At 46.9% G+C, this 60,959-nt stretch overlaps 6 protein-coding genes across 7 annotated transcripts; 1 reads left to right on the top strand and 5 right to left on the bottom strand.

Annotated features, from left to right (window-relative positions):
• Positions 1-10,120: 10,120 nt before the first annotated feature.
• On the bottom strand, positions 10,121-16,187 carry LOC120670461 (NLR family CARD domain-containing protein 3-like). 2 transcript variants are annotated; one of them, XM_039950559.1, is made up of 17 exons: positions 15,782-16,182; positions 14,855-15,058; positions 14,698-14,756; positions 14,430-14,567; positions 13,732-13,806; positions 13,564-13,647; positions 13,387-13,448; positions 13,169-13,238; positions 12,450-12,525; positions 12,225-12,355; positions 11,704-11,763; positions 11,248-11,322; positions 11,068-11,172; positions 10,878-10,973; positions 10,707-10,787; positions 10,519-10,620; positions 10,121-10,443 (listed from the first exon to the last, which is right to left on the bottom strand). In XM_039950559.1, exons 1-17 carry the CDS (start codon positions 16,122-16,124, stop codon positions 10,375-10,377), a joined length of 1,830 nt encoding a protein of 609 aa, XP_039806493.1. In that variant the 5' UTR covers positions 16,125-16,182; the 3' UTR covers positions 10,121-10,374. The 2 variants fall into 2 exon arrangements, with proteins under 2 accessions (XP_039806493.1, XP_039806494.1); XM_039950560.1 differs by lacking the exons at positions 10,121-10,443; positions 10,519-10,620; positions 10,707-10,787 and having other exon boundaries at positions 10,878-10,993; positions 15,782-16,187.
• Positions 16,188-18,504: 2,317 nt separating this feature from the next.
• On the bottom strand, positions 18,505-19,964 carry LOC120669909 (peroxidase 31-like). The gene has a single exon (XM_039949808.1). It carries the CDS (start codon positions 19,790-19,792, stop codon positions 18,749-18,751), a length of 1,044 nt encoding a protein of 347 aa, XP_039805742.1. The 5' UTR covers positions 19,793-19,964; the 3' UTR covers positions 18,505-18,748.
• Positions 19,965-21,130: 1,166 nt separating this feature from the next.
• On the bottom strand, positions 21,131-25,887 carry LOC120669907 (chaperone protein dnaJ 16-like). The gene is made up of 12 exons (XM_039949807.1): positions 25,405-25,887; positions 24,923-25,046; positions 24,768-24,850; positions 24,571-24,682; positions 24,385-24,489; positions 23,142-23,192; positions 22,629-22,715; positions 22,436-22,544; positions 22,213-22,361; positions 22,060-22,113; positions 21,652-21,938; positions 21,131-21,574 (listed from the first exon to the last, which is right to left on the bottom strand). The coding sequence occupies exons 1-11, from the start codon at positions 25,575-25,577 to the stop codon at positions 21,657-21,659; spliced, it is 1,329 nt and encodes a 442-aa protein (XP_039805741.1). The 5' UTR covers positions 25,578-25,887; the 3' UTR covers positions 21,131-21,574; positions 21,652-21,656.
• A 700-nt stretch (positions 25,888-26,587) lies between these two features.
• On the bottom strand, positions 26,588-32,571 carry LOC120669117 (putative DNA glycosylase At3g47830). Its single transcript, XM_039948926.1, has 6 exons — positions 32,566-32,571; positions 31,787-32,095; positions 31,458-31,658; positions 28,510-28,566; positions 28,165-28,413; positions 26,588-27,535 (listed from the first exon to the last, which is right to left on the bottom strand). Exons 1-5 carry the CDS (start codon positions 32,569-32,571, stop codon positions 28,171-28,173), a joined length of 816 nt encoding a protein of 271 aa, XP_039804860.1. The 3' UTR covers positions 26,588-27,535; positions 28,165-28,170.
• A 3,766-nt stretch (positions 32,572-36,337) lies between these two features.
• Positions 36,338-38,264, top strand: LOC120668778 (U-box domain-containing protein 39-like). Its single transcript, XM_039948575.1, has one exon. It carries the CDS (start codon positions 36,446-36,448, stop codon positions 38,006-38,008), a length of 1,563 nt encoding a protein of 520 aa, XP_039804509.1. The 5' UTR covers positions 36,338-36,445; the 3' UTR covers positions 38,009-38,264.
• A 362-nt stretch (positions 38,265-38,626) lies between these two features.
• Positions 38,627-41,104, bottom strand: LOC120670883 (protein CREG1-like). The gene is made up of 6 exons (XM_039951063.1): positions 40,898-41,104; positions 40,221-40,256; positions 39,922-40,123; positions 39,164-39,242; positions 38,961-39,078; positions 38,627-38,837 (listed from the first exon to the last, which is right to left on the bottom strand). The coding sequence occupies exons 1-6, from the start codon at positions 41,068-41,070 to the stop codon at positions 38,810-38,812; spliced, it is 636 nt and encodes a 211-aa protein (XP_039806997.1). The 5' UTR covers positions 41,071-41,104; the 3' UTR covers positions 38,627-38,809.
• Between the last annotated feature and the right edge of the window lie 19,855 nt (positions 41,105-60,959).

Here is a 60,959-nt window from a genome sequence, read left to right as displayed (position 1 = left end):
GTGGTGCACCCCAGGTGCAATGGCCAAGTTGAAAGGGCCAACGGCTTGATCCTATAGGGGCTCAAAGTCAGAATTTTCTATCCGATCGAAAAGTATGGTGCAAAGTGGCTCCAAGAACTACCCAGAGTAGTTTGGGGACTCTGCACACAGAGAAGCCGGGCTACCGGTTATTCGCCATTTTTCATGGTGTATGGTTCTGAAGTAGTCTTGCCATCGGACATAGCTTTTGGTGCTCCGCGTATCCAGAACTACGACGAAAACGAAGCCAAAGCGACTCGATGCACCGACATCGACTCAACAGAGGAGCACCGCTTGACGGCCTCCACTCAGCATGTGAGATATGAGTAGCAGCTCCGGCGCTATCATGATCGCAACGTCCACGAGCGCGACTTCAACGTCGGCGACCTGGTTCTGCGACGAATTCAGTCGACCACCAGCGCTCACAAGCTGTCTTCCCCATGGGAAGACCCCTTTGTAGTCAGTGGGATAGTGGTTCCCGGAACCTACCACCTACAGAGGCCAGACGGTACAGATGTGGGCAACCCATGGAATATCGAGCACCTGCGCCGCTTCTATCCGTAGAAGCATAGAAAATGGAAAGCTATGTACCTATCCACTCATTTAATAAAGTTTGTTGCATTTTACATGTTGCATTCTACTCGTTTTCGTTCTTCACCGAGTCGTTTTCAACACGCTCGGGGGCTGCGTCTCGGCCACCCGGCCAGCCCCCACTCGGAGTCCGACCAGTCGGACAGGAACAACCCAGTTCGACTTTCCTGAACACAGCCGAGTACGTCCAGGAACCTCTCTGTGTCACCCTAACTAACCGCGCACATTGATGATATGCTCTCAAGCGCTAACAAAAGGGCTCATAGATCGCTTTCCACCTACTCGGCAAATTCAGAAAAGAACTCGACTGCGTGCATAACTTAACATGAAATAAAATTAAAACATTATTTACATAAATATTGTTTTTTGCTGGTCCACTCTGACCAACTCTCCTTGCAGCAAAATAAACAAAAGAAATTCCTGGAGACCGGCAGCCTACAGCTCGGCCACGATGCGCTCGGCGATCTCCAGGACAGCGGCGTGGTTGGCCTCCCACTCTGCATCAGAGCAGTCTTCGGGGACGCCGTCTCCCACCGGACCCAGATCCGCTTCCGGGAGGTGGGTCTTCACCAGACCCAGGGTATGCAGCACGGCATCCTTGTTAGCTCTCCTGATGAAGGCCTCCAGTCGGCCGCGGGATGCCTCCAGCCTCTCAGACAGGCTCTCGGCAGCCGCCACGCCCTCGGGCTCGAATGCCCCAAACAGTGCCTCTAGCGGCCTGCTCAGGTGATCCAACGTCGCCCGGCCCTATGCCGCCTATTCCTCCGCTTCTGCAAAAAGAAACCGGCTGGGTCAGCCCAAGCCGGACAAACAACAGAAAGCACATAGCAGTATGATTTTTGGATTGTACCACACCGAGCCTGCTGCTCCAGGCGAAGCTTCTCCTCGGTGGCAGCCTCCCACGCCTCAGCCACCTCCCGGAGCTTCTGCAGCTCCTTGTTGGCCTTGGTGCAGGCCTCCAGCTCTAAAACAAAAGCAAGTCAGAGACAAAACAGTGCGAAAAGGACTCGGCAGACATCGATCCGACTCCTTACCGAGCTTCTCCTTGCACAAAGCATCCTCGGCCTTCACCTTGTCGGCCTCTAACTGGCGGTCCCGCGCCTCCAGCTCGGCCACCCTGGCCTCGAGCTCCGCCACCCGACCGATGGCAGTGCTCCCCTCGGCCAGCTCCTGGGCGGCCTGCTCCGATAGCTCCACCAGAGCCTGAAGAACAACTACGCATTACAAGACAACGCCTACAAGAACAAGTCGGCTTCACAAACAGAGAGAGGCAAGAGACTCACCACGACCAGTCCCTGGGCGAGCTTGGCGGACGCCACGAGCTTGCCGGAGACCATGCCGTCAACCTCCTCGTCCTCGCCCTCGCCCTCCTCGGCCTCCTCCTTGTCCGGCGGGGTCCTGACCCCCTCGGTGGGCTTGGCCCGGGTCCTCTCTGCCTCGATGGGTGGGACCTCCATGGTCCTGACCACCTCGATGGCTGGGACCTCGAGGGCCTCGACCTCAACATCCGCCGCCCCTTTGTCACGGGGCGGATCCTGCATCACCACGTCCTGGAGAAGAGGGGAGACCCTGTTGCTAGCCTCCTCCTCCTGCTTCTTCTTCTCATCCTCACGGTGGGCGCGGCTCTTCGCTGGACTAGCCCGCGGTGAGGTCAGCATTGCGGCATCTCTGGAGCCGCCCTCGTTGGACGACTCCTCCGCCTTCCTCTTGGCGCCACTGAGCGACGCCCTCCTACACCAAAGACAAGGGCACTCAGCACAGCTCCAAGAACAAAAATCAAGCAAGAACAAGGATCAAGATTCAAGAACTTACTCGCCGCTGCGATGCAGCGGGAACTTTAGCTTCAGCGGCGCGGCCGGCGGAGCCCCAGAGCCGGCGCGCGGGGGCATCACTTCCCCGCGCAACTGCCCCAGCACCTGGGCCGCCTCCTTCTCGGCTCAGGGGCTGGCCGATGCCGACCCCACATCAGTAGTGGACGGGGGCGCCGATGCCACCCCCCCGGACCTTGCTCGTCCCCTTTCGGGTCGAGTTCCTCAGCGTCTGCTATGCCGCCGCCAACCCCGCCTTCGACAGCGGGATCTTCTTGATGGTGCGACATGTCTATCTCCTCAGAGCGGCCGATGGTGACGGCCCCGAGGCTCCGGTGATCTCCACCTCCGGCTCAGTCCCAATGGAGGAGTCGGAGGAGAACTCGGCCTCCTCCTCCGCCAGCTAGCGCAGCTCGGCGGGGGCAGCGGCATCCTTTCCAGGGTCCCCCTCAGGTAGAGGAGCGGGGGACCAGTACTCCAAGACCTTAGCCTGTAAAAGATCCGAGTTGTGTTACAACCCAACGGGTGCGCTCGTAAAAATAGAGCAAAAACAGAGGAAACAACTCGGAATGCATAAAACAACTCGGAAGATTCAAGAAAGCTTATGGCGTCGGTTGGCCGCTTCAGTCAGTGGGCTTTTGGGCAGCCCTTGTCCCGGATCTGTCCCGCCATGATGCGGGTGACCCGGTTCGCGATCTCCTCCCGGGGGACCTTGCGATCCTGCCCCCAGGTTGGGTCCCGATGACCCCAGTACTCGAAGGCCGGGTGGACCCTCTCCTGGATTGGCTGCGTGAGCCGTCTGCAGAAGAAGATGGCCACCGCGGCCCCCGTCAAACCTTGCGCCGACAAGTCGGCGATCTCCTTAAGGAGGCGCTCCACCTGCGCCATCTCCTCGGTGGTCGACGGCTCCTCCCAGCATGCCTTGTACTCTGGCACGCGGTCAGTACGCGCCGGGAGGCAGGGTGCCGGGTTCGCCACCACGAACCATTCCCGCGCCCACCCCTTGTTGGTGTCGCAGAGCTCGAAGTCGGGGTAGACGCTTCCCTGGCACAACGAGAAGGCGGCCCCGCCCACAACATTCCGGCGAATGTTGGACGGGTGCTCCTTGAGGTGGTACAGAGCCCGCCACAGATTGAAATGGGGGCAATCCCCAAGTACCCCTCGCAGAGGTGTATGAAGATGGCGATCTGAGCAATGGAGTTGGGCTTGAGATGAGTTACCTCGAGCCCGTAGAAATGAAGAAGCCTGCGGAAAAAGGCCCCCGCGGGCAACGTGAACCCTTCTCGTAGAAGGACTTGAACACGACCGTCTGGTTCGTGTCCTCCAACTAGAATTCCTCCCCGTAGCAGCACCGCCACCCAGAGATCTGCTTCTCCGGGAGGATGCCGCACTCCACCATGTCCTGGTTGTCGCTCTCTTGGAGCGGGCACTTCTGCCAGGACGACGATGGCGGCGGGGCCTCTCCGGAGCTCCCCGAGGTCGAAGACGCAGATGCGGCGGGCGAGGCGGCCATGGCGATAGCGGCGAAACTCGGGCGAGGAGAGGAAATCGCGAGGAAGATGAAAGCCGAGAGCTCTGGAAACTCGCCGAGTTAGCTAAGGCAGTGGAAAGTTCTGGAGCGCTCGGGAACAGGGTGGCTGCTCTGCGCCGCCTCCCCTGTTTAAATATTGGAGGCCCCACAACGGGGAGATCCGAAATCAGCGGCCGAATCGGATCGGGCCAGCGATCTCACGGCAGATGAAGCGGGACAAACGGTAACTTTCTTTTTACCGTTGCCTCTGACAACCCCGCTCCTCTGTCAGCCGCGACAGATCCTCGCAGAGAAGTAACGGTTGGATTTTCACCTTAATGCGAATATGCTCCGAATATTCCTGTGAATGACCCGGTGCGTCTCTGTGACTCCGCCAGCGACCCTGCTCGGGGGCTGGGTGCCACCTACGAGCGTGTCTCTGTGACCCAGCCAGGGTCTCAGGGCCCGGACGCCGTGACGACTCGGCATGTCTCCGTGACTCCGCCAGCGACCCTGCTCGGGGGCTGGGCGCCACCTACGACCCAGCGTGTCTCCGTGACCCAGCCAGAGCCTCAGGGCCTGGACGCCGTGACAACTTGGTGCGTCTCCGTGACTCCGCCAGCGACCCTGTTTGGGGGCTGGGCGCCACCTACGACCCAGCGTGTCTCCATGACCCAGCCAGGGCCTCAGGGCCCGGACGCCGTGACGACCCGGCGCGTCTCTGTGACTCCGCCAGTGACCCTGCTCGGGGGCTGGGTGCCACCTATGACCCAGTGTGTCTCCGTGACCCAGCCAGGGCCTTAGGGCCCGGACGCCGTGATGACTTGGCACGTCTCCGTGACTCCGCCAGCGACCCTGCTCGGGGGCTGGGCGCCACCTACGACTCGGCGTGTTTCAGTGACTCAGCCAGGGCCTCAGGGCCGGACGCCGTGACTACTCGGTGAGTCTCCGTGACTCAGCTAAGGCCTCAGGGCCCAGACGTTTGGACTACTCGGGAAGTCTCAGTGACTTAACCCAGGGCTTTAGGGGCGGGGTAACCGAGTCGGGTTCAGTCACCGTGGCAATCTCAAGGTGGATACCCTTAGGGGATCAGTGTAACAAGAACATTGGCTGGACACTCAAGCATTTGGACAGACAAGAGTTAAAGATTATTTCTTTGACCCTCGAAAAGCTTCTCCAAAACCTTCCGAGGCTCGAGGGCTACACCCAACGGGTGCGCCCAGGGGCGCATCCCGTTCTGGATCTACAACAACGACGGACATTCTTAATGAGCACTGAAGGACTTCGTTCAGTACGACAAGGTTCAACTCGGCCCTCCGACGCTCGGGGGCTTGACGGAGGTAGATCTATGTACCTCCCTGCCGAGTGGGGTCCCTGAATCCGAGAGACTACCCTGCTCAGTGACTCGGCTACGACTACTCGGCGTGCAGGACTCGGCTGTGCGCAGATGGGATCCCCAGTGGATTAGGATGAGAGGTTCTAGCTAGAAGCCCGGATATCTAGGGATCATAACCGACCTCCTTCCTTGTAAAACAACCCGAGCATATCATTCCTTGTACCCCTACGGCTCCTAGTCTATATAAAGGAGACGTAGGCCGACCCATAGGGAGACTCTTCTTTTTTCGCAGCATTCCACAATCCCTAATACAACCCCAAACACAGGACGTAGGGTATTACGCACATCGCGGCCCGAACCTGTCTAAGTCCCTGCATCTTCGTGTTACCATCGAGCTCTTGGTCCTGAGATCCCTATCCTGAAACTCTACCGCCGGGTACACCCCTGGTGGACTGGCCGGAATAGCAATCCGACATATATCAATTTGTACTCAGTTTTTTTTGCTGTGTAACATATGATGACCTTGAGCTTCTGTTGTATACTTAAATTTGTTATGGTCGTCAACAAACCATGTGAGACATCCATGCCCAAACAACAACTCAGTTGTGATCATAAGATGATTGGGCTAGGTGTCTCACATGGTTTCATGACTGCTATAAACCCCTTTTTGCCACTACCTGTGATGTTTCTTTACCTTCAAGCTCAAGGTCAAATGAAATGCAACATATCTTAGGCAAAATTTAAATTTATTATTTTTGGAATCGTGATTGTTATCGTGCCATTGGTTTTGGGAACCTCACTGTGCCAGGAGAGGTGCTGGTAAAATTGTTCTCTAACACTATATTGTTTTTTTTGTAGGAATCGGTCACCACCGCCACTTGGTTCTCGCAGCCTTCCTCCGTCACAGCTAGGTGAGAGGCATATTCGACCTTGAATCCGTATTATATTTCTAGATGTCGTAACCTAGTTAGACATCTCCCGTTCGAAAGGGATACGATTGGAAATATGCATATCTTTGCATATGTATGATTGCATCTGTTTCGAATTGTCCACATTTTTTGGACAGCCCGAGTATGTGTAGATGGGTTTAGTTTGCAAGGTATGCTTTGATCCGAGACACTTTTGGCATCGCCTCCCTGTTGTTCTCCGAATACACAATCTCCTTGTCAGGACATGTATTGGGAGAACAGCGGGGAGGTGCTGCCGAAATTTGTCTCGGATAGGAGTAGAGCATAGAAACTAACCCCATCTACACATCTCGGGTGGGATTAGGATCTATCTTCACCCATTAGAGCATGATAGATATCGTGTGGATGCAGTTGATTTATATGTCTCGGTAATATGCTAAAGCTAGGATGGATGACCGTGAGTGGATGTACACGGGCTGGTTCGGTAAATGTGATTGGACGGATGAATTCGTTCAGAAGGTTGAAGATTTTCTGAAAAAAGCTTTTGAGCAAGGACAAAGTAAAGCTTCGTGTCCTTGCCGTCAGTGTGCAAACAAGATTTTCTTATTATGTCAAGTTTATTGTGCTTCTCTTTGTAATTATGTTTTGTTTATATGTACTGATTGGTTTCTTATTTTTTATTGCATGTAATTGAACAAAGATGGTTGGTGGCGGCCTTCAGCGAGCGTGCGCGTCAACGTTTAGAAGAATGATGCCAAGATCCCAGAGGTCTGTCGTTAGGGGTCGAGGAAAGGGTGGACCCAAGGGTCGAGGGAGGGGTCGACCACGGCGGCGTGCTGAGGAGGAGGAGCAGCAGTACGAGCCGGAGGAGGAGGAGGAGGAGGATGACGACATCGTAGCTTCCACGGAGTCGTCTGGTGGTAAGGGGGAGGATGAGGAGGGGGAGGATGCGACAGAGGAGGACTCTACACCGGTTATCCAGTTGCAGGGTCCCTCGCGACTCCCGGACAGGCCGATTCCTCTTGCCCTACGGCCGTTGATTCGACCCTCTGGTCCACGGTAAGTAAATTTAGAAGTTATCACTATTTTTCATTTCATCACTTGAAAATCACAATCAACTTTAGATGTTACCACTACTAATATTTTATCTTAATTACTTTTGGCAGGAATTGGAAAATACTCAGTGGAGGTGCTCACAAGCGCAAGGTCAAGGGCATCCTGGGCACTTTGTGCAGGGATCACTTTCCGGACCTAGTCCACATTGGTGGAAGGTACGAGCCGGCCTGGACGTGGGAGCACTATGCACATGCCCCCGATCAGCTCGATCGGGATGGCAGGTGCTTCGACAACAAGGCAGAACGGGTCAAGGCCGAACTGTGGGTAAGTATTTCTCGCAATACACTTCTTAATACAGCGAATTCATTTGACATATTTTCTAAAAATTACTGGATATATCGTGGTTATATGCAGAATTTCTACAGGTGTGACGAGGGATACGAGGAAAGCGCATCGGTTACATCTCACAACCGATGCATCAAGCTTGTAAAGGACATGCACTACGAGGCGCAAGTCCAGTGCGTCATAAACTACGGTGCTATGTTCCTTAAGCAGAAGATCAAAAAAGAAGTTGCAAGAAATATGAAGCTGACCCGGGAGCAGTACTTACATGTACATTTAGAATTATACTTATATCAAGTGTGTTACTTATATTTCACTTTTCATATGTTATTCACTTTATCACATGTAGGTTCCTGCGTGGTGGTGCCATAATGATTCGATGTGCTGGGAACGCATCGTGGACAAGTGGTTCACACCCGAGTGGGAGGCCGCGCACAACGCTAGTCGAGAGCGGCGTTTACTTATGCCAGGGCCAGCACATCATCAAGGAAGCCTTAGCAATGAGGAATACAGAGCTAGATGGGTATGCATTTTCATTTCATTAATCTAACCCCATTCATGTATAATTTGTAAACAACTTTTTGTTTTGCAGTCCTCATCACATTCAAGCGCTGAGTGCTCCCAGTTCATGGGATGGGCTTTGGCTCACAAGGGCAAGGCGTCCGAGGTCACCTACAACCCGGACGATCCGCCCTCGGCGTACTCCAATCCCTCCGTCCACGCCCGCATCAATATGTACACAGAGGCAGGAAGACAGGTCCATGGGCCCGACTGGGATCCGAGTGCCCATGACCTTGACGGAGAGCTCATCATGAAGGTGGGAGGAGGGAAGAAGCATGGCCGGTACTTTATAGGCGAGGGCACCCTGGACACGGCCTCTACCCCCACTCTCGCCCAGGTTCGAGCCAGGACCACGAACAGTGGCCTGCCCATACACCCAAGGCTATCCGTGGCAGAGCTCCGAGTACAGGAACTTGAGGTAAATCTTGGTTTATTCATCGTTCATTCAATATGTATATAAATTTGATTTCCATTGCAACATTGCAATCAAAAAATATTATGTAGGCCCAGATGGCGGCACAAGCGGCGGCACACGAGGCGGCGATAGCTGAGGAGAGGAGGTTACGCAAGGAGGAGGCGAGGAGGGCACAGGCCAAGGTTCAGCAGTAGATGGCCTAGATGTACTCCTTCATTCAAGGTCTTTCGATTCAGATGGGTCAACAACTACCTCCGATGGTGTTCCCGCTGATTCCGGCTCCGACTCCGACTCCGGCAACTCCTCCTATGAGAAACTTGACAACCTTGGTTCTTTTATTTCAAATATTATAGACCTACAGAATGTACAGACTTAGACTCACTTTGACCTAGAGATTGTAGTTTACTAAATGTAGGTACTTCGATAAAATTTTGAATGTTTTAGATTGCAGTTTAAATAAAGTAGAGATATAGAGTCACTTATACAATTCTAAGAAATTCAAAATGTTTTAGATTATAACTTTATCAAACTTTATAACTTTAGAGTCCTAAATGCAATATATACTTTGTTTTGCAGAATCAATCGGCGGCGTCGAATACGCCTGAGTTGTCGCCGGGGATGTCACCGACGTTCCCCGGACAGCAGCCATTCGCACCGCCGTTTGGGCCTCCGCCGTTTGCCCCTCCTCAGTTCGGCCCTCCTCCGTCAGGCCCTCCTCCGTTCGACCAACCTCCGTCGTAGAAGAACTTGAAAACTTGTGAACTTATAGTGATGTCTGTGATATATTTCGAACTTGAGAACTTGAGAACTCGAGAACTTGTAGTGATGTCAGGCACTGCATTTGAGCTTTGTTATGATATATTTATGATGTCTGTGATGTGTGTTGTCAATTATAAATATTATATGTGATATTTGTTTGTACGGGCACTTTTATACATCAAAAACAAAAAAAAATGATTTTCTTAGGCACACGGCAAAGTGGTATTCCTGGGACATCTGTACACAGCTTCGCTGTGTGCCCAGGGCCTGGCACACGGCAAAGCAGCGGCCAGCGCCGTCCGTCCCCATCCCGTCTCCGTCCCCATCCCGTCTCCGTCCGCGCCGTCTGATGCTTTTATCGCCGTATGCCTAGGAAAACACACGGCAAAGAGCTTTGCCGTGTGCCCGATATACAGCACACAACAAAGCCAGCTTTGCGTCGCACCTAGTCGCCGTCGGAGTGTTGCCGTCGGCCGCGCACGGCAAAGCTTTTTTCCGTGTGTTTTCGTAGCTTTGCGCAAATAGGCAGATCCCGGTAGTGAATGCTTGTGTGCCTGTCCGGGTGCTCAGTCACATTTTGGTAGGTCAACGTGATCTGTCAACCGTGAATCTTTGTGTGACAAGCAGACTGTTGTTGTGGAACAGGTTTCACATGGATGGCATGAGAACATCAACGAAATCATCCACATAATTACAGAAGATGCCCTCGGCACATGCTCCCTCCATATTCAAACGTATATATGACGTTTAACAACCATGCTACGACGTTTAGGTTCAGAATCTTCAGATAAGTAGTTAATAATGCTCAAATAAAGATTTTTCAAAAGCCAGGCCTGCGACCGGAGGGCCAAAAGCCACAGCAACATCCATTCCATTTCCAACCAATATGAATGGTTCAAGACAAGATTAATGTCCCCAGCAAAAATTGAATATAGACAGTTGAACGGCTACACCAAAATTTTCTATACAAATGCTCTACCCGGATCTTATTCTTCGGCCTACTCAATAAAAAATTCTAAAAAAAAAGCGTTAATCATGTGTTAAATCGTCCAGAGGGAAACCGATGCCACCTAAAAGTAAATGTCTATCTCCCTTTCGCTCATCTCATATACATGATCCCGCGCCTCAGATAGAGCAACCTGTATTGACGCATGAACCTAATTAAATATGCTTTCCTACATAATCATTGCTAGATCAAAACAAACTAAACTAACCTGTCCAAATTTTGTGAAGAAGTTGTTTGCAAGATTTAATGATGTGACTGCCAGATCTTCATTAGCCTTAAGTGCTTGGGCCAATGCAAATGCTCCATCATCCTGTCCAGAACATAGAAAAATAAAGCTAAGTATATTGGACACCCAAAATGCCTTAAGAATGAATAAAAAACAATATGCTTGCTTACTCTAATCTCATTAAAGCCCAGGTCAAGTGAAGTCAGAGATTCATTGATTATCTTGAAACTTCGTGCCAAGCATATAGCACCCTTCAGGATAGGAACGTGTCAACAAGCAAAGCATGGATCATGTACCAAAGTGCAAGTTACAATTGGAAACACGATACGGATTGCACATACATCATCTCCAAGCCCATTCGCCCGCAAATCCAATGTTGACAATGTCGTGTTGTACTTCAGACAATCAGCAATGAACTCTGCACCTTGCACACCTATCTGCAGGATATGCAACTTTGCTGAAGAGGCAAGAACACCCAATGACCCAAATGGTAAAACTGCTCGTACAATTCTATTCAGTTCTGAGGATCACCTGGCACCAGCCAAGCTTAAGGGTTTGGATCTTCCCATGGAACTTGAGGACATCACACAAAGCCTTTACCCCATCTGATCCAATTGGATTATAGCTCAAATCCAACTACGATGCATATATTGATTTAGTCTTAGAACTTAATTTGTAGGAAAAAGTTGTCTGAATGATAAGATGACTTACTGTTGTCAGTACTGTGTTATCCTTCAATGTTTCTGCTATTGCACTAACCCCTTTGGAGTGAATGTTATTGCCACCCTGAAATATAAGAGGCTCCAGGGATTCAGCATGTATACATATCCTCTCTAACGTGGCTTAGGTCACACATGAAACACAGAATTATCAGGGCAACTTCAAAGAAGGTTTATTAACACCCCCCCCCCCCCCCCCCCCCAAAAAAAAAAAACAAAGTATCCTGCTTCCAAACAGGATCAGTTTAAGTGATGACATATGAAGAAAAAAAGTCGTGCCAATGACCAAAAAGCTGAACAATAATTTAAAGATCAAGTAGAGAGAGTAATATTCTACACATGGAATCGAGAAGCAACTTGAGCATAGTTTCCATATGTGAAATATAAGGTAAATAGAAAGTATGTGATATTCCGACTTTATGAGGGTTGCAGCAAAATAAATACTCACCAAATCTATGGTAGAAATTGTTTTGTTATCTTTCAGAGCCTCCGCAACCTTTTCAGCTCCCTGGCGAAATTAATTTTAATCTATGTCAGAACTCAGAATGAACTTTAAACAAAATGCAGGAGTTTAAATGAGCGTGCTTATACATCAGCTACATGGGGAAACATGTGAGGAACCAGCAACACACATTTAACTTCCTCAAAAAAGGATCCTAGTTTACATCATGAAACAAGTTGTCTCATTTTTCTTAGAATCAGGAGCTCAAGAAAATATGGAAATACTGAAAAAGTGAAAATAACAGCCAATGCTCTGTGGGAGCACTATATGTGCTGAAGTCTATAAAACAACAAACAATAAAGCCCTAATCTGAAGTTGAATAATTACTGTACATTGTTAAATGGTCAAAGTTATGGTCAGTGATTAGGTTATACTTCTAGAACTGATCATATGACCATATGTGGACTACCCAATATTTTGGTCATTGGAATCATTCAAAGAGAAAACAATACAAGAAACAGTAATACCTCATCACTAATGTCGTTCATGTAGAGACTGAACCACAGTGAAGACTTTGTCTTTTTGATGAATTCGGCAACAGGACGTAAACCTTCCGAGTTAATGTTGTTGTTGCCAATATCCACAACTGCAATCTTCCCTATAATTCAGCCATGCATGCACATAATTAGGATTAAACAATCCACTAAGCACAAACTTGCTGATAGTTTGTTTAGCCAGAAAAAATGAAGCACCTTTGTGAGCACATAATGATGACATCAACTCACGTATTCCCTCATTCCCAATCCCATTACCATGCAAGTGAATTTCCTAAAAAAAGTATAATGCTTATATATCATAAACATGGAATTCAAGGGTCAAAAATCACTAGACATTAAAGAATACAAATGAGGAAAACGAAGGATATGAATAGGACTCTAAAAAATCCTACATAGAAATTATACAATTTAAATTAAGGTCCTAGACGGCTAGACATTCTTAATAAGCTGTTCCCTTTGCCCTTTGGTGATACACAGTATATTGGTACAAAAAAGAGTTCAACTGATCCTACCAATATTGTCACGGCACGACTTACAAACTATCTATATGTTTTTCTTCACCTGAGCATTTTTTTTACTAAACTGATCATGTGGCAAATCCTAGTATACAAGTTTGGTGACTATTTCGCTATTATGTGGGTTCCTTTATGGTTTACAATTATGTGTTTTGAAATCCACCCATATTGTGCCTGTTGCAGCAAATTGGTCCATACAAAATTTAGACAACCAGCCAAACCTGAAAAGTCCAAACTATTCTTACCCCTGTAGTAACCTAAGAGACAGGTCTACATAACTTGATATAAGCAAAGATGGAATGGGATCTGGTGCACTTCTAAGCATTTAAAAATTCACACAATATCTTGCATTATGACTATGTTGAAGGTCAGAAGTATATCAAGTGTTTCAAGTAGTACCCTCAAAGACTTGTTCCCTAAAACTCCTTGAGCTAGGCTGCATGCACCAAGCGGACCGCCATAGTTGCCACTATGATATATTGAATGAAGTGCACCATCAGGCACCAATTAGTCAGTAGTCATATAAAGTTTACTAATCATAAACAGTGCTCACAACATCATATGCACATTTAGAATGTATCATATGTGAGACCATTGGGTTGTCAGTAGTGACTAACTTGAGATACAAGCTCCGTATCGAATTATTCTCTAGAAGGGCTTCCGCAATACTTGCAAAACCCTGTTTCAAGGAAAAACAAAAGAAAAAAGTATCATAACCTTTTAAGGATTTAAGCATATGGTAATTCTTTTCCCTTTCGTATCCAAGTGCGCATTTTGTGGATGCTTGTACATACGCTGTATTCAATGGTATTGTTGCTGAGCTGTAGAATTCGTATTGATTTGTTCTTTTTCAGCATATTCGAAATTGCCTTAGCACCCTGAAAAGAAAAAAAAATCAATGTTACAATGTAAAAGGAGGAGGGAATGAGAAAGTGAGAGTGAGCGAGAGGGGGGACAAGCACCTCATCTCCAATATTAATACTGTTCAATAGGAGCTTCTGAATACCCACATTTTCAATCAATATATCTGAAAGACACTGTAAAAATTCATGAGTGTTACATTCAGTCAGGTGTAAAGAAAAAATATATTCAACTCAGTCTTGAAAACAAATCTACTATTTATTTATTTTTTATCATTTTGTGGACAATTTATGGTTTAACATGGCTACTTTCTCCAGCAAAACCATAAATACTGAAAATTTTGATGGCTAATGAAGCTTACTCCAGTTGGAAATTGAAAAAAAAGTAATCAAAAGGCAACTCTCATGATGACCCACAGGTACAGTGGCACAATGAGAGCACCCAACCAGCCAACCTTAGAAGAACATGTTAAGCAAGTATCAACAAAGTTATTTGTATATTAGGAGATGGAGATCAGATCATACTTCCTCTACTCACAACTCACAAATAAGTGGTGTTTTTGGGTTCTCTGAAGTCAACCAATTCAGATTTAGGTCACAAGTTACTTTTTATGTGTGAGTTTGTACTGGAAAGAAGTTTCATATATTATAACAAAATGAGTAGTCAAAGTTGTGTTTTGGATACCATGCAGGTATCAAAGATGTCAAATATTTGTGACTGGGAAGAGTTGATTTGCACAATAAATCATGCAAATTACAGAACAATAAATGGAATGTGGAAATCATAATATTGAGAAGACCTTAGCTCCTTCATCTCCAATGTCGTTTCCGGATAAATTTAGAGTTTTCAAAGCTGTATTTATCTGAAGAATTCCATCAAAGGCTTCTATTCCGACAGCTGTTATACCATTGCCAGAAAAGTCCACCTCTTCTGCACTCTGAAAATACACACACAGCTCACTCATTATCCTAAGTATTCAAATGAGACTAAGCTGCTAAAGCATGGAAACAACTAGGTATGCAAATATGCATATAGAGTGCACCCGAACATTGCATGAGATCTCTGACCTTGTTATAGGCTAAGCTTTCTGCTAGAAAAAATAGACCCTCATCTCCAAACTGGCGGCCTGTCAAGAAAGTGAGATGTAATTATTACTCCATATATGTTGGAGCTTTAACCCAACATTTCAGATCAATGCATTCAACTTTAGTTCCCTTGAGTTACCTGCCATGTTAACAGTTTTCAAAGTCCGTAGTTCTTTGTAGAACTTGTTGAGATTTTTCCGCGACTCCTTTTCAGCACTGAGGGTAGAAGTTGCCAAATTGGAACCAGCAGCAAAGGACCACATGATCCCAGAAGGCGCAGATTCTCCAGAATTCTGGTCTTTTTTCTTCCCCGGAAGGATATTCCGAACCACCTTCCATATGACTGTCCTCTGAAACTGAGAATTAGTAACCATTCTACACACAAATGCTGAAGCCTACAATATCAAGGAATGAACACATCTTAAACGTATGGCATGATATGTTCAACTATGTGCAAAACTAATGTTACAACATGACATATGTTTTCGAATTTAATCTTCTCCTTTTCAATAAAGTGGATTTATTCTTTTTCCAAAATTAAAGGACTTGATTAAATACAGAACTGATATACTCTTATTCATTTGATTAGCCAATACTCCCTCCATCCTGAAATATAAGGCATTTTGAGCTGTCCTAAGTCAAATAGCCTAAGTTTGACCAATTTTTTAGAGAAGAATACTAACATCTAGCACATCAAATAAGTAAATTATAAAAATATATTTCATAATGTATCTAATATTCTTAATTGATATTCAAAATATTATTACTCTTTTCTATAAGTTTCTTCAAAATAAACAGTTTAACTTAGAACGAACCAAAATACCTTACATTTAATGACAGAGAAAGTATTTTTCTCTTCATTCATTAACACACATCTCACATTTATTTTTGGAAAGGAAACTACTCCGGTATCTCATCACGATCAGATACTTATTTTTGGAATTGAAACTATTCCAGTATGCCATCATCAAGGGAAAGGGACACGAGCGATTCTAATTAGAACAGGGAACCCAATGACGATGAACGGGGAGCGATTTACGAACGAGAGGAAAAAGTTAGGCCATACCAAAGCTCAGCACGAGCACCGTCCCCGCGGGGACGACGTAGGGCGCGACGGCCCTCGCGGCCGCCGCCGCGGGGGGCACGGCCGGCTCCCCCTGCGCCTCGCGGTAGTCCCTCCTGTGCGCGCCCCCGCGGGCGACCCCGGGGGGCCTGTCGTCGAACGCCTCGCGCGCGGCGCGCGGCACCGCCACGCCCAGCCGGCGGGCGAAGCGCGCCAGCGGCGGGAGTGGCGGCGGCGCGGGAGGCTTCGCGCGGAACGACGCGTGGCGCCGGCGGGCGGTGGGGAAGGGCGGCGGGAGGAAGGGGCGCAGGGGGCGCAGGGAGGGGAGGAGGAGGGAGGACTCCATTGGACGCGGCGGCTGGGGCGTCGGAGGAGGAGATGGGGGAGGAGGATGAGGGAGGCGGCGGGTTTTTGGGAGGGGAGGGCTTTTGATGTGGGGAAGGCAGGTAAGGTTGTGGATCATGTCGGGCCGGGTTTGGATTTTACTGATGTTACTTTGCACGCCGCCACGTGTCTATTATGAACCTCATGAAATTAGTAGAGGTGGGTATTTCAAAAAAAAAATAGTAGAGGTGCTGGAGATGGAGTGTTGCAAGATACTACTTTATACTTTATCAGCATTTCGCCTTACAAATCTCCTTGTTTCGTGTCTTCTTTATCTATGTGATGTGAGTAGATTTCGAACCAATGTTTGTCAAACTACAATTTTGTGTCAAAAATGTGGTTGGTGATCACGGGGTGACATAGTATTTTTATGTTATGCAGACTTTGCACGAGAGATGGGTGCGAAAAGATAAGAGAAAACCCCAGTATTATCTCATCGCCAGCAAAGAAGGCAACTCGGCAAGGCGGAAATAGCTACAGAAAAGAATATACGACTCATTGTTTAATTGGCCTAAGAAATTCAAGACAATCTCCATGTAGAGTGACTCCCTCCGTTTAGTTGAGCTATGGAACACTGGCGCAAAAAATGAATTCAAAGATGCACCCCCCCCCCCCACCCCAACCCCATAATATTTAGTTCAGATTTATATCGTTAAGCGTTTGATTTTTCGCTCCCGTAGCAACGCACGGGCATTTAACTAGTTCAGCTAAAAAAAAGTTTATAGAAAATTTCTGACGTGATTTGGAATTTGGAATTATAGGTATTTTAAAAATACTTATAATTTTAGATATTTTTAAACGATCTATAAATTGGAATTTGGAACGCAGTATATAACAAACACTTTATAGCACTATAAAACTAACGGCTACGCTTGATCATGGAAAAAAAAAGAAGAACGGTACTACCAGTGTCGTCCGGTCATAATTTTTATCGAACAGCCTGTCACAATATTAATAAATAACAGTTGCAAAATCAAAAATCAATGTTTTGCAACATCAAGAAAACATGTATACAAATGATTGTAACATCCGATTCAAGAATGGGAATTCCCACCGCAACATTAACATCATGTTTCGTACAACATCCGCTACGAAACATAAAAAAATAACAATTGCAACATCGATATTTATCTCTTGTGATATGTGTCGAGTGTCCGGTTGATGAACAGACATTGAACGCCTGAACCGTAGCATTGCCGAAAGAAGAATTGAAGTTGGGAAACATAAAGGCACGAATAGATCGTTTATTTTCATTTTATTTAAGCATACATGATGATCCTTTAATTTTGTGCACGAATCACAACCGCGGGATCATTGAATTCTTTCCGAAACGAATCGAATTCATATCCATTAATTTGGGAGTAAAGGTAGGATGAATGTCAACGCATGTAGGGATACATGTAGGGATGAAAAAGGTCAGGAATAGTCGGAAAAAAACCCTTAACCATTCCCGCTACTTCTTTTTTTTTGCCGAGAACGGGTGCGGGAGCGGGAAAGTCGAACAGGAAATCGAAATCGGTATTACGGGATATCTGAAACAGAATATTTCAATTGAGAATATATCGATTACGATTGCGAATTGCTAACTCAAAACGCAAACCTCGTCACATGTGATCACTTCAAATATTTCCTAAACGATAATGATATAAGTATATTGGCCAGTCAAAATTATTTACAAACGGAAGAACATAAATGAGAAAGAGAGTCGCTGCTCACACCCTGTAAAAGCATGCAGCAGAGCAACCTTGCTCCCTCTCATCGTTGTGGGCCAGCAGAGAGCCACTAATGGGCCGAAGACAAAGTGAGCACAGCAGCTTTCGCTGGGAACCGTTGGTCTGCTCTCTGCTGCTATGCTTCTGCCTTTATCTCATATCACCAACGTAAGAACAGCGAGAGGCACATATGCTCTATATAACAATGCTCTGGGGGCCGCTATTGCTGCTCACTCGCAACCATGGGAAAACTGGGAATGAAATATGGAAGTTTCGGTCAGGAAAAGGGTCCTCTTGTTTTCATTTCCGCTCCTACCCGGTTTCTTTTTTTTATAACAGTACTGGTATGTGCCTTTGCGTTGCTACGGATAATATAATAAATCTATATAATATCAACAAAATAATATTACCAACTTTGTGATCATTCTCCGTGTATAGGTCGTATTGTGATCATGCGAGATATTGATTGTTCGGGATCCGATTGGGATTACAATTGATTATCCGGAGTCCGATTATGATTATGATTGATTTGTCCAAGTTCTAATTAGGATTCCGATTGATGAAAGACTAATCCAACTCGCATACGGAATAAACTAAGGCTCATTGTCAACGATACAAGACGGACCAAACCAAAAATTTAGATGGAAAATTTACTCGCTTTAGTAATAAATATAGATATAAATATATGGGATACGATCTCAGTTGGTATGGGATCTTCTCATTCCTGCTTTCATCCCAATGGATCACGTGGCTGCCGCCCAACCTGCCGGCCGCGGTCCCGTACATCTGGGATCCGCTTCCACCGGCCAGCCGTCCTCATCCGATCAGTTCTGGGATCCGCTTCCGCCGGCCAGCCGTCGTCATCCGATCAGCCCTAAGGCCCCAGAGGGGCGGGGTTGCCGTTGAACATGTCGCACCGCCGGCGCACCTCCCCGTCCCGTCCCGTCTTGATGCCCTGCACGCCGAGCTTCACGATGGCGCGCGCGAAGTCGGCGAAGAAGGCCGTCTGGTTGGCGGCGTAGCGCTGCACGAATGGCCGCGTCCGGGGGTCGGTCCAGAGCGCCTGGTCCGTGCTGAGCAGGCCCAGCCCGCGCTGGAGGTTGACGAAGTACATGTTGTCGAACTTGCCGGGCGTCATGACGTCGTTGAACACCGCGATGGTCGGGTCCCGCTGGTAGTCCCTGCACGCGTCCTGCAGCGCCCTGGCGTAGGACGGGTTCATGGTCGGGTCGTGCGGCGGGGCCGCGCCGCCGCCGCCGCCCCCGCCCTTGGCCCGGCGGAAGATGCGGTCGGCGAACTCGTTGCAGTGCGCGAACCCCAGCGTGTGCGCGCCGGAGAGCGCGACGAGCTCCTGGGCCATGAACCCCTTGGCGGCGAACATGGCGATGAGGCGGGGCACGGTGGAGTTGGCGAGGGGCAGCTCGGCGTCGGGCGCGGCGGGGGACGAGGCGAGCGCGTCCTTGCGGCCCAGGCGGAGCGGGTAGGAGGGGCCCCCCGTCATGACGACGAGGTCCCGGGCCGCGATGGCGAGCACGTCGGCGCAGGACACGGCGCCGGGGCACTCGAGCTCGAGCGCCGTCTTGGCGCGCGTCACGGCCTCGAAGGCGTCCCCCGGGAGCGACCGGCTCTGCGCGGCGTCGCGCTCGGAGCGGGCGAACGCGGTAGGCGCCACCAGCACGGACGCGTCGCAGCCGCTGACGAAGCAGTCGTGGAAGAAGACGCGGAGCACCCCCGCGGCGGTGGTCGGGTGCGACAGCTGCTTCTGCGACACCACGTCCGTGACGATCCGCTCCGCGCGCGGGCACGTCTTGCTGTAGTAGTTGGGCACCAGCTTCGCCTCCGCCACCGTCGCCGCATCGACGGCGAGGAGCAGCAGGAGGAGGAGAGCCGGTGTATGCAGACGCCGGTGAGTGTCCATGGCCTCGTGGTGTGAGATTTTTCAGCGCACTGGGTCTGGGTGTGATCAGTGATCGCCTGAACTCCTGTTGGGATCTCTAAGACCTCAAGGGGCAGAAGGGTTCTTCGATGGAGGCCAATGGAGGGGAGCGAATGGAGGAGGGAGAGAACCGCGGGGAGTGGTTGTCGTAGCTGGTGTGCCTCGCATGTTAATCACTCATCACAGGAAAACTGAAGACGAGAACTTAAACCAAAAAGTGAGAGGTTTCATTAGGTGTTTACCAATCAGATCAGATCAGAGTGTAAACGGCAGGCCCTGCCGTTTACTTTCATTTAAGCTTCAGCTCTAGAGAACTTGATTGGTCTGATCGCGAGCGATCTCATTTCAGAGCTAGGAGAAATTTGTGGCAAATTTGGTATATATTTTGGGCATTCTATTGTTGTGACACTATTATTTAAGTAGTATATTATTTTAGGTATCAAAATGGAGGTATGATATTTTTTGTTGTATTTATTGTGGTGGAAGAAGGTGTAAAATAATTTATTATGGAGGACAGAGCACAATTAGTCGGATACTTAATGTATTTGCAAAATCATGAGGCAATTAGTAGACGTTTTAAGGAAATAGTGGTTATATAACATATGCCGTTATTGTGGAGGTCGCATGAGAAGCTATAGAAGAACGATATTACAATATTATACTTTTATCAAAATAAGATGCTATGTTGAACGAATTATGAAAATATTTTAAATGTATAATTTTGTTGTGTAGAAAAGATTTAGGTTTTGAATTTTTTTTGGAATTTTTTAATTCAAAATTTTCTATAAGTGTTTCAAATTTTACTATATATTTTTATTTGAAGATGTTTTGATGTCCAAATTATAGGTACAACGAGGCGTATGCAAGTATTTGTGCAAACGAATTGCGAAAACATTTTGAATTTTAAAATTTGCTCTGCAATAAAGTGTTTGATTCCAACGCATTTTGGTGTTCATATTAGTTTAGGTAGGGTATTTAATACCTCCCCGTAGCCCACAACATGTTGCTTTTTCTACCAAAAGAACAAATCAATTTCCTTCATACAGGCCATGAAACCCATCAAAATTTTGAAGCACTGACCAACTCTAAATATTCCCTTTTCACTCACTGGTCATCACTAGTAGTGTTCATCTTTCCATTTTCCGTTGCAAGTCTTTCAAGAAAGATCATGCGTGGTAATGGGAGGGTCAATTCATGCGTTTGAAGGGGTAACAACTGGAGAGATCCTTTCTGGGTGTTAAGAGCATCTCCAAGAGTGCCTAGAAAATAGAGTAAAAAAAAAAGGTTTAGAGCCTTGGCCAAAAATGCACAGTGCCACAGTAATGCACACGAACAAATTTCGTATTTACATCAGGAAAGTAGTATTTACAGTAGCCAATCAAAACAATAGACACCCACACATTCTTGGGGCAAACAAATATACATATATAACTGGCCTACAGTTCGCAATATATAGAATCTTACACAAGCTACAGAAAACACCAGAGTATATATCCTCTTAATCTCACTCCCATGTATCATGGAGTAGGGTGCAGTGGGGGCTCTAGATCCAAGCGATGTGCAGCAACTAGCCAGTGCACGCTTCAGAACATAAGCTAAAGTGAATTACTTTACATCATGACTCAATTCTCAGGCTCACATTCGATCTTTACAGGAAATAATATGAGTGGCATTAGCAATGGGGACGGAGGCTTAGTTTGGGAGGCCACAGTGAAAATCATCTGTATATCAATTGAGTGGAATGGCAAAGGGGAGAAGAATCACCTATAAAATCATCAAAAGAGAAGAATCAGCTGCGGATGATGCATAGAAATGTAGAATAACTACACAATATATAATACATTGCTCAGCATGACTTTCTCCTGTCAAGTTTGAATGGAATGTTCAGCCATTTCTTCCTTGTAAACCGCTCTTTTGGTTTCTTTTCGCTTGAATTATCACCATCACTTCCATATCCCTCCAAACAGTGATCCTTCACTTTCTTTTCCTTCTGATGATGCTTATCTGCATCGCTTTTAGGCATTTTCGAAGGCGACTTCGCTTTATTCCTGCTGGAACTCCGTTTTAGAGATGGATTGTTGGTGTAGGAAGCATGGATCTCGTTCCTCTCCTTCAGAAGCTGGTCAATCTAGAATAGCCCACGAAGAGTTAGAATGTTGTTGAAAGTCATCAGTGATTACTACTGTACTACAACAATACCTTTAGTCCCAAGGAAGTGAAAAAATAACTTTACTAGAAAAAAAATTTACCGCTTGCATTTCTTCTGTGTATTTGCTGGTCATTTCGGTGAACTTTGCCAAAACCTGAAAATCTCGGTGTTAGAGAATGTTTTCTTAGAAACGACATATGCAAGGAAAGAATCTGATAAGGTTAAAACAATAGAAGACAACTTGAGCACTTACCTCCCTATACTCTGACTCAAATTTGGACAGCTCAGCACGTTTTGTAAGTATTTTTGCCTCTACATTTCGTAGCATCTCCTTTTCGGCAGGGAAAGATTCGCCGGACACTACCTCTATAGTATAATTTGCACTCTTGAAGAAATTGTCACCTGAGAGATGGGGTTTAAGAAGTTTCACACTGCCTCAATAAATTAGAACTGCAGCAATTATCAAAGTGATATACCATAGACAGCAAAAAAATGTGTTCCAGGTTTCAGTTCATGTATGTCACACGGTTGAAAGCTATCCAATCTTTTAAAGAATGCACCATCAGAATCCTTTGCAGCAGGCGCCTGAAAATAATTGGATCTTTTAAAGAGGAAGATCCACAAAAGGATAACTTAGACAACAAAACCCAACCAATCTTGTAAACTCACCAAGTTATTCTGTTCAAAACGGTACACAGGAAAGCCAAGGAAATACATTCCTGCAGCAGTAACTTTCCCAGTTTTCACACTGTCTTCCTGCAACAGGCTGCACATTAGATGAAACATACTCAAGCCATAATGCATAATCTTAATTATTTATTGCTCACATCTTGGACAATGCGAAGGTCAACATTGTGGAAACATATTTTACTCATTACACATCAGTACAGTAACTCCACCAGAATCCTCGTACTTATTGGTAACATTGTAATGATCGTGCTATGCAGTGCCATGTCTAGAGTCACTTAGAGGTAACCTTACTAACATGAATAAGCTGCAAACTCATTTTCCTCACAGTAACATTTAAATAGTGGTGTTCTATTAATCAATGTGTATGCAGTATGATATTATTCCTACAGATGATTTAACTATTATACAAAAATGAGATTCCAACATACTTCTTTTCTTATTTAGTCAGGAACAGGTTAGGAACAAAAGAAAAGAAGATTCTGGTACACATACCTGCAATGCAAGACTCAGCCCACCATTTTCTTCGAGCTCAAAATAAAGCAACTGAAATCAATGGAAGAAAATATATGAAATATAGGGATAAGGAGAAAAAAGAGATAAGTTTGGAGCAGTCAAAATAGAGGGGAAAATCCTTTGTGTGTTCAGTGCATCCAGTCCAAATGGTTATTCTGGAATGAGTACACTCAGACCTTTACTTCTTGGTTACATACAAGGAGTATTCAGAATCGCCTAGTTACATATAATTTGATGTCCAAGACAATATCAATTTTGGAAAAGTGGTGGTAACTAGTAGGTCATCAGTAAGTTTATGAGCAGTCATATCATATTTGAATAAAAGAACTACGCATAACGAAAGTATGTATGTAAACAATTAAAGTAGAAACATAAAATTACGATATAGGAGAGTAACATGGGAACTTTCTCAAGTTTACTCATGGTATCATTAGCTTTGCTCAGACTTTGGATGCCTAGTAAATCCAAAGTCACAAACCAGTATGGGTTGCTGAAAACTATCAGAAAGACTGCTAAGGATCATAACATTAGCTTAAAACTAGCCAAATAGCCCATAAAATCATGCGGATGGATTTGAACATACGATTGCATTAGGTATTAAATACTCTAGTGCCAGTGCTTTTGATTGGCAACCAGCTTGTGCTAGTTAACAACTACAGTAGCTCTTAGATCAGGTTCAGATTTTCTCTCAATTAATGAATTAATAAAATAATTTCTCAATGTTTCATTCTCCGCCCCCTCTAATTTTAGTGTTATTGAGATCCACTAAGTCGCATAATCTCTACTCACTCCCTCTCTCTATAGGTTCCCGACATAATCCAATGCAAGCCCAGAGAAAATAGAACATCTAACCCAAACTCTGTATGCCAGCACACCATTAGGTTCCAACCCATTTCAGCTACTATTGGTACAAAAAATAATATGACTTCTCATTTCACAATAGGGTGTTGACCTGGTTATTCGATGATATATACAACTCCATGTTAGACATAAACATCTGAATATAGTATCTAGCCAGACATATGTGTGGGATTGGATGCTAATATGTATCACAACTTCAAAACATTAAAAATTTAACCAAACAGAGGTCATTTATTCCGCAAGAATAAAGATACAGAACTAGTATTAGAAAAGGCAAACAAAGAATACAGGAACACCAGGACCACATTAAATGTACTTCCATACTGCAGATAAATGGGGGGAAAAGCATTTGGTTGTAAACCTTGAATTTGCTTTTATCATTTGAGTGAACACGACAAACTAGCCCCATCTTCGCTTGTTTTTCGGTTATGTCCACAGAATAGAAATGGGCCGTTTGCTTTTCCACCTGGCCACATGCGATAATTAAGCATTTGATATAAAAATAAAAAAAAGGAAAAAAGAACATTGTAGACAGCTGGCTGCAAACCTTTCTTTGCACTGAGTTTCGTAGCTGGAGCTGAGAAACCATAACAGAGCCATTCAATGCCTCCTCCAAAACTGTTGCTGAAACAGTTGTTTTAATTGGCACACCAAGCTTACTGCATATATTGTAAAAACACAATCAAACACTAGCAGAATACGAACTAACAATTGAAGAAATATTGTATCATTTAGAAGCTTTACCTAAAAAGAGCTGCAAACACAGTGTTTACAGTATTGAGACTCGATAAGTCCAGCTCCAACTCCTGACTATCGTTTTCAATTGCCTGAGGGAAACACAAAAATTGACCCAAAAACTCAAATAAAAGGAGTAAAGCACTCCATGCTGTGTGAATTACCTCAAATCCTGATGTATCGTACTGCCGCCTCTTATCAGGATCCGATAGGATGTTGTAGGAGAATGTGACTTCTTGGAACCTATCAGATGCGACAGGGTCATCCCCATTCTTGTCCGGATGGTACCTGCCGCAATTTACCGGAAGAAACAGCAAAATGAGCGGTTCAATCCTACATCAGGGTACTGCTGCGCAGACTGCAGAACCAATGTTCAGACGAAAATGGCTCGCAAATCTTTCATAAAAAAAATGGCTCGCAAATCCCAACTGATGAAAAGGGTAACCAAATGTGCCCAAACATTAATGGAAACTCTACTTAAAAGTGCACACGCAACTCAGGCGACATAATTCGCCAAAAATGTAACTGGTTTCGCGCAAAATCCGAACAAAATAATGAAATATTTCCAGCGAACTCCTCACGAGACGGGGGGAACCAACAAAAGCAACACAGGTGCCTAAATCTGAGCGGGAAGTGGCATCCTTACTTGAGCGCCATGCGTCGGAAGGCGCTCTTGATCTCCTGGTCGGTGGCGGTGCGGCCCACCCCGAGCACCTCGTACGGGTCCCTCCTCTGCGCCGCCCCATCCGCGGCCGCCGCCGCGGAGGCGGCCGAGTCGCCCTTCTCCGACTTGAACGAGCCGAACCTGGACCCCGCCATGGCCGCCCCTCCTCCCAACCTCACAGCAGCAGCTCCAACGAGACCTCAAAACCCCCGTACAGCAGCCGCGCGCCCTCGGATCTCGCCGCGGCGGGGCGTCCAGAATCGCAGACTCCCGCCCGCGGCCCCTCCCGAGCACCCGCGGCGGCTGCTGCAGCGTAGCTTACAGTTGCGCCAATAAGCCTCCTCCCCTCGCCGGAGCCCCGGCGGCGGAGCGCTCAACTAGTCGTTGAGGCCGACGGACTCGGGACGGGAGGAGGCCACGCGAGGTGAGGTGGCCGCCGAGTTGAAGACGGAGGCCGGGTGAGCTGAGGTGAGGTGGGCCGGCGGGGGAGGTGGCATATTAGGTGTACCTCGTGGCGGGGCCCGCGGCGCAGTGGGTGTTGATGGCGGACTCCGCCGCGCTGGGCCTCGTACTAGTGGGCTCCGCCGTCAGCGACGGTCCGGATCCGCTCTGCGCGGGAGCGGTGGTTAAACTGAGCGGTAGGTTTGGTGGCGGTGGGCCCCGCGTAGGCGCGCACGTGAATGGCAGTTGGGCCTCTGTCTTGTGGGGCTCGGATGTCAGCGAGATTGAACTACCACGCCATTGTATGGTCTCTGGTCTGCTGCGGGTCCGGGATAGCTGGTGGGTGGTGACAGGTGGGCCCGGAGCCCTTGGATTTAGCTGGTGGGCCCCACTGGCAGTGGCTGTCCCTACACCTGCGGTTGCACACTACTGGAGCACCATATGATCTTTTTGTTTATTACGTGTAGTGTAATTTTGTAAGCAATCAGGAGCTTCCAGCTCTTTTGTTTATCGTATCATATCACTTGCCGTTGTCTGCACTTGCACGGCTGCGCTGCACCTGACCTGCATTTGGGGATTCTTGGGAAACAGACAGGACCAAACAAAAAGAAAAGACTCTTACAAAAGAAAATGAGAAGAAAAGACAACACAAAGCACCTTGTCTCCATTAGTTTTATTTTCTCAGACATTCTGAAGCAGCAGAACTGCAACTACCATTAAAGAATAATTTCAGAAGTGATCTGGCAGCACTTTCTTCAGTTGATGCTATGTTCAACACTGGAAGCAAAGATGATAGCAGTGGATCGTGATTCATGAGTGGCTAAAGATCCACTCCAAAATACAAAAGTGGCGGTTACTTCTTGGAGAGAGGTCAAAAAGCGTTGAGACTTTCACACCAGATGTTCCCAGCAACACAAGGCTCCAGGATTTAACCTGTGAAAGTGCATTACATTACAGACAACAAAACTTCTAGCTGCAACCTGCAGCCGGTGATGCCGGTAGTTAAACTTCATGTGAGCATGAAGCAAGCCGGCCAGCCAATCAGATCACATGACAGCATGGTATGGGGCATTGCTCTGCTTCAATTCAAAGTATGAAGTACGAAATGTCCATCAATGATCCACAGCTTGTCCATCCAAAGCTCCCAAGTTTCCACAATTGAACCCAAGTGTAGTCATCCGCTTCAACTCTTCAAGCCACCATCAAAACACAGCAGAACCTTTTGGACAGTGTCAGCGAATGCCTGCTCTGAAAATCACAAGCCACCCCATCAGGCATGAGAGACCGCGTGCATTAGAAAGTTGGGAGGGACCATGTGCATACAATAGGTTGGGTCTACACTGTTCGCCATTTTCTTCACAGTGTAACCAGCATGATATCTTTCGGTTGGAACTTCTCTAGTCGGTTGTATGTTTTGATAAGTAGATAATCTCCAATTCTCCATTCTTCTGCTTCTCGTTGGAATTTCTTAGTTGGAAGCAATGAGTTTGCATGTAGGGATATAGCCCAATACCATAGAGCTGGAAGCTCCAATGGCATAACCTGAAACATCAGGATGAAACTATCCATTCTGCTTTTCATTGAACCTCAGCTTCGCAAAATCCTTGTGCTGCTAGCACTGTTGGAAGGTTTTGCAACCTATTATCAAAGCAACAACAGCCATTAATGATGCCTACAGAGGAAAAGAACATGCCAGGAAATGGTTCAATAGAATATCATGCAACAGTTAGGTATAAACTTTCATATTGTCATAGCATGGGACACATGATTTTCCTTCTACACTGCCCCCAATAAAGAAAAATGGACCATAAGGTCCAAGCACCAACAACTAGACAGAAGTTCCCACAAAGGAAAAAGGAAAGAAAAGAAAAATAGACAGAGAGGATTGAGGCTGCAGATAAAATCAACACAGTCAAAAGCGCAGCTACTTCTCAACTCCTTTTAAGTTGCAAAACTGGAAGCGCAATTTTTTAAGCAAGAACTATTTTTATCATTTCCTTTGCAGAACAATAAAAAAGTATGAAGCAAACACTTTGATACAAAATTCATGCCTATATTAGCCACTTCTATAAGTGCAGGCATGCAGCAGAACTGCTACATTTACGACATGTCAATGTAGAACAGTCAGCATTTGTTCAGTTTTGTAAAGAAAATAAGTAAATAATAACTCATTAAGCAGAGTAACTTATATCAAAATGGGTGATCAGACAAGAGTTAACAGTAACAGAGAATATCCACTTGAGATATGAAATTTCACGAAGTGTTTCATAAAGGGAGTAATTTTGTTAGTTAGTCACAAACCTCAAACTACTGCTGAAGCTTTTCACCAACACGATAGTAACTTGCTAGTGGACAGGCAGCATTGGGAACCTTGCTTTTCTCACCTCCCATCTTTTTGGCACATGTTTGGCAAAGCTTCCCATGAGTTACAATAAGACAATTCAGATCAAATTTCAGATCATCTGGGATCTTACTATTTAGATGAATGTATGCCTTCTCCCTGCTAGCTGTTACTGGAACCCAACCCATAGCCTTTGTAATGCGAAGTACCTGTTTGCAGAAATATATTTTCTGTTACATGATACACACTGAACTGATCTAGACTATATATGACAATGATAACTGACAACTGAATATTTCACATACATGAGTATCTACTGGAAAATCATCTTTCTGAAGATAGAACATCAGCACGCATGCCACCTGCCCATACGATAGATATATTAGTGTCGGTACCCCAGGACTGAGGTACCCCCTCTTGCTGTATCTAGGCGAGAAGAGTTTTGTAGTTATCCTTAACTACGTCCAGCAGCCGGACCCCTGCGGTCCGGAAGCCCTGTTCACCCGACAACGGTCCCGGACCCGTCCCCTGGTTGGGAAAGGTCCGGGAGCACCACGTGTTCCCGAAGAGGCTGGCGCTCAGCCCGAACAGCCGGAGGCTCCGGACCTCCCATGGAAGTCCGGATCCCCGCGGAATCCCGGACCCCCCATGGGGTCTCGGACCCCCTATATAGTAACCGGACTCCTCGCCAAGGGAAGGAATCGACGCCCCGCCTCGGGGTGGTCCGGAGCCGCCACGTGTCTACAAGCGCAGATACGCATATAAAGCCGCTTGGTCTCCATATTAAGGTTCACCTACCACTGTATTCATTGCGGTAGGAGGACGTCCGCATTAAAGTAGCAGAAGCCGAGGCGATTCTTTGACCAGGGGGCACTATTGATCGCGTATTACCAAGATGCATAGTGGAGCTGCTGGCGCCGCCCACGCCGCGCCTGTCAGTCTGCCATAACAGATGGATACGACGGCTCGGCTTCACCCATTATGACGCCTACATAATAGCCTCAACAGGTCACGCCGCAAGCTACGTTCCCCCAACGGGCGCCTTGCTGACGGGACAAGAGAAGACCTCCCTTCGTCAGAGGGTCAGCAGGGCATGGAAGCATATCGGAGGAAAGATTCGTAACCACTGTAGCCATTTAAGTACTCTGCGCAGTATGCTGCGCAGTTACGTTGGGCCCACTTGTCGGGGCCCCAACGTCCTATGTATCCGCACCCCTTGGTCTATAAAAGGGGCGCCCACTAGAAGAAAAACTCAGGCTGGGTGAAAGCCAAGACCCGGCAGAGGATAGATTCATACACAACCAAGATCAATACATCTCCCAGTGGATGTAGGGTATTACGCTCCGGCGGCCCGAACCACTCTAGATCGTGTGTTCTTGTGTGCTTGTCTCAGAGCTAGATTAGCCCAATCGCCTAGTACCTTCCCGAGTACTCCCTCTCTGGGAATAGGCGGGTGCGTTCCGCCACCCGGCTGTGGGTACCCTAGAAATCCCGCGACAATTAGAAAATGCATCAATATGTGCTTGCCTACTCCAGCAGCCTACCATGACAGGAAGGAAATCATCCAACTAAAAAGAATGCATTAACCAGCTCATGGCACATCACAAGAAGATTGTCTATCACAGAAATATATAAGTAAAACATTGCTTTCATTATTTTCAACAAGTATGTTTGAGTTTCATTCATCATGGGGCTATAAACTCTTAAACGCTGACACTGACAACACGGGAAACTAACTAGCGTTAATTAAGAACAAAAAGTTTAAAGTAGCACTGTACTCTGAACCTTGAATACACATCATCAGCCGCAAACTCAGCCACTTGTTTTTGTTAGACATTCATTGCAAGACAAAATTGGTTGTTGGTGGCAACCACCAGCCACATCAGTAGTTGTCCAAGTGTTTAACCAATCTAACATAAATTGCTTCTATAAGGTGCAAGACTACTTTCCCTTTTCTCAAATAAGATACTATTTTTAAACAGCAAATATTTCAATCACAAGAAGCTGGAATCTACTGTCCTGAGTTTTTACTCTTTTAGCACCATATCATCAAAATTATTGCTTTTATGTGCATTTGTAGCCTTCAAGTTTCGCTGAAAACATGTAGTTCAAGCTAAATAGGCTGAAAGAATATGAAAAAGAAAGGACAAATGGAACATCCTGCATTGCCCTTCCATGAGCTCCATCATCATCTCATGTCTCTCATCACTCACCAGCTAACCACTATATTTAAAACATCAGTAACATGTCATCAGGTCACATTTTACATCAAATCTAATGATGCAAAACATTATATGTAGAAAATCGTTTCATTGTTGTGAACTGTTTGAGTTCCTGTGCAGAGCACAAAGTCCAAACACAAACACAAATAACTCCACCAGCTTAGGACAAGGTATACAGTATCAGCAAAAAGCTTCCGGTCACCTGTTTCTGCTCGCCATTCATTGCAAGATGAAATTGATTATCAGTGGCTACCACCAACTACATCAATATTTGAGTTCAAACAATACATGTATTGGATATCGCTTCCATAAAGGCACAGAGCTCCTTTAAAGATTGGAGACTTGCTATTTGCTAATCCTTTTGCACATTTGCAGAAAAATACATTAAGATTTTTTGCATGATTAGGAGCATCTGATACTATATTAACCATAGAGAGTAGAGATACAAAATTGCATGAAAAATAATAATGAAAATTCTTAAAGGTTTTCATAACACTGGATACTGTGCAGTGCCCTTTATCACCTCAGTGCCTCACTACGCGGAAAAACTAAGTCTCACTAGGGGCAGATGAGCACAGGACCAATTGAAATTGCTTAGGGGGGTAAACTGAGTCCAAGATTTTCTGAGGAGTCAAATGGACAAAATGGATTGTTCTGGTAGTAAAATAGACCTTTCCCATAAAAAATAATGGGTATTTGCTTTTATATTATATACATATTTTAGGAAATTTATGGCATCGGACCTACTCCTTTTATCTGCATTCGCGATCTTCACAACAGAAAAGCACATAATTGAAGTTAAATGCCCAGAGAAAAGCCCTGCATCGCCCTTCAGTTTGCCATCTCGTGCCTCTCATTACTCGTTGGCTAACAACTCGCGCTCAAAGTTGGAGGTTCAGCAACTCTCACCAGTCCCCCTTTACAACAAATCGAAAGCAATGTCTTGCTTCACCCATGACACGCACCATCCCTTTGAACAGCAAAATCAGTTTACTGAAAACTGAAAAGAGCAAGAAATATGTCAGACTCACGGTCTTTGGCCCAATCCCTTTGAACTGCGATAGCTCCCTCTTCACCTCATCCACCGACAGTTCCCGCAGGTACTCGAGGCAAATCTTGCCCCTCCGCTCCCTCACGCCCCTCAGCATCGCCCGTATCCTCGCCGCCTTCGTTGCCGCCAGCCCGCCGCACCGGATGGCGTCCTCCAGCCTCGTCCCCTCCTCGTCCACCACCTCCAGAACAAATCGGGAAGGATGAAAGAGATATTCAGTCTCCGGAGGATGTAGAACCTTCACGAAGGTGGGCTAGTGATGGGCAGCTGTCAACTGGCAGGTGGCAGCTAGTAAGCAGTAACACGCACCTGGTCCCAAGAGGGGAATGCGGCCTTGAGGGAGGCGAAGGCGCGGCGGGAGATGGCCTCGGTGGTGTTCTGGGAGAGGAGGGTGGTGACGAGCCCGTCGAGGACGGTGGGGGGCAGAGGCGGCGGAGAGTCACCGCTGCCACCAAGGCGGAGGCGGCGGAAGGGCGCGAACTCCTCGGGGAAGCCGTGGAACCCGAGCAGCGCGTCGCGGACGGCGAGGCATTGCGCCGGGGAGGGGGAGGCGTGGGTAGGGTAGGGTTCCGGCGAGGCTTCGCGCGCCGCCGGCGAGGCCGGAGCCTTCCGCTTGGGCTTCCGGGGGCCGGGGCATCGTGGGAAAACGAAAAGAGCGGTTGCTGCGGCGGTCGCCGGCGCCGCCGAGTCGGGTGGAGTAGTGGCCTAGTGGGTGTGGGAGTGGGCTGGGCCGGGTTTTCGTTTGAGCCTGTGGGTGAAGTGAGCCCTGGACCTTGCGATGTGTTATGGGCCGTTCAGGCCTTCTTGGGGGAACGTTTTGGGCCGAAGGAGAAAAGGCTGTCGACTTTCAGGCCTAATGCACCATTTGCCCCACCGGCCTTCCCCACAACCTCTCTCTCTCTCAAAAAAAAAAAATCAACCTCGGAGCTGACCACATTGCACGTGATGATGATGATGATGCCTTTTTGCACTGCTCGATAAAATCCTCCCTTTTCTCATCTAGAAAACGAAAAGGGAAATGGATGTGAAAGTTGCATTTGCCATCCTTGTTATCTCCTGAATTTTCTCTGCACATATAATAATATTACTTCCATGGGACAAGTATTTGGGCTCTGGGTTCTTCATTCGACGAGGAACAGGAGATGTTCAGTGCGCGTACAATACAAAGCTACTTATGTTTAACCGCGCTCTGAACAACCGTATGCGCTGAAGAGTTACCTGGAGAAACAACCCATCTGACCACCACTACTATTAATGTGTATGTGCACAGGCTGTTAATTATGAAAATGAGCTTTAGCTTCCTGATTCTTGACTTTGGCCACAAGGATGTATAAGATATGCACTTTGCTACAGTTGGATACAACTGCCAGACAGTAGGAGATGGAACGGAAGTCTCAACTGAACGTTTTGCTGTCAAACTGCAGAGAAGTGGGTGGCCAATGACGATGTCCCTACTCCCTAGCTACCCCACATTACCTAGCATTGGGAGCCTGAAGAAATTTTGGGTAAGCTTCACATCCTTGCGTACTTGTTTATGCAACATTTTGTAACAAACAAATATGTCATTGTTCTGCTTGCACTACAATTCTATTCAGAGCACAGCCCCAGCATTCAGAAACCGCTCGCTCATTGGAATTCAGAAACCGCTCGCCAATTCAGGCATAGATAGATCCATCTCGGCACGACGACACGTCGGATCAGAAATATTCAAATATCTATTTTTCATGCACGCGCCAAGTAATTAATTAAGGCAGCCCTAGTACCGATTCGATGACGTTATCAATACTAATATATTAGCAGAACCAGCAACACTCTCTTGTCAACTGCAATCGATGTACGATCCAAATTAAGTAAACAAATCCGCCTGCACGATGTGTACGCCACAAAGCAGTTGTTTATTTGTGCTAATCCGTTGTACGATCAGACAGCGCATTCTCTAATTCTTGCTCATCAGACAAAGGCTGATCGATCGATAGGCGCCATGTGACTGGATCCACCCCTGACAACAGCAGCCGTTCGCCGGTGAGGTCACTGCTGAACAGGGCATATGCCGCTGCTGAAGGTTTCCAACAGCAGCCGTTCGGATCTCTTCAGAATACTACTCTTTTCAGCTCCAATCCAATCATGCCGCAGCTCATTCCTAGCTGTGTTCAAGAATCTAACCTAGCTAGCTCTAACCCTACTGCAGCTGGTAGCAAGTCTTAGCCATCGCTGTGCCTCCATTGCAAGTGAAGTTATCATGAAAAGATGACACTGCCACAGTGTGAAAGACTGATGAGCAAAGCATGCATCCAACTAGCTATTGGCTCAACCTATCAAAAAAAAAAAGAAGCTATTGGCTCAAGGTTTGCTTACAATCGGAACGGACCTGCTGCCTGGAGCGCGCTAGCATTGAGATAACCATCCTCATTTCACACTGTGTGCAGGCTGGGGATTCCACTTTCCTTGCCTTCCAAAAAGGTTATGCACTCCAATCCTCTCGAAGCCTCTCCTGCTACAGTTGCAAAAGGAAAAAAAGGCGATTCGGCCGCCGCCGGGGACGGCGCCTCCGATGGCCTGCCGGCCGTCGTGAGGTGGCGGAGACCACTTGTCTCCTGCTGGCTGGCGGGGTAGGGTCTAGGTTTAGTCCTAGGGGTTCTAGGTCTGGTTTCCAGTCGACGAGGCGACGGCGGCGGCGGCGACATGGAATAAGTCCTCTTAGATTCTTCCTCGCGCCCGTTGGTGCTCCACTCCGGTACCGACGGCGAGCCCGTGGAGGTAGGTCTCCCTACGTGGAGTCTTTGTACAGGAGTTCGTCGACGGTGGCTCGTTGCCTTCGCGGGATGGCGGGGTCGTCGGCTTTCTGCTTCCGAGGTGCGGAGGTGGCTGCTAGGTTCGTGGAAGATTGGTGGTTGGTTCGGGCTCGAGGTTCCTGCGGCGGCGGTCGTCGTCGACAGCAAGCTCTGTTCCAAGATCCAGGGTGCTCGGGGCGTGGCCCCGGCCGATGGGCGTCTCGGCGACGGCCTCATCTTGTTCTTTGGGACGAGTGTCCACTGCGGCTTCTTCAAAGCGTTCATGCGATGGAGCACTCTCCGATCTGGTGTGGTGCGGCGGCCGGAGCCGGCAATCCTCCGCGGCGGGGATCTCCGGCGAGTTCGGCCTGCAAAGGGGTCCGGGGACCTGGATGTACTTTTTGTTTTCTTGTGGACCTCTGTGCAATCTGGGATGGTCAGCTCTACTCCGTATCCTTGTACGGTCTACCTGTATCTGTACGTTTTCCTTAACTATTAATACAGGTATTCCTACTAAAAAAAAGATTATGCATACCCGGCCTGAAAGCAGATTCCATTCCAGCGGGTGCTTTGCTTGCCTGAAATCTTGGCCTAGCTTGCTTTGTTAATTTGTCCTGGCAAACCGTGGCATGCCCTGGACCATCTGTTTCGTGCCTGGAAAGTTTGGCTAAATAAAATTTAAGCATACTTTATTTTTGTTTCTGAAAAAAATAGTAGAACATTTGATCCGTCCCAGTGATCTACGGCCAAAAAGAGATGGAGAAAAGGAAAAGCTCGTCTGAAATCTAATGGAATTTGTTTGACCTGTTTTGACATCATCATTATATATATAGATGCTTTCATGCTTCTCTCCATGGGCTGGACGTGCCTTGCATGCCACGAGCTGCCTGCAAGTGTCCAGCAAATTCGGTGGCGATGAGTCGACAACAATTGACAACGACCCCCTCATGCATGCACTTTTTGCCCTGCTTATGCTTAAGATACATTAGTTTTAAGGTCTGGAAGCAAACTGTCAGGGTTTGGGATGTCCACAGCCAAGTGGGTACATCGAATAATCGAGCTTTCCAGTTATGAAAAGCGAAGCGACGCGTTTCTCAAATCAAAGTCAAATCACAGAATTTGCATCCTAGATTATATATACACGTTGAGAGACACAGCCGTGGTCCGGTTTTGCCGATGGATGGAATTCCATGGCGATGCATGAATTCATCACCTGTGCGACCGTAGGAATGGCAAATTTTCAAAAAACAAACAACCATTTTGATATGTACATCCTATATGTTGCTTTTAATAACTATTTTAGTTTTGCAGTGAAAAAACTAAAGAATCAATAATTTCACAAAACTAAGTACAACTATTTTTAGCATCTAAGTATAATATAAAAGCTACAACTCATCTCGCGATTTATAACTCATCCGTACAATTTTTTTTGTAAATATATTTTATTTAATACTTCATACATGTATCTAAATATTTAATGAGACACTTTTTTTAAAGTTTTGGAATCTTAACACAGCCAATTCAGTGGCAATTCTAGATTAATGACTTTAGGCATCGCCGTCGCACGGGCCCACAAGTAAGTGGGAAATAGAAACCGATCGCAATCATGAACTGCCAGTCTACCGCTAAACGCAGTGCCAGGTCCTCGATGGCTGGATGTGCCTCAAACTGTAAGGTTCTGTTTAGATTTTAAATTTTTACACACAAAAAAACATCTAATCGAATGTTTAGATATATGTATGGAGTACTAAATGAAGTCTATTTATAAAACTTTTTGCACGCATGAGCTGTAAATCGCGGGACGAATCTAATGAGCCTACTTAATCCATAATTTGCAACAGTGATGCTACAGTAACCATCCGCTAACTATAGATTAATCATATATTAATTAAATTCATTAGATTAGTCTCGCGATTTACAATCCATCTTTGCAAAAAAATTTGTAAATAGACTTTATTTAGTACTTAAGATTCCGTGGACAAAAAAATTGATTGAGATTTTTATTTGTTCTTTTTTCTTTTCTTTTTCGTAACTTCCATTTTACTTGATCGCATCGCATGGGGATGTTGAACCGCCTGCCAGTAGCGCGTAGCGATGGCGAGTGACGACTCGGACAAAAAGCCCCCACGACTCGAGCAACTGCCCAGATCACGCAGCAGCGACAGGTGAGGCGCTCTCGACGACTTCACCCGACCCCATGGCGACGGGCACCGGCCGGCCCTGGTGGGCGCCGCCGCCGTACACGGCGGCGGAGGTCCCTTCCACGCCGCCGTTCCCCTCCCCGCCGTCGTCGTTCACGGCCGACCCGCCGGAGGAGTTCCTGTGCCCGATCTCGGGCTCGCTGATGGCGGACCCGGTCGTCGTGCCGCCGGGCCAGACCTTCGAGCGCGCCTGCATCCAGGCCTGCGCCGCGCTCGCCTTCTCCCCGCCCGCCGTCGCCACCGACCTCGCCGTGTCCGTCTCCTCGTCGGCCCCGCTCGTGCTCATCCCCAACGTCGCGCTCCGCACCGCCATCCTCAACTGGTGCGACCGCCTCGGGCTGCCGCACCCGGCCCCGCTGCCGCCGGCCACCGCCCACGACATCGTCCGCCGCCTCATGCCGCCTCAGCGCGAGGACCAGAGCGCGAAGTTGCAGCGGCCACAGGCCGCCGCCTCTGTACGGGTTAGGAGGCAGAGCGTCGACGGCTTCGTGCTGCAGGAGCCCAGCTCCAAGCAGAGGGGTGACGCTCTGGAGGGGGAGGTCATGGCCGTGCTCGGGGCGGAGGGCGCCACTCCCGCGGAGCAGGCGTCGGCGTTGGCGTCGCTGCGGCAGGCGACGCGGGAGAACAAGGAGGGAAGGAGGCAGCTCTGCACGCCGCGCCTCCTCGCGGCGCTGCGCCCGATGCTGCTCTCGGCCGACGCCGGCGTCCAGGTCAACGCCGCGGCGGCGGTGGTCAACCTGTCGCTGGAGCCCGAGAACAAGGTGCGGATCGTGCGGTCCGGGGCGGTGCCGCCGCTCGTGGACGTGCTCCGCGGCGGCCACCCGGAGGCGCGCGACCACGCTGCGGGCGCCATGTACAGCCTCGCCGTGGAGGACGAGAACCGCGCCGCCATCGGCGTGCTGGGCGCGATCCCGCCGCTGCTGGAGCTGTTCGCCGGCGCCGCGGGCTACCGCGCGCGGCGCGAGGCCGGGATGGCGCTGTACCACGTCTCCCTCTCCGGGATGAACCGGTCCAAGATCGCTCGCGCGCCGGGGGCCGTGCGGACGCTCCTCGCGGCCGCGGAGGCGCGGGACCGCAGCAGCGAGGCCGACGCCGCCGCGCTGCGGAGATTGGCTGTCATGATCCTGGCGAACCTGGCCGGCTGCCCCGACGGGCGCGCCGCCCTGATGGACGGCGGCGCGGTGGCCGCGGTCGTCAGGCTGATGCTCAACGGCTCCGCCGCGCCGGGGAGCGCGGAGGAGGAGTACTGCATATCAACGCTGTACGGGATGAGCCGGGGCAGCATGAGGTTCCGGGGGCTCGCGCGCGCGGCGGGCGTCGAGGCGGCGCTGCAGCCGGTGGCCGAGGGCGACGGCAGCGTGGGGCGGGACATGGCGAGGCGCACGCTGCGGGCCATGCGAGGGGAGGACGACGACGCCCCGGTCACGGCCACCAGGCTGCTCGGACGGCAGTGGGACGACGGGAGCGTCGTGTCGGAGGGGCTCGTGTCCATCCGCCGGCCGCCGCACCGGAGCACTTACGCCGCCGGGCCGTCCGGGTCAAACACGACCCAGTTCTGAAAAGTCAAAGTCCTCGGTTCTGGGGCACGCCGTCTTCTTGCTTCGTGAAGTCTTTGCCTCTTTGGGGGAACTGTATTTGGCTACCATTGCAGAAAAAATATTGCATGGTCCTTGTGTTGTATAAACTGTAAGGTTGATTCTTTTGTTTGCCTTAAAATTTTATTGGATTGTCCAATTCTTTGGGTCTGAATTATGAAAAGATGTAACTGAGATTAGAGAAAAGATTATATTATGGTTCTGTGACACTAATGTCAAACTGGCCTTATGAAAATTTAAGCCCTATTTGGAACACGATTCAAGCAGGAACAAGGCTGCCCCCACTACATCGTGTGGCTCACAGTCACAGGTGTTCTGAAGGAGCCAACAATGTCCAAGAACAAACATTATCTTCACAGAACACTTCACATTGGCAATGGTCTTCACAGATAACAGTTTCGAGCAAGTTTCAGACAAAAAGTTTCATAGAGGTTTTTCAGCATCTCCAAGAGTTTTAAATAACTTTCAAGTGAGTTTCATCAGCATATTATGACCCCGGGAAAGACTCATCCTGGCTAGGTGTCCAATGCCCAGTTTGATCAGTCAAATCTTGGAAATTGTAGGATGCATAGCAAGAATGCATACTGCACGAAAAAATAGTTTCTTTTTTCTCCCAAGCAATTGCTCACGAAGACGTGGTGGACAACAATACTATAAGTTTATTCGGTCCACAGAGATGTCTTTACAATTTACATTATGTACGGTATGCATTTCATCTTTAAGAGCATACACAAACCAGATACTGATCCGTGAAGCATTCTTTGTTTATGAGGACATCACTGATTGCTGATTCCTGCATAGATCGAGTATATGTTAAATAAAATGGTTCTGCAGCAATGCAGAACTACGAATTGACTTGTATTAGAGCAGATACAAAGTATAAGCGCAGATTTTTTTAAGGGTCTTGCATGCTCACCTTCCGAATTCAAGGTACTGGGAGGGGGATATAGGTTTAGGACCCCCAAACCAATCAATCAAAAATATGTTTTCGATTTCCAATTTGAAGATCTTGAAATGATGGTTCTTTGGCCAATCTACCAAACAAAACATATGGAAATTGAGACAAGAGATCGAATCAATAACCTCTCTGCATACTGCATGATTCAAGTATGGACCTACCTTTCATTTCAGGATGTTTGGTGAAAAGTGCTGACTTGGCCAAATCTGCTTCAGATGACTGCAGGTCAACCAACTTCAACTGCAGAAGACAGTAAACTTCATATCATGATTTTACCTTTTAAAACAGGTATAACATAGTGGCTTCTAACACATACTTAAAGTGTCAATGCTCATTATGGAAGGGTATTAAAAGAAGGTCTTGCAGTCTTGCTTGCTCCTCTGCTGATTGCTAATTCGATAAATCCATGCTATGAACTTATGATAATTTATTGCTCCTTTAGTCCGCATCCTAAGAGACAGTTTCAGGGATAGCTTGGAAGACTAAACAAAAAAAATAATTTACAGAGACTCAGAGAGTAACACAGAACCTTTTTGTTTGTAAAATTATGGAAATCGGAAACATCAAGTTCCACCAATATAAGAGCTTGCGACTTCTAATGTATTTAATTTCACCTTCCTTTTTTGGGAAAGTACCCCTGCTCTTTTTCTTAGTAATATCATGATCCCATACAAACATTTAATATTGGGAACACTGACACAAGCCTCTACAAGTCTCAGCTTATAACCAAATGATATAACGGGCCAAATGCTACGGCAATGCATTTTCAATCCTGTCAGTAAGTATTTATCCCACAGAAACTTTAGTTGCAAAAATTCAAAGTTAGAAAAATCAGAAATAGAGCATTTCGAGTTATCTCTCCACCGACACCAAGCAAAATATTCTACAAGCAAAATATCATGGCGTAAGTTGTTAGTACCTTTCCAGTAAGAGTAAGTTTTGAACAAGTGGGGTTTTCAGGATCAATCTTCCCACATGTCCCAAGAGGGAACTCGCTCAGGGTGAAGGAGGTCCTTTCATCCTCCAGTGCATCCCTTGCAGTGGGATCCAGAGTTGTCAGGTAGAAGTATGGAATTCCATGACCCTCACCCGGTAGCCCATCACTATATGAAACTACATTGCTGTATGTTCAAGAAGGCAAGTATCAAGTTAACCAACCAGAAGAGAGTATATATGTTGGCAGTTTGCACTTTGCAGTACTGAGACAAGAATGAATACCCAAATGGAGCCCCGTTTAGATCACTTGATATTGTGCTGCGAAAGATATGAGCAGGTATTAGTGAATGACCAACCAAATAGGCTATTGATCTACAATGATCTCTGAGCAATAAACGGATTTGAGCAAATCTATAAAATTACAGTTCTACAACGGGAGGTAAAATTTGACTAATATTCTGACATTAGTTATGTGACGCCCTACGAATATGCTAATTGTGAGCTGTCTTTAGCCAATTTACATATCGGGCTAGTGATTTACTCAAAATCTAATTTACATATCGGGCTAGTGATTTACTCAAAATCTAATTTACATATCCGGCTAGTGATTTACTCAAAATCTTCATCTTTAAGGGCAAATCGTGTCACTTGACTGTCAAATCAATCTTTAAACTTTCGACGTCTGAACTAGGACTCCAAACTCCAAAGCAAGCAATAACATGGTTCCGAGCAATCAGTACGTATTCTCAGCCCTTGCTGGCACTAGCTAGGAATTCTGACTTCAAAGCAACAAATTTCCTATCTAATCAATTGCAGCTCCCAAGTCCCAACTTCCCATCCGACCAAAACATCACATGCTGCTACCTCAAGAAGAACAGCTGTTGCTAAGGAACTAGCTACGGCACCAAATCGTAGCGGTAAAATAAGAGAAGGCGGGTTTGGGCGGAACTGGATGGGACCTGAGGACACCCCACGTGTTCTGTGCGGCGAGCCACCTCGCAGTGGCGGTGGCCTCGGAGGGGGCAGGCTTGTCGGCGACGATTGGGCGGGCGGCTGAGACCGGAGCCGGCGCCAGCAGCCGGAGGACGAGGAGGAGAGCGGCGGCGAGCACGAAGCGAGCAGGGGAAAGCATCGAGATTGCTTGGTTTGACTGTCACCGAATTGTGCCCGGGTGGGACCAGGGTTTAATCCGACCAGTCCGGTCAAACCAGCAGCCTCCGGTTCCGGTATACCGGGCCGGTTTGATCGGAAACCGGTCCAAATCGGTTGGATTCAAATTTGAATTCAAAAGCCTCGGTGCTATCGGTTTGGACCGGTTTACCGGCCGGTTTGATTGGTTTACCGGTCGGTTTAACGGATTTACCAAGTGGGCTTTAATGGGCCGTCCCATTTTTTCCTTTTCTTTTTTGTTTAACTTCAAATGTCCGCAAACTATACTAAATGAACGAATTTTTGAGAAAATTTGACACCATTACATTCGTCGCACCTTGAAGTATTTTTAGAAATTTTTTGGGAATTTTTTATTTTTTTGAATTCAAATTTGAATTTTGAATTTAGGCCGGTTTGATACCGGCCCAAACCAAAATCGGGCCGGACCGATTTGACCGGTCAAATTGGACCGGTTCCCACCGGTTTCGTTAACCCTGGGTGGGACTTGGTGAGCCGCTAGGTGATGCCTTGTTCGGCTTCTTGTTTTGGTGTTTTTTCCTCTGTTGTGGATGTGGATCAGGGTTTTTTTTTACCGACAGTTCGGACCGAACCACCGCCCGCCGGTTCCGGTAAACCGGACCGGTTTGACCGGTTACCGAAAAAAATTGGCCAAATTCAAATTTCAAACCAAAAACGGCAGTTCAACCGGTTTCCACCGGTTAGCCGACCGGTAACCGGTCCGGTTTGAGTGATAACCGGCCAAATTCAAATTTTTTTTGGTTTAAATTCAAATGCCCGCAAATTATACTAAATGAATGTTTGTATGACATGTTTTAGCCTAAATGAACCCTCCAACCCTCTTTTATACTACTTTTATATTAATATAATGTATAACATGTTTTACATTGTATTTGTATACTTTTGTATGCACGTTTTTTTTGTTTAACTTCAAATGCTCGCAAAGTATATTAAATGAACGAATATTTGAAAAAATTTGACACCATTAGATTCGTCGCAACTTGAAGTATTTTTAAAAATTTTTTGAGATTTTTTCATTTTTTTAAATTCAAATTTGAAATTTGAATTTGGACCGGTTTCGGTTTGGCCGGTAACCCGATCGGGATTTAAAACCCTGATGTGGATAGGATCGGAGGAAGAGGAATCGGCACCCACAACGGGAAATGTTTAATTGATTAGGGATTAGGGAAAATATTAAATATCAACTTCTTTTCCCAAGTGCAAATCAACTAATATGTTATTTGGAGTTTGAAATTCTCTCATATAAGTGGGTTTCCTCCGTTGGTTGGTATCTCCAGCAAATTACTCATCCCTCTTTTAATATTGAAAATATTTTTTTGGTGAGATGCTCCATCAGATTACCAATTCCATCTCCAATACCAAAATATTTTTAGTAATTATTAAAATGCATCTATCTCTTCCTTTATCCTATCATTTGAGTAATCCGTGAAGCGTCCCCTCATAAGAGAAGACTTAAATGTGTTACAAATATCAGTCCCAAGAGGCTAATACACATTTATTACATCAGATGGTACATCACCGTACAAACCTCCGAGGAGGTGGACACTCGAGGCAGACGATAACAAGGAGTAAAAAGGCTACGGTAATACACCAGAGCACGACCCACATGAGATCCAGCTCGGGCTCAGAGTACTGCGCCAGCGAAAGCATCTCGAACAGGGCCAACACCACAGGCAGAGTTCGGTGCAGAACGTAACCCCTACTCAATGTCTTCGGGAACGAAGTCTGGATCTTCCTCTGTAAAAATTAAGTGAGGGGTGAGTACAAACGTACTCAGCAAGTCCAACCATACCCACGGAGGGGGTATAAACAGAATATAATGCACATGGTAAATCAAGGATAAGGCTAGGGTTTAATTTGCGGAAAGCTAATTTTTATGCATGGATTTATTTGTAAGAAAAGGATTTTCAAAGCAAATTTTCTTGTACCGAGTAACACGTAGTGTTGATCCACACATGATCCAAGTTTTAAGTTGCTACCAGACTCCTCATCCGCCGTACCACACGGCACAGCTGCCAGACACTTTGCCAAAACAACTCACGCCAACCCATTCATTCCCAGAAGAAACACTAGTTGTGTGACCAAACGTAAGTCGCCCAGTACCGTGGGCATGGCTATTCGAATGGATTTTAGCTCTGCAGAGGTGTGCAACTTTACTCACAAGCGGGGTACCACAGCACGATCACCTTAGCGTCGGTGTAGATCCCAACATAGCCATTACCCACCTTAGCTAGACCTGACTAGCCAACACGGGATCCACCAAGGGACCATTGACCTATATCCGAGGTTTAACCGGGGCATAAGTCACACAGAGCTTATCCCTTCTCCTTGATCACCCGTTGCCCTCAGCTCTCGTGATGGCTATCAGACTAACTAATGGGGTTTATGCTAAGCCGTTGCCCATACAACGGTCGAGTGGTTTGCACGATAGTGGAGTTAGGCAAGATGACACATGTGGCAGTACCGCCTAATTAATCCGGCTCAAGTGCGCTAACCACCATCTTAAAGATAATCCCGGCTAACACGCACTTCAAACGGAGTAATTCGGCAGTGCTGTCGGGTAAAGTCCCGAAGAATCCACCTGAGCGTCGATCGAACCCAAAGCTTACATGCAACCCACACGAAGGTGAGTCCAGAGAGTACAACATTTCACAGATACATTACATTACAGAGTCTTAACTTAATTATTACAAACCAGTTTCGAAATCTCCGAAAGGTATTTGAAGTTCGAAAAGAAAGCAGTTCAGAGTTCATTGCAGCGGAAATAAAACGAGTTCTAAACGACGATACATGATGTCACGATGAAGCCCGTACATGACATCACTCGGCATTGACATCGTTGGCCGGAGTCGTATCCCACTCCACCGACCAACCAGGCGGTAAAACACACGGCCAAGTCAAACTAGCAATCATGTCCTCAAAAGTATCACCTGAAACAAAATTGAGCCACAAGCAAGGCTGAGTATACTAATACTCAGCAAGGCTTACCCGACTAGGATATAATTAGCCCTCTAACTAGACATGCAAGGCTTTTGGCTTGAGGGGTTTGTCTTTGCTGAAAAGCAATAAAGAGTAATTCCTTATTTTCCGATCTTAGCTTTCAAGTTCTAGTTTGATTAACCATTCTACATTAGCATCTATCCTAAAACATACATGGTGAAAAACAATTATTTTTCATCATTCAACCATATTTCTCATCATCATTGTTCCACTTCTTACTCTATGTGGCAAAAGGGTTAAGCAGTCTCAATATCCGTGAGAGACGGACGATTCGAATCGAATTTGTTAACCTGGCCAGGTAGACCTAAACACACGCATGGGGAATGCAATCACCCATGCGACTTTTCCCCTTTTTTCCCCGGGCATGGAACAGGCCCACCGCCCTAGGGTGCCCTGCACCCGTGCGTGACCATAGACCAGACGGTGGGGAGTATGTTCCACGGCCGGTTCCATCAGGTACTTAAGCTTACCGATTACCATATTCTCGGCATGTGGTTAGTACGTTCAAACGCTTAACCACCACTACCACACACCGCGGCCTTATCCATTTTTGCTAAACAAACGGGGTATCACGAGTACAACAACCCCGCCCGTAAACCTTATATTGCAGTGTGTAGTAAGCATTCAACTCCTATGAGCTCGCGAGTGACAGGAAATCACTCGACTTCTACCGAATCATTAGCATAGCCAACTAGCGACCTACACATACTAGTGTTCAAACATAGGTACCTAGGATCATGCAACTAAGGTTCCAAACAATTCCTACAACTTAAATGCACAAATAAATAGGAAGATGAATAGTTGCATAAATAAAATAGGTAGAACATGCTCCGGGGCTTGCCTTTCTGAGTGGAGCTAGCCTTGGGCTCTTCTGAACTCTGGTTCAGGTCTTCAGTGACTTCAGTTAGATTCACTTGAGCTTCACACTGCTCACTCTCGGACTCCGGCACCAACTCGTACGTACCGTCGGGGAGAGTAGTCGAATCTATACGAAATGCATAAGCATGAGTTACTTTAGTGATAACGATTTATTCAATTCTTCACTATAGAGTTGTAATCCAACGCAACTTAAGATGATTTGCAAATATTCTGTTACATCATTTTGGGCAATCATTTATAGAGTAATAATCGTTATATCTGGCGTCACAAAGTAACTAGGGTGGATTTTACCTTTTTCTCCCTATGCAGCAAAAGAATGATTTTTCTCATTTATTACTAGGTTAAGCATGTCCTTATCATAATTAAAGTTACACAGAGATTCTGGGTTTGAAATTTTTATGCAAGGTACATATCTGAGTAACTTTCCTACTGTGAAAATTTCAGCCCATTTCATGCAGCCTATTAACCATGAAAAAAATAAAATCAACAGCTACTGCTAGAAACAAAAATGAATTTTACAGATCAAACTATGCAAGTTATGGTAACGAAATTTTAACTGAGTGTTGCCTACCTAAAGGTGAGCTTTCCATAAAATTTTCACAATCAAACAAGCTTGGTACAGGGCATGAAAAATAGTACAAAGTGTATCTGCATGGATCAAAATTAAATTCTACAGACTGTTATAGCAAGTTACAGAGCCTCATCGTTTACCAGAATGGTTATATACTCAAATTTAATCCCTAGAAAAATTATTAGATTTTTTCATGTACAGAAACTATTTTTACTGATTTAAAGTATCTATCCTCACCTAAAATCATTTGTTCCAGATTGACTTAACTAAAATTTCTCAAACTTTTCTTTAGACTCTGGGAACTAACATACCAGTACTGTAAAAGTTTTAACCCATGAAACATATCATAACAACTTGAATAAATAAAACTATCCCTCCTAGGCATACATCAAGATTTATAGAAACTGATAGTTAGGCATGTCAACTGTACACGAAACTTTTACACAAGACTACACATCTAACACGTACCCCACTGACCAAAAATGGCTAACAACTCATGCTTGTAACTCGAGATCTAATATAAAGTACATTTTCTTTGTATTTTAATTGAAGTAAAAACTATTGAGCAAAAGAAAAAGTGCATGACACGAAAGTAGTAGATATAGTCACAAGGAACTCAGAACAGTTGAGTTTTAATTTTTATTATTTTTCTACGATTTTAAAACGAATTTACAAGTTTGCTGATTTTCAAAACAAAAAGAAAAAGGAAATGTAAACTTGCATCTAGGCCCCTGGAACAATTTGGGGGCTCACAGATATGCCCTTGGCCGGAGCCAAGAACAGGCTCGCCGGCGGCGGGGATGGTGTCCAGGGGTGAGAGCTCACCGAGCTCTACCTAGGGGTGGGTGATGTGGTCGACGGGGATGGCCGGAGCAGGGATGGCGGCGTAGCAGCACGGCTGGCGGCGGTGGCGAGCTGCGACGGCGGCACTCCGGCGCGAGAGGAGGGGCAAGAGCAGGCCGGGGAGCTTCACGGCGCCATGAGGAAGCTAGCTCGGGGGTTGATTGGAGTCGGGGAGGGGCGGAGTAGGGGGTTCCACGGCGGGCGGCGCTGGCGGCGGCTCTGCCCCGGCGAGCTTCGGTGGTCGGAGCGGACGGAGGAGGGGGCCGGTGAGCACCAAGGGGAGGTGGGGATCCCGTTCCCGGGCTCCGTTGGGGCGGAGGGAGGCCGGAGGTGGGGGCTCCGCGTGGGCGGCTGCGTTCCAGGGCGCGGGGAGCGGAGTGGGGGCTGGGCTTGGGGTGGAAGGGAGAGGAAAGGAGCGGGAACGCGGGATGGCGAAGCAAAATGGGGAGGAGAGGGCTGCAGAGGGGAGCTCGGCAGGGGAGGAGTTAAGGGCGGGCGCGGGCGGCGGCTCGTCGCGTCGCCGTCGTCGCGGAGTGCCAGCACTCGAGCATGGCACAGTGGGGGCAGGCGAGCACTCGAGCGTGGCGCGGGGTCAACGACGGGGACGGGAGCGTGGTGGCGTGGCCGGGCGGCGGGGCAGTAATGGAGCGGCGGCAGGCACTGCGAGCTCTGGTGGCGAGGGTGCCGTGCGGGCGGGCGGCAGCGAGCGGCGTCCGGGCGCGTGCGCACTCGAGCGGGGTAGGGAGGGGTCAGCGGCGCGGCGAGGCAGCGCGGCGGCAGGCGAGCGCAGCGAGCCCGCGGTCAGCGGCGCAGCGAGGCACGCGCTGGCGGCGCGCTCAAGTGCCTGCGCGCGCGCAGAGCAGAGAGGGGAGGGTCAGCGAGGGAGAGAGAGAGAGGAGAGAGAGAAAGGGAGTGGAGAGAGAAATAAAAGTCAGCGGTTTGACTTGGTTCAAACTCGAATTTTTCAATTGAAACTCTAAAAAGTTTGAACACGAAAGTTGTTCAAAATTAAATTTCCTACAACTTTCCTTTCAGGCAAAACTTCGTTTGAGCAACGATTTGAAAGTTAAAAATTTGAATCAAGTTTAAATGAACCCACTGTTTTTCGGGGTTTTTCTCAAAATTTCATGTTGTAACTTGAAAAACTTTGAACACGAAAGTTGTTTATCTTGTCAAACCCTACAACTGTCATGTTGGCAAAAGTTCATTTGGGCAAAGGTGCGAGAGTTGACTTTTTGGTGTATTTAAACGGAACTCGGCTTTTAAGTAATCACCAAAATAGGGTTTACAGTGTCATTTGATGTTAATGGCATGTTTAAACAGCGCTAAACACCAGAGGTGTTACAGCCTACCCCCCCTTAAAAGAATCTCATCCCGAGATTCAGATAAGCAAGCTAAGTGCAGGAAAGAGGTGTATCTCCAGTTGAATTCAGAAAACCGGGGAAATTTTGATTTAGGTAGCTTTCAGTTTCCCAGGTAGCTTCCTCTTCGGTATGGTGACTCCATTGAATCTTGTACATTCTAACTGCTTTTCTTCGAGTGACCCTTTCCTTTTGATCAAGAACCTTGATAGGGTATTCGACATAAGAGAGATCTGGTTCTACCAATATTTCTGTTTGTTCAATGATCTCGGTGGGAACCCGAACACATTTCTTGAGTTGAGAAACATGGAAAACATCATGTACTGCTGCCAGTCGAGGAGGAAGTCGTAGTCTATAGGCTACGGGTCCACAAATCTCAATGATTTCATAAGGGCCAACATATCGGGGAGCTAATTTGCCCTTTACTCCGAATCTCTGCACACCCTTGGTTGGCGAGACGCGAAGATAGACATGATTACCCACTTCAAATTGCAAAGGGTCTCTCCTTTTATCAAAATAACTCTTTTACCTAGACTGGGCGGCCTTTAAATTCTCTTGTATTACCCTCACCTTCTCTTCTGCCTCTGTTACGAGATCGGGCCCAAATACCACTCGTTCTCCGACTTGCGACCAGCTTAAAGGGGTACGACACCGTCGACCATATAAGGCCTCAAATGGTGCCATTTTCAAACTCTCTTGGTAACTATTGTTGTATGAGAACTCCGCTAGAGCTAGACATTTGTCCCAACTCTTGTCATAATGGATGACACAAGCTCTTAACATGTTCTCCAGGATTTGGTTTACCCTCTCAGTTTGTCCATCAGTTTGTGGGTGATAAGCTGAGCTTCGAATTAATTTTGTCCCCAGAGATGCTTGCAACTGTTCCCAAAAACGTGCAACAAACTGTGTCCCATGATAAAAAATGATTGTCTTGGGTACCCCATGCAAGAAAACAATGCGATCGAGATAGATCTCAGCATACTTCTTGGCAATGTAAGTAGTATGTACTGGATTGAAATGTGCCGTCTTGGTTAGTCTATCCACGATAACCCAAATGGAATCGTGCTTCTGGGATGTGTTGGGTAATCCAACAATGAAGTCCATACTTATGTCTTCCCATTTCCATGATGGGATAGGCAGAGGTTGAAGCAAACCGGCTACTCTCAAGTGGCTGGCTTTGACTCTCTGGCAGGTGTCACATTTCGAGACATATTTAGCAATTTCCCTTTTCATCCTAGTCCACCAGAAATTTTGCCTAAGATCTTGATACATCTTGGTACTGCCCGGGTGAATAGAAAATTTGGAAAGATGTGCCTCGTCGAGAATTTGCTTCCGAAGATCATGATTTTTCGGAACAACTAAACGACTTTCAAACCATAGGACTCCGTTATGGTCCTGACGAAAACACTTATACTTCCTTTCTCCTTGAGAGAGTTTTTGTTTAATGATCCCCACACCTTTATCATGTAACTGGGCCATAATGATTTGATCATGAAGAGTTGGTTCAACTGAGATGTGATCTAATGTGCCTTGGGGAATCATTTCCAACTGGAGCTTCCTCATCTCATGACAGAGGGTTTCCGAATAGGATTCCACGGATAGGCAATGGCAATGAGCTTTGCGACTTAGTGCATCTGCTACAACATTAGCCTTGCCTGGGTGATAGTGCACCTCAAGATCATAATCCTTGATTAATTCTAGCCACCGTCTTTGTCTCATATTTAGGTCAGCTTGAGTGAAGATATATTTGAGACTTTTGTGATCGGTGTAGATATTGCAATGAGCACCCATAAGATAATGCCTCCATATCTTTAGAGCATGAATAACAGCTGCTAATTCAAGGTCGTGAGTAGGATAATTCTGCTCATGGGGTCGAAGAGCTCGTGACGCGTAAGCAATAACCTTATTGTCTTGCATGAGCACACAACCAAGACCAGTACCCGACGCGTCACAATATACGTCAAAGGACTTGGTATTATCAGGTTGAGCTAAGACAGGTGCTGTAGTCAACTGCTCCCTTAGGGTGTGGAAAGCCTTTTCACATTTTTCATCCCACACAAATTTTACTCCTTTCTTCAATAGTTCAGTCATTGGCTTAGCAATTCTGGAGAAATCCGGAATGAATCGGCGATAATATCCGGCTAAACCAAGAAAACTGCGAATTTGATGAACGGAGGTAGGAGGTTTCCAGTCCATCACTTCTTGCACTTTGCTAGGATCCACGGCTATGCCTTCGCTGGAAATAGTTTGGCCCAAGAATTTCACACTATCTAGCCAGAATTCACACTTGGAAAATTTAGCATAGAGCTGATGGTCCCGAAGACATTGGAGAACAATGCGCAGGTGCTTAGCATTGTCTTCCTCATTCTTGGAATAAATAAGGATGTCATCAATGAACACCACGACGAACTTGTCGAGCTCAGGCATGAATACCGAGTTCATGAGATACATGAAGTAGGCAGGGGCATTTGTGAGACCAAAAGACATGACTAAATATTCATATAGTCCATATCGCGTGGAGAAGGCGGTTTTAGGAATGTCACATGGACGAATCTTGATCTGATGATAGCCGGAGCGAAGATCAATCTTTGAGAAAATTCTAGCTCCAGCCAGTTGATCGAAGAGAACATCAATGCGGGGAAGGGGATATTTGTTTTTGATTGTCACCACATTGAGAGGTCGGTAGTCCACACACAACCTCAAACTATCATCCTTTTTCTTTACAAAGAGGGCCGGACAACCCCAAGGTGATGCACTGGGGCGAATGAAGCCTTTGTCTAGAAGCTCTTGAAGTTGGATTTTTAACTCGGCCAACTCCTTAGGTGGCATTCTATATGGCCTCTTTGAGATAGGGGCAGTGCCTGGTTGTAGTGAAATAACGAACTCAATCTCTCTATCTGGTGGCATTCCTGGCAAGTCATCCGGGAACACATCGGTGTACTCGCATACCACAGGAATTTCTTCTAGGTTGGATGTGCTCATGGCAAATGCACAAGAATTGACACACTCTCGGAAGGGTAAATAGAGAGTAGTGGCTCCGTATTTTGGTGAATTTAGTTCAACCGCTCTGGCGGGAATATCTATTATAACCCCATGCTGAGTCATCCAATTCATCCCCAAGATGATATCTTTACCCTCAAGCGGTAGGAGTATAAGGTCGGTGTTGATGATTAGGCTACCCAACTTGATTGGCACAAGTCGTATTATTTGATTCGAAGCAATTTTACCCCCCGGGGGTTGATATCATGTATGACCCTTTTGTGTGAATAAAATCCAAACCCACTTTTGCACCAAATTTTGCACCAATGAAGCTATGCGATGCACCAGAATCAAATAATATAACTGCAGGCTTGTTGTGGATAGAAAATGTACCCGTCATCACTGGTGCGCCCTCAAGAAGTTCTGCAAGAGTGGTGAAATTGATACGCCCTTGCTTGACCTGAACAGTTTTCCTTCTGCCCTTGTTCTTGTTGTTCTGATTAAAGCCTTGGCCTTGGTTTTGTCGCTTGGGTTGCGGGCACTCATGGGCGAAATGAGTTGAGCTCCCACAATTGAAGCAACGATTTCCCTCACTTGGACGGGCTGGCGGTGGAGCAGTTGGCCTTGGGCCAGTTAACTGAGGAACAGGGAAACGTGCAACGCTCTGCTGCAGTGGAGGCCTGATAACCCAACGCCCTGACTGAGGGGTTTTCTGAGGAATCTGGGGTGCAACATTATGCACTACGCGATACCTCTGTGGCTGCGCACTAGAGGGTCCAGCTGGCGCTTTTCTCTTTTTCTCAGCACGGTGAGCCATGATACAGTCTTCTTGAGTGAGTGCGAGATTAACCAGCTCGTTGTATGTGTCTACCCTAATGGGGTTTAGTCGTTCCTTGAGCTTGGTGTTTAAGCCTCTACGAAAACGATCACGCTTCTTAACATCTGTGTCAGCATGATGGCCCGCGTACTGACAGAGATTGTTGAAAGCTTGGGCATATTGGAGAACTGTACGTGTCCCTTGAGTAAGAGCCAGGAACTCATTCAGCTTCCTATCCATGAGTCCTTCTGGAATATGGTGACCCCTGAATGCAGCCTTGAATTCATCCCAAGTGACAACGTGATCAGCTGGGAGCATGCCAAGGTAGTTATCCCACCAAAGACGTGCTGAACCGCGAAGCTGTTGCGCGGCAAAGCGAGCCTTGTTTTGCTCTGAGCATGGTGCTAGAAGTAGTGAAAACCTGGACTCAATTGTGCGAATCCAAGCATCCGCATCCAGTGGCTCTTCTGTCTTGTTGAACAGAGGGGGCTGAGTTGCCAAGAATTCCGGGTAACCAGCAGCTTGAGGTTGATGAACTTTGGGTCCACCCCGCTGCTATTGCTGTTGTTGCTGTCCCTGGACGAGTTGACGGAGTAACTCGGTTTGGGCGGCCAGATATTCCGCAAAGTTGGGTGGCGGTGGTGGCGGTCGCTGCGAGCTGCTACCATTCGCGTCCCCGAAACCCTCAGGGTTGCCACGGGTCACTCCCACCATCTGGAATGGCAAATTCTTTCATTAGTAGGGTGACATATGACTTCCCCAAGTACAGAAGGGTAAGCGCGGAAAAGTACAATTGGAACGAGTATGATAACAACAGGGGCAGCAACGCTGCTTGTTACAAGAAAACCCATAACTTGCACTCTGTTCATCGAAATGTGCCCAAAATTTTATAGTAGATAGATAATTTATCATACTACAACTTTGATATTCAACTCCAAGGCTAAATCGACAGTTAAGGTGGGCGAAAAATGCAATTTCTGCCGCTCTGTCCAGTTTGCGTTTCAGCAGGCCGAAGTACACTGTTCTGGCCATAACTTTCGGCACACAAGTCTAATGATGCTGAAATTTTGTGAGAAGCTAGATCATGAAATTTACAACAACTTTGGTATTCAACACACAGCCCAGAAATGCAAAGAATCATGGATAAAAATTTAGACAAGTTTTTACAGCGATCGATTCAACTGCAATGAAACTATTACAACCATCCATCAAGTTCTTAGCCAAAGCCTAAGCGATTAAGGTACTTTTACATATGAGTGGTACTCTTTTACAAAAGCGAGGTACTCAACTCTTAGTTAGCCTATTACATCACCATCCAAAGTTAGGCTACCCTATAGAGAAGTATGCGCGAAAGACTACTTAAGACATCATCTAAAAGTCGTCCAGGTTGTTGACGGAAGACTCGCTCCTCACTGGAGAGTGAGCTCCCGGAAGTGGTGGCAGGGGCACTCCAGACGTAGTGTCAAGTCCTGAGATACCCTGAACCTCCTGGGGCTCCTCCTCCATGGCCTCGGGCTGGGCCTGCTGAGCCTCCAACATCTCAATGTGATCAAAGGCAGCATTCAGCTGAACCTATTGGGCGGTGAACTGCTGCTCCAGAAGTGCATAGTCAGCGTCCCTTCCGTCCAAGAGAACATCACGCTCCACAATTAGGCTCTCAAGTTGGCCAACATGGGCATCAAGATCCCTGATCTGCTCATTCTTAGCAATCACTATCTCATGGCTGGTCCGTGCAGAAGCAATGATCTGGGTCATGGCCTGGGCCTGTAAAGTCTGCAAGCGGTAGAGTGCATTCATGCACTTCACTGACATGGAGATAGTCTCTGCAGCTCTGTTCTGCTGAAGGTACCCAGTGTGTCCGACCCGACTAAGCCAGTTAGGGTCATTGGGCTGCTCCGCTGGGAAGAGGCCAATAGGAGCTAGTGTGACAGCTGCATAATTCTTTTCACAAAACTTGTTGAGTGCTGTCATGGCTGCAATCTCCCAAGTGTCCACCAGACGGTGCCCAACTACCTCCAGTTCCAAGGAAGCCCAGTGAACTGGAAAAGGGTGGGGAGCATGAGTCATGCGCACGCGACAGCGGGCAACTCCCATCTCATGGAACTCCTCGCCCACATAGCACGGGGGACTGGGATATCCGGCATCGCGCATCACTTCCCAAAGAATGGAGGGAAAACCCTGCCAGTGTGTGCACTCGGAGTGTGCACGCCCATCCTCATCAAACACCAGGAGAGCAGGGGCAGCCATCTGTACAAATAGATATGCACAAGTGAGTGATGGCTAAAACAGATTTTGGGTAGTGCACGAAAACGAGTATAACGGGAAGCACATAGCTCTAAAAATTCTCAAAATTTACAGGAATATTCCTTAGGTTCTTAGGCACAACTTTTCTAGTCAACTCAATAGCTAGATCAGAGCCTAAGAAGGTCTTATCCTTATAGTTTGCTTTGCTGTCAGCCCAGAATTTTCAGTGACCAGAGAGCTAGTAAACTGAGTGCTGAGAACAAACCACTAAGCCTAAAATCACCAAATTTTTACAGAAGCTTGGTGAGTAAATTGGGCACAAGTTTTGTGTTGAACACATCTACATAAAACATCTCTAGGAAGGCCTAAAAATTCGTGCAACACAGGTGTTCAAAGCTGACAGAAAAACAGGGTGTCAAAGTTTCTAGTGTACCCCAATGTATACAAGTCGAAAAATCCTCAATTTGCTAGTAGACAAGTTTTGGGGCAAAATCATCCACTGGCACTTCTACAGATGGAGTCATCAACCATGTCAATTAAATCCATCTTCCAGGGTATAGCAGAAATGACCGATTTCTAGATAGACCTTAATTTAGAGAAGATGAACCGTGCTCACGTGCAAACCTTAACCTTGCTGACTAACCCACATCTATTTTCAGTGGCTTTCAATTATATGAGTATGATGCATGCACGACCTATTCGTCCTCCCAAGGAAAACAATTGCCAAATAGTTTTGGACTTACGGGGTTAGCACCGGTGGCATGACACAATTTACGTCTCTCCCTATATATATATTTCTAGCCGAGTTCTAACCGTGCTTAACTTACGTAATCACGGTTAGTGTACCTGCAGAAAATTGACAGATATATTCATTGAATCTTTCATGTCAGCACACATGAAAGCGTCCCCATACATTACCGCTCACTATAGAAGTGGCATCCATGCGTCCAACACTGCATGGACAGCGCTCATACGCTACCGAGATGACGTATTCACGGTTTCTTTTTACTCCCAATATAATCGACCGATGGTCGGTATATTGACAGCAGCTCAAGTAGGCCACTGCTTGAGCACAGCGTTCGGTTCGCATCACCGACGGGAAGGTCAGACTCCCTCAGCTGACTGAGTATACTTTACTCCCAATATAGCCAACTAATAGTTGATATATTGGCAGCACCTCAAGTAAGCCACTGCTTGAGGGCAGCGTTCGGCTCGCATCACCGACGGGAAGGTCAAACTCTCTCAGTTGACTAAGGATTCTTACCGTCTTACCTTAGCGTAGGTGCGTCGTTACATAATGTAAAGTGCTGAATTTAAAGTACAGAAGAAATGTGCTGGAAGTCAGTTATAAATAAACCATAGGTTAGATAGCCACCTAAAAACTCCCATAATATTCCCTAGGGCTTTACGTACTATACACAATCCTTAACGAACCAACATATTTACCAAACGCGATTATGTGGCTAAGTTTTAAGTAAAACTTTTAAAATCTAGTCGCACTCTCAGGTGTGCGCTTTGTTCGGCTCTGATACCAGCTGTGGCAGCACCGCCCTAATTAATCCGGCTCAAGTGCGCTAACCATCATATTAAAGATAATCCCGGCTAACACGCACTTCAAACGGAGTAATTCGGCAGTGCTGTCGGGTAAAGTCCCGAAGAATCCACCTGAGCGTCGATCGAACCCAAAGCTTACATGCAACCCACACGAAGGTGAGTCCAGAGAGTACAACATTTCATAGATACATTACATTACAGAGTCTTAACTTAATTATTACAAACCAGTTTCGAAATCTCCGAAAGGTATTTGAAGTTCGAAAAGAAAGCAGTTCAGAGTTCATTGCAGCGGAAATAAAATGAGTTCTAAACGACGATACATGATGTCACGATGAAGCCCGTACATGACATCACTCGGCATTGACATTGTTGGCCGGAGTCGTATCCCACTCCACCGACCAACCAGGCGGTAAAACACACGGCCAAGTTGTAGCGAAAATGGCCTCTCATGCCATATTTCAATATAATGTTTTGGCGATTGATGACACACGCAACACTTGAACTAATGTGTTTGCTTAGATGATATACTCAGGCTTTTAGGTTCAAGTGATGACAAAGAGAAGAGAGGCGAAGCTAGGCCCGAAGGGCCGCCCCTACGGGGGTTCCGCTACCCGGTTAGCGGACGGGGGTCGAGGGGGAGCCGCCCCTCGCGGGTCTCAGGGCAGCGCCCTGAAACCTAAAAGAAATCAAGTCACCGGTTGAACCGACGCCAAGCAAATTACACACGTCGGTGCATTGACTTGAGCACGTCTGGGAGTTTTAGTATCACCGGTTAAACCGACGTAAGGCAAAATGTACTCATCGGTGCAATGACAGAGATGGCCTGTGGGCTAGGGTTTGGCACCGGATGAACCGACGATAGGAAGTTTGAATACGTCGGTGCAATGGCAGAAGCAGACCAAGGAAAATGCATACATCGGATGAACCGATGATGCACCGGTTAATGGCGTCGGTGCAGTTGTCCAGAGAGTTTGTTTTTCAAGGATCAGAGGACAGTTGCACTCACCGGTTAAACCGACGCTAACATTACATACACCGGTCGATTGCGTCGGTTGATTGCCCGTACACGTAACGGCTAGTTTTCAGTGGGCAGTTTAGTATCACCGGTTAAACCGACGATGGCGTTTTGGGGAGCATCGGATTAACCGGTGTTAAGCACATTTCTGGCAGCTTTTCTCCAACGGCTATATTTGCTTGTGCTGCCTATATATACCCCCAAGGCCGCACCATTTGAGTGTGCTGGAGTTCAAAGAAGTATACTAGAGCTAAAGATCATCTCCAACCACCATAGAGCTTCATTGTACATCATATAGGCTTAAGCACACTTGTTAGAGTGCTTAGTGCTTGATTAGGGATTAGTTCTTGCGAGAGCTCCCTTGAGAGAAGTCTTGCTGCGGCAAGCAAACACTTGTACTCGTCGTGTGACCCTCCGACTTGGTGTGGAGTGGCAACGACACTTTGTGCGGGGAAGGAGGCCCCTACTTGGTGTTAAAGCTCCAAGATAGTGAAGACGGTGCCGTGGTGACGCTTCGAGATAGACGGTGGCGGTGACCTCGTCTTTGTGACTTGGTGTCACTTAGCCTTTGCTTGTCGGGAGCCTTGGAAGCGTGGCAAGACGGTGATCGAGCGAAGAGACTCGGTATCACACTTGTTCTTTGTGAGCAAGTGGCCGTGGACGTAGGGAGGGACTTTGGTGTCCTAACCGAACCACGTTAAATCGTGTGTCTTGGTGTCTTCACGGGAGTTTGCATATCCTCTCCCTTACCGCTTTACTTACCGCATTACGTTTCCGCATTTACTCTTTCTTGCTTACCTTTACTTTCCTAGTTAGTTTGATTAGGATTGACTATAGGTTGCAAGTCTTTTGGGGTAAGTAGAGGGTAGCATAGATAAACCTTAGTCATAACTAGCATGTGTAGGACGTGTTAGGTTTATCTTATGCATTTAGATTGAGCCCTAGGATAGAAAAGCGATTAGCGACCCTATTCACCCCCTCCCCCTCTAGGGTCGGACACCCCGGTGATCCTTACACAAGTCAAACTAGCAATCATGTCCTCAAAAGTATCACCTGAAACAAAATTGAGCCACAAGCAAGGCTGAGTATACTAATACTCAGCAAGGCTTACCCGACTAGGATATAATTAGCCCTCTAACTAGACATGCAAGGCTTTTGGCTTGAGGGGTTTGTCTTTGCTGAAAAGCAATAAAGAGTAATTCCTTATTTTCCGATCTTAGCTTTCAAGTTCTAGTTTGATTAACCATTCTACATTAGCATCTATCCTAAAGCATACATGGTGAAAAACAATTATTTTTCATCATTCAACCATATTTCTCATCATCATTGTTCCACTTCTTACTCTATGTGCCAAAAGGGTTAAGCAGTCTCAATATTCGTGAGAGACGGACGATTCGAATCGAATTTGTTAACCTGGCCAGGTAGACCTAAACACACGCATGGGGAATGCAATCACCCACGCGACTTTTTCCCTTTTTCCCCGGGCATGGAACAGGCCCACCGCCCTAGGGTGCCCTGCACCCGTGCGTGACTATAGACCAGACCGTGGGGAGTATGTTCCACGGCCGGTTCCATCAGGTACTTAAGCTTACCGATTACCATATTCTCGGCATGTGGTTAGTACGTTCAAACGCTTAACCACCACTACCACACACCGTGGCCTTATCCATTTTTGCTAAACAGACGGGGTATCACGAGTACAACAACCCCGCCCGTAAACCTTATATTGCAGTGTGTAGTAAGCATTCAACTCCTATGAGCTCGCGAGTGACAGGAAATCACTCGACTTCTACCGAACCATTAGCATAGCCAACTAGCGACCTACACATACTAGTGTTCAAACATAGGTACCTAGGATCATGCAACTAAGGTTCCAAACAATTCCTACAACTTAAATGCACAAATAAATAGGAAGATGAATAGTTGCATAAATTAAAATAGGTAGAACATGCTCCGGGGCTTGCCTTCCTGAGCGGAGCTAGCCTTGGGCCCTTCTGAACTCTGGTTCAGGTCTTCAGTGACTTCAGTTAGATTCACTTGAGCTTCATGCTGCTCACTCTCGGACTCCGGCACCAACTCGTACGTACCGTCGGGGAGAGTAGTCGAATCTATACGAAATGCATAAGCATGAGTTACTTTAGTGATAACGATTTATTCAATTCTTCAATATAGAGTTGTAATCCAACGCAACTTAAGATGATTTGCAAATATTCTGTTACATCATTTTGGGCAATCATTTATAGAGTAATAATCGTTATATCTGGCGTCACAAAGTAACTAGGGTGGATTTTACCTTTTTCTCCCTATGCAGCAAAAGAATGATTTTTCTCATTTATTACTAGGTTAAGCATGTTCTTATCATAATTAAAGTTACACAGAGATTCTGGGTTTGAAATTTTTATGCAAGGTACATATCTGAGTAACTTTCCTACTGTGAAATTTCCAGCCCATTTCATGCAGCCTATTAACCATGAAAAAAATAAAATCAACAGCTACCACAAAAACAAAAATGAATTTTACAGATCAAACTATGCAAGTTATGGTAACGAAATTTTAACTGAGTGTTGCCTACCTAAAGGTGAGCTTTCCGTAAATTTTTCACAATCAAACAAGCTTGGTACAGGGCACGAAAAATAGTACAAAGTGTATCTGCATGGATCAAAATTAAATTCTACAGACTGTTATAGCAAGTTACAGAGCCTCATCTTTTACCAGCATGGTTATATACTCAAATTTAATTCCTAGAAAAATTATTAGAATTTTTCATGTAAAGAAACTATTTTTACTGATTTAAAGTATCTATCCTCACCAAAAATTATTTGTTCCAGATTGACTTAACTAAAATTTCTTAAACTTTTTCTTTAGACTCTGGGAACTAACATACCAGTACTGTAAAAGTTTTAACCCATGAAACATATCATAACAACTTGAATAAATAAAACTATCCCTCCTAGGCATACATCAAGATTTATAGAAACTGATAGTTAGGCATGTCAACTGTACACGAAACTTTTACACAAGACTATACATCTAACATGTACCCCACTGACCAAAAATGGCTAACAACTCATGCTTGTAACTCGAGATCTAATATAAAGTACATTTTCTTTGTATTTTAATTGAAGTAAAAACTATTGAGCAAAAGAAAAAGTGCATGACACGAAAGTAGTAGATATAGTCACAAGAAACTCAGAACAGTTGAGTTTTAATTTTTATGATTTTTCTACGATTTTAAAATGAATTTACAAGTTTGCTGATTTTCAAAACAAAAAAAAAGGAAATGTAAACTTGCATCTAGGAGCAGGGATGGCGGCGTAGCAACACGGCCGGCGGCGGTGGCGAGCTGCGACGGCGGCAGTCCGGCGCGAGAGGAGGGGCAAGAGCAGGCCGAGGAGCTTCACGGCGCCATGAGGAAGCTAGCTCGGGGGTTGATTGGAGTCGGGGAGGGGCGGAGCAGGGGGTTCCGTGGCGGGCGGCGCTGGCGGCGGCTCTGCCACGGCGAGCTTCTGTGGTCGGAGCGGACGGAGGAGGGGGCCGGTGAGCACCAAGGGGAGGTGGGGATCCCGTTCCCGGGCTCCTTTGGGGCGGAGGGAGGCCGGAGGTGGGGGCTCCGCGGTGAGGCGGTGCTCGGCGGCGGCAATGGCGTGGGCGGCGGCGTTCCAGGGCGCGGGGAGCGGAGTGGGGGCTGGGCTTGGGGTGGAAGGGAGAGGAAAGGAGCGGGAACGCGGGATGACGAAGCAAAATGGGGAGGAGAGGGCTGCAGAGGGGAGCTCGGCAGGGGAGGAGTTAAGGGCGGGCGCGGGCGGCGGCTCGTCGCGTCGCCGTCGTCGCGGAGTGCCAGCACTCGAGCATGGCACAGTGGGGGCAGGCGAGCACTCGAGCGCGGCGCGGGGTCAACGACGGGGACGGGAGCGTGGTGGCGTGGCCGGGCGGCGGGGAAGTAATGGCGCGGCGGCAGGCACTGCGAGCTCTGGTGGCGAGGGTGCCGTGCGGGCGGGCAGCAGCGAGCGGCGTCCGGGCGCGTGCGCACTCGAGCGGGGTAGGGAGGGGTCAGCGGCACGGCGAGGCAGCGCGGCGGCAGGCGAGCGCAGCGAGCCCGCGGTCAGCGGCACAGCGAGGCACGCGCGGGCGGCGCGCTCAAGTGTCTGCGCGCACGCAGAGCAGAGAGGGGAGGGTCAGCGAGGGAGAGAGAGAGAGGAGAGAGAGAAAGGGAGTGGAGAGAGAAATAAAAGTCAGCGGTTTGACTTGGTTCAAACTCGAATTTTTCAATTGAAACTCGAAAAATTTTGAACACGAAAGTTGTTCAAAATTAAATTTCCTACAACTTTCCTTTCAGGCAAAACTTTGTTTGAGCAACGATTTGAAAGTTAAAAATTTGAATCAAGTTTAAATGAACCCACTATTTTTCGGGGTTTTTCTCAAAATTTCATGTTGTAACTTGAAAAACTTTGAACACGAAAGTTGTTTATCTTGTCAAACCCTACAACTTTCATGTTGGGCAAAAGTTCATTTGGGCAAAGGTGCGAGAGTTGACTTTTTGGTGTATTTAAACGGAACTCGTCTTTTAAGT

Source organism: Panicum virgatum, chromosome 4N, assembly GCF_016808335.1.
Source record: "Panicum virgatum strain AP13 chromosome 4N, P.virgatum_v5, whole genome shotgun sequence".
Lineage (NCBI taxonomy): Eukaryota > Viridiplantae > Streptophyta > Magnoliopsida > Poales > Poaceae > Panicum > Panicum virgatum.
Note: the sequence above shows the minus strand (reverse complement) of the source record. Positions and strands in the feature narration are given on the sequence as shown.

Coding starts and splice junctions, on each gene's coding strand:
- LOC120669907 (XM_039949807.1), bottom strand. CDS start 25,577: ATGGCGGGGTCCAGGTTCGGCTCGTTCAAGTCGGAGAAGGGCGACTCG. Junction 25,047..25,404: donor TTCCGACGCATGGCGCTCAA/GTAAGGATGCCA, acceptor AAATTGCGGCAG/GTACCATCCGGACAAGAATG. Junction 22,114..22,212: donor TTGAGTCAGAGTATAGGGAG/GTAAGTGCTCAA, acceptor CGAGATTTTCAG/GTTTTGGCAAAGTTCACCGA.
- LOC120670461 (XM_039950559.1), bottom strand. CDS start 16,124: ATGGAGTCCTCCCTCCTCCTCCCCTCCCTGCGCCCCCTGCGCCCCTTC. Junction 12,356..12,449: donor ATCATTATGTGCTCACAAAG/GTGCTTCATTTT, acceptor GCTGAATTATAG/GGAAGATTGCAGTTGTGGAT. Junction 11,764..12,224: donor TGAACGACATTAGTGATGAG/GTATTACTGTTT, acceptor TAATTTCGCCAG/GGAGCTGAAAAGGTTGCGGA.
- LOC120669117 (XM_039948926.1), bottom strand. Junction 31,659..31,786: donor CATTCCCCTCTTGGGACCAG/GTGCGTGTTACT, acceptor TTTGTTCTGGAG/GTGGTGGACGAGGAGGGGAC. Junction 28,414..28,509: donor ATTTTCCAGTAGATACTCAT/GTATGTGAAATA, acceptor TTCTGCAAACAG/GTACTTCGCATTACAAAGGC.
- LOC120670883 (XM_039951063.1), bottom strand. CDS start 41,070: ATGCTTTCCCCTGCTCGCTTCGTGCTCGCCGCCGCTCTCCTCCTCGTC. Junction 40,257..40,897: donor AACACGTGGGGTGTCCTCAG/GTCCCATCCAGT, acceptor TATCTTTCGCAG/CACAATATCAAGTGATCTAA. Junction 38,838..38,960: donor CAGTACCTTGAATTCGGAAG/GTGAGCATGCAA, acceptor CGATCTATGCAG/GAATCAGCAATCAGTGATGT.
- LOC120668778 (XM_039948575.1), top strand. CDS start 36,446: ATGGCGACGGGCACCGGCCGGCCCTGGTGGGCGCCGCCGCCGTACACG.
- LOC120669909 (XM_039949808.1), bottom strand. CDS start 19,792: ATGGACACTCACCGGCGTCTGCATACACCGGCTCTCCTCCTCCTGCTG.